The sequence below is a fragment of the Juglans regia genome, chromosome 14, assembly GCF_001411555.2.
Source record: "Juglans regia cultivar Chandler chromosome 14, Walnut 2.0, whole genome shotgun sequence".
NCBI classification, from domain to species: Eukaryota; Viridiplantae; Streptophyta; class Magnoliopsida; order Fagales; family Juglandaceae; genus Juglans; species Juglans regia.
Window position 1 is genome coordinate 26,726,651 of NC_049914.1, and position 72,089 is coordinate 26,798,739.

Genomic DNA, 72,089 nt, shown 5'->3' on the forward strand with positions numbered 1-72,089 from the left:
AAAGAAGAGGGCGACCACAGAAACCACTGAAGGATGAAATTGATGAAGAAGAAATTGAAAAGATAGAAGAGGAAGACAGTGAGAATGCAAAATCTGGTACTCCCAGGAAAGAGCTGAAGAGTCCTGTTACAGAAAATGGAAAGAAGAGAAAGCGAAACTCACAGGTAAAAGAGAAACCAGATTCTGTAGAGGAGGAAAATTGTAATGGAAACCGATTAAGCACTGATGATTCGACCAAGTCTAATGGATTTCGGCATAATGGAAGTAGACGAAAAAGCAAGCCTCGGCGTGCTGCCGAAGCAGGTGTTGAGTGCAAGTGAGATTATGGCTTTGCCTTTTTATCCCAATGGTTCTCCCACTTCACAATACTGGATTGTGCAGGAAGTGTGACCTAGAGAACCTCAAGTTTCATAATGCTTTGATTTTTGTTCCTTATCAATTTAGGTAGTTCTTTATCATCCGTTTTTAATTTAAATTGTGAGATTTGGAATTTATTCTACCGGTTGTAATTTCCCATAATGCTATTATATTTTTATGGTTGCATTATCTGTTTTTGTATTATATAAATTTGCATGGCATGCTTAATCTGTTTCCATTTTCTTTTACCAATGATATTTACTTCGGCTACATCCAGTAAAATAAGCAGATCTCCACCCCCTTTCTTCTCAAAATCCTTTAGCAAATGCACGAAGGTTGGGTGGAGAGAGTTAATGGCATGTCACAGATGATTGTCGTCTTATTCTTCTTGAGTTGCTGGGGAAGTGATTAAGTGTTTTGGTAACTTAAGTTTCTCAGTAACATGTGTTCTGAAGTATATAGTTGGAGATTAAAAGAAAAATTGGCGGATAATCTCCATGCTAAGCACTTCAATGCACTGCTTGAATAGTTGGAGACAAGTGTAGCATGGAAGAGGAGATGGGTGACATGTTGATGATCAACATTCAACTATGTTTGAGTACCTTATTTAGATACCTGGGACTAGTATTATATTTTTTAAAAATAAAATATATAAAGAATCTTGAAATTAGTATTTTGTAAATATTACCTAGAATTTCATATTGTTATTGAAGCTTTTTAAATAGAGAAATGATATTTGGTGCAAGCTTCCTCTCTTTTAAAAACAATAGTGAGAAAATCAGGAATCCCAAAAATAAAATAAAAAAAATCATTTTTTTAATAATAAACTATTTTTTTTTTTAAAAGTGTGCCAAGTTTAAACTCTCTAAAATTATATCTAACATTACTCTTCTAGTGAGTGTTGACTCCTATCACACACGTGAGGGTATTGTGAACGGGTTGAGTTGGGTTATTATGTGAACAAAAGGAGGTTGTCCTACAGTTCGTACCTTGCAATTTGCAAAGAACTTGGGCTGGGTTGGTATAATGCATTAATTCCTCCCTCTCTTTCTCCAACTATGTTAATCTTCAAGCCCAGAAATAATATGGACAACCAAATTTGAAAATCAGGTCAAAGACGGGGCTGTGGGCTCTTGAATCTTGATCCATAGGCATTTGCATGTGTGCAGAATGCCTATTGTGTAGTGTTGAAAACGTGCACTTTGTTGAAACGAGACTTCCACGTCCATTCTTTCTCCTTTTAATAGTCACTTTGAATGCAAAGAGGTGTTAAGTCACATGATGATATAGTTCTATGAAAATAAATTTATAAATAGATTATATGATACATTAAATTTATCTTATACTAAAAAAAAAAATTTACAATCTAATCATGTATTATATCAATCCATGTTAATCTATAAATTTATTTTTATGAAATTTTTTTGTGACGAACATTTCTTTTGATATCACTACAATAAATTTGTCTATTTCCCACGAGTTCTTCTGCCAAGACTTACCTTGATGGCAAATAATTAGTTGATGACACGAACCATTTCCATGGAAAAAAAAATAAAAAATGTTTTCTTTGACGAGATCACATCTAAGGAGCATAAATTCATCAGTAAAATAACTTTTTCCGGCTACTTTTCATCGTCGCAAATAAGTCCGCTGGTTAAAACTATGATATCACGAGTCATGCCATATCCTCGATTAGGGTTCGTTGAGGAGCTTATTGCATGTAATTGTTAATCCTATTACTCAGTTTTATGCTCTGATTTCTTTTTTATATGACTAATGTTTTGATTAATCGTTAGAAAATGAAGGAACGAGAAGAGAATGTTGGAGTTAAGGTATATGGATGATTATGCCAGTAAAAATGTAGTGCTTTATATTTGTAAAAATCTTGTAGAAGATGTTTTTGAGGACTTGATTTTGTCATATATTATGCTGATATATTACTCTCTCTCTCTCTCTCTCTCTCTCTCTCTATGTGAAGTTTATCTTGGAATTATGTGGAAATGAAAAATTAACCTAAAATGAGGAATTCGAAATAGGTACTAAAAACATTCTTGCTTGGTAGAATGAATGTGTAGTTTCAAGACTTGGAATGGATTTGCAGTGTTGAGGGGACTGTGAAAACACCGAAAGGCAATACAATTGTTATTTTGAAAGGCTGTAACATCACAGATGGAATTGATCCCTGCAAAATCTATAGAATTTAAATGAATTGATGGATTTTTTTAATGTCTTGGTTGGGCTTTTGTTGCAATGGTGTATGTTCTTGGAGGCACAATTATCTGTATCTAACATGTGTTTTCTCTCTCCCACAAAATATTTCTAAAATTATGCTTGAGGCTACAAATATTATTGCGAGTGTTTCAAACCCAATGTGTTGTGCTCTGAAAACTGTAAATGCATGGACTGCAAAAATTTGTTCAAGGTCAAGGCATGACCAATCGATAGTATTAATTAGCTTGTAAGAACCTGCTTTTATAGTATTAGGACACACAGACACACTTCATCCAATATTAATATAGAATGATCATTTTTTATATCATGTGCTTCTTGATTTAATCGATCAAAATATCATGGACAACGAATTATATATATATATATATATAGTAATTTTAAACAGTTGGAATTTCAGGTAAAACATAACATTTTTTAAAACATAACATTAAAAGCTTAAGTATCATCATTAATTAAAACACGACTAAAACAAAAATTCTTTTGACTAAAAAACTAATGAATAATATCTTATAGCAATTCTTTGAAGGCAAGGGATAAGCAGGTTAAGCTACATTTTGAATTAAATTTTACAACCAAATTATGTTACAGTATGGATGCACATTAAGTTTCCCAAATTATGTATATAATCGATGTCATGAAGGCAAGGGGATATAGTAAGAACATCGTGCCGTATAATATTTGAGCAAATTCTGCAGCTCAACATGAACATAAATACAGTAAAACCAAATCGAGAGATCTAAGCCATTAGCCACTACAGATGTGAATACTAGCCCTCAAGGGAAAATTTAAAAAATAGAGATGCTTTAGCCGATCTCAACAATCCCTAGAGAGAACCTCTAACTTCCTTTTAAAAAAACATGGATCGAGATTAAATTCATGAAATATTATTAATTTAGAAAGAAGAGGAAAGAATGAATTAGAAAAAAATTACTATGCTATCCAATAGTTATCGCTTCAAAAATTACTGTCCGATTGTGAGACGTTTGGATTCGCAGCTCATCTCAACTCATCTCACTACTATTTATTACTATTCAGCAACTTTAATTCACAAATCTCATTACTATTCACAACTCATTTCATTACTATTCACAATCTATCTCAACTCATCTCAAATCATCTTAAGTCATCTTCAAATCCAAACGTCTAGAAACCGGTCCCTTAACAGACTCTTGGGTATCTAGAAGACAACTCTGATAGCAACCTATTAAGACATAACTACTAATATCAACTAAACTCAAAATTTTTAAATAGGAATCTGTAGTTAGTAATTATATATAATGTTGTATTTGGAGTCTTGTTAGCAATGTCTGCAATGTTTTTGCTTATTAAATCTACATAGCAAACAAAAAGTCCTAATCCAAGATTACTGACAGAGACTCTTAACAAATAGAGAAATTATATTTACAATTTTAGGGTCTGTACGTAGGTCTCAATTCTTTAATAGTAGATTCAACTTTTTTGTCAAAGAGAATGTGTAAAATTTGTACATCTAAAATTGTATCTAATATTACTCTTCTAAATATTATTGAGTGTTGTGAAGAAAATATGTGAACAAGATGAGGTTGGGTTAGTATAATGCATTAATTCTTCCCTCTCTTTCTCCAAGTATGTAAATTTTCAAGCCCAGAAATAATATGAACAACCAAATTTGAAAATCGATCTGGTCAAAATCGTTTTTAGTCCATAAGCATTCTGAACACATGTAGAACTTATTTACAACCTTTCGAACAAGTTTCCTGCCAGCCCAAGCTACATGGCCCAGTACTTGATCTTTAGCTATTCCGATTGATGGAATTTCTTTTCTGAGATTTTTCTTCTTCTAATATTTTTACTTTCTAATTACAAGTCAAGTTCTCAATTTTCAAAAAATTAATATTTGAATTTCAAAAAATTTGCAATTAGGTACTTCAGTCAAGTGACATTACTAGTCACATTAGTATCCCATGTGTCAACTTTCAATTGGCTGGCGTGAATATTGATGTCGTGTCAACCAATCAAAGTCTGACACATGGTTTTTCCTTAGTTTTCTAATTGTAAATTTTTTAAAATTCAGATATCAATTTAATAATATTTTATTTTATTTTCAATAAAATACCTATCCTATCTTATGTGATGTCGGTGGTTGGGTGCACCGCTTGATTACACAATGGGGACAGATGATTTCTTGCACAGATTTGTATGTACATGATTTCTATATCTACGAAACTTCCTATTTACAGAAATAGCAACGGCATATATAGGCAAAACTAAGAGAAACTATATATAGAATGCCAAAATTTTCCTATTTTTGCCCAGAATAGATCATATGCATTGAATTAGCCATGCTACATCGTTTTAGACAAAGACGGTGGAAATCCCACTTATAAGAACATTTTCATTGGTTTGATTAAATACATCTTTAAAATTTAGTTAATATTATATTTTTTTACATTTGTCCATTCTATTTAAATTCAATCTCCATATTGGATTAGCCATTCACTTTCTATATAATAATAAAATATTATTAAATTAATAGTTTTTTTATTTAATTTATTTGTATCACATTTTATAATTCTACAAATTTAATATTAAAAAAATCATATTTTCAAAAATCATTTAATACTAATTATTAAAAAATTGAGATTAAACTTATCTAAATTTCTATTTAAATTTCTTATTCACTAACTAAATATCTAGTAACATATTCATTTCAAATATCAATGTCAATAAAAAAATATGCACCTACATAAACACTTACAAATATTTTGAATAAAAAATTAATATTTTAATATTTAGTGAATCATTATAATAAAAATCTGAATTATTTTAAAGATGTCAAATTTAATATAAATTTTTTTTAATATAAAGTATATAAATTTTAATCATCTTTTTAACTTTGATAAAGCTAAGATGCTCTAATAAAATATGAACTTTCACTATTGTCATTCATAAATCATATTGGAAAAGTTAGACTAGACGGTGGTGGCACATTAGTCACGACGACTTTATAACTCATCAGCATTTGTCTTTACGAAAAAGAAAAAGAAAATACAGAGAGCTTTCTGTCCGTTGATTTGAACTTGTAAATAATAACGCTGTCTAATCGGTTCTTATGCGCATTGGGATATGTGAGTTCGATTATTTTAATAGTTATGTCGTGTACGAATTTTAATTATATTTTTTAAAACGTGGATCTCATTTTTAAATTTTTGTTTTTTAACATTTTTTCTTAGATATATATATATATATCTATTTTTAAACAGTTTGTGTGGGATTTATGAATTTGAGATTTGTGTATATCATTTTTTTTTTATTTTAAGTAGTATAATCGAGTGTTAAAAGGACTATTTCTGAAACGAAACTTTAAATGCATTCTTCTCCTTTTATATAGTCTCAGTATTATAAGTTTTATAAAATTTTATATAAAATATAATAAATAATTTAATTTTTAACTATTTAAAAATAATAATAATATTTTATTTAACCTAATTTTCATCTCAATCCATTATCCCAAACATAACTTAAATTGTCACTTAGAATGCAAAGAGGTATTATGTATCATGTAAATTTAATAAAAATAAATTTATAAATTGTTGATACAATGTGTTAAATTTAAAAATAAATTTCTAATATATTATGATAGTTTATAAATTTATTTTTATATAAAAAAACATCGCCAATCTAACATTTCTTTTAATGTAATATCGATGTTACTCTTTTTAAATAAAATTTTAATTTTGGATGACAGCTCGAAGGGTAAAAATATAATATTATAAAATTAAGACAACTTGAAATATTAGGTAGTCAGGCATAAGATACTTTGGTATGGATGTGACAAGTCGTCATCATGTGGCCCATATTATGAATTTTAAGTTTTGTCGTATCATTGAAGACAATGCAGAACATTCACGTTGGGGATAAGATATCATAAATATGGCACATGGCTTGTATTCCCAACAAGGGATCCATATATATTCCAGTGGTCATGATTTATAATAATGTAGTCTTCTTCCTACCTACGTACGTCGATCGATCGGGCCGCCCGAGGCGCATTCATCATTCTCTTTGAATATATTATATATAACTGTTTGCTGGAACTTTTTATTTTATTTTTTTCCTCTAATTGAATATATTATCTTATCAAGAAATAATATAATATATGGAACAATATGGCAAGAACGGCTAGCGGGTCCACACGTGTTTTATGCTATCTTTTTTCGAGTCTTTTCTAATCATTATGGCTTTTTTTTCAAAAGCTAGCTCAGGGGAATGGATCTTACCTGATCTACATGTGTTTTTTTACCAACGAAATCTGGGTTGTTGCGTGATATTCTTGGGGACGGGAAAAAGATTATTAATTAATCTTCAAGTCTTGAGGCTGTAAAGGGTCAAATTTAGACAACTTGTTAGCTATTTTTCTGATCATGTAAGAGACATTAATTAATAATGTCCACGCGTGCTTCTCATGTCAAGCTTAATTGGCCTGATCTGGTGATCCAAACATCTGGTTTTTCTGAGATCTTATAACGTCTAGTTACTACGTACGTTTATCCAACAGACTTCAAATGATTCCATTAGTTTGAATCCGTGATAATTGAGTTTTCTACTTTGAAATATCGATGTTGTTGTAGCCACTTACAACTGGAGCATTGTTCGATTGTACGTGAGGGATCTAGCAAGTTGGTTTGTGCGTGCGTGCATGCACAGATATAATATATATATATATATATATATATATATATATGTATATCGAGATAATTTACGTAGAAGTTCATTAAATCGATGATCTTGTTCATTGATGGATAAAACTTAAAATACAGCTTGTAAATGTAAATAATTGGATGGTCATTGAATTTAATTATAGTGATCAACTTCATTATATAATAATTGGATGGAACTATCAGACAAGAAAAATAATTTGTACAAATTCTAAATAGATAAGTTTTTGTAAAAAAGTAGATCTCATCTTAAAAATATATAAAAAATTATTTTTTATTAATAAGATCTATTATTTTATAAAAAACTTATATAAAATTTATCTATTTAAAATTTATACAAAGCATTACTCATCATATAAGAATAATGTTATATACAGTCATGAAATACGTAACTATTGTATAGTCATTTTAAAAAAATAAAATTTACACATAAAAAATTAATTTTTTTCGTATAAATCTTATATTTTTCTATTTATTTAAATAATTATATAATATTTACACATTTACTATTATAAACATCATTTCTCGGCTGAAAACATGATCTCCATTTTTTTGTTGGCTTGTGTTGTGATTGATGGATGTATGGTGTCGAGGGCAGTGCATAATTTAGTGCTAGTGCGGAAGATCGATGCAGCCGAACTGAACTTTTGTCTGGCTGAGATCGACCCATAGCTGTAGGTATATTACAGGAGGATAATGATAGCTTACAATTAATTATTCAGTTATTTTTTTTTATTTGAATTTGGATTGAAAATATGAAAAAAATGACATTTTATATAATTTAAAAATAAAAAAATTTAATCAATTAATATAATTAAAAAAATTTTATTTTTATAAAATTTGATTTCTTTAATTTTATATAAAATTAAATTATATGATTATATTAATTGATTGAATTTATTTTATTTTAAATTAGATAAAAAATTTATATTCTAAAATTTTTAATACCGACTGCAAAACAAAAAATAGCTATAATAAAGCAGTAATAAAAATAAATGTAAATTAAGTATCATTAAAAACTTCAAAAAAGCATGTGATATACATTATATATTAATATTAGTAAATAGTTGAAGTATTGTTATTGGTTTACAAGTTTAAAGCACATTTTTGGATACATAAAATAATAAAATTGTTTTATTATATATTAGTATTACTAATCATCATCTATCGTCGTCTCTACTCATCACTTATTATTTTTATTTTTTTATTCTTTCAAGTTAATTTATCATCATCTATACACCATATATATAACATTTAGTAAGAAAAAAAATTAAAAAATTATGTATAATAAAAGTTGTGAGGATGAAGAATAGAGGTGAACAAAAAGTCCCACAGGATAAACAGTATCGGTCAATCTAGTCGGAATAAACGGCTATTTTTAAATCAATTTCAAGTCGGGTAATTGAGTATCGGCTAATCGAGTAAACGTTAGTGTGCTGAGATTAGGTCGGATTAGAACAATGAATTTCGAGTCGGGTGAACAGTCCTGATGAAGAGTATGATTTTTTATTATATATAATAGCAAAACCAATAGGTTCAACTATGTCAATTTTTACGGCTTTAATTTTCAAGTAGCAAAATAAGATTTAGATCTGATTTTTTTTATCTTATTTTATGTTACTTAATTATTATAATTGTTTTACAAATAATTTACCTTTTTCTTTATTATTGATCTATCATCATCGAATGGCCGCTGGCTTCGAATATTGCATGCATGCATAATTTTTTATTTTTTGTCAACCATTTTTGTATTTTTTTAAACTAATTTAAAAAAAATATTTACAGTATTATTAAAAAACTATTTTTTTACTCATTAAGTAAAAATAAAATAAAATTATCAGCTTCCGATTAACCGGATCCAACTGTCGGTGAGAGTAACTTTTTCCTTTTTTCTTCTTACTCCGTCAGGACTTCGAATATTGCATGCATGCTTACTAAAAGACAATTTATATAAAAATTTTAAACAAGTTCCATTTCCGTACGTCGAATCTACAGTGTATATATTATACAAAATTATTTTCTCTTCCACTTTAAACAAAATTTCATGATGAGTTTTTTAGATCACCATACGTACGTGGCGGCCTAATGCTACAATTTTTTTTTTTTTTTTTTTTTTTTTTTTATGCATGAAAGATGATCCGGTGCTTAATTGATTCTCTATGTAAACAATCAAGTATTATCAATTGAGAGAGAGCAATCATTCTTACACAATATATTTTATAATTTATTCTACAATAAATTTTTTAAAATAAATTTTTTTTTATAAGAATGGAGTTACTATACCGTCTCATTCTTATTCTTGGTTTTTTTTTTCCATTTTTTTAATACATTTAAATATTTTTTAAAATAAAAAAATACACCAATATACTTAAAATCACTAAATAAATAAAAAAATTTACCAAGCGGTCAAATGAAGCTGTACAAATGGAAGGGTAAAATAATATTTTCCTTTTTATGAAAAGATTTTATTCTTATAAGAGTAATGCTAGATACAAGTCCTAAATAGACAAATCTCATACAAACCTTTTATAAAACAATGAGTCTCATTAATAAAAAATAATTTTTTTTACACTTTTTTAAGGTGAGGTCCATTTTTTTACAAAGTCTTGTATGAAATTTGTCTATTTGAAACTTGTACAAATCATTTCTCTTCTTATAAGATATCGAATTGGAAATTGGAAATATTAATTTGAATATATATATATACACACATCGTTAATTTTCCGAACATTAAAATATATCGTTGTTGAATCTTCTATTATAATGGACATACCTACATTTATGAAATTAAGGGTGATAATATATAACATAATTTATAAACTCGACAAAATCAAAATACGAAAAAAATATCTTTAAGTTTGATATAAATTGATTTGGATGAAAATAGTTAATTAAATTTCGGACCCTGATTAATTAGGCAGTGAACAAAGCTCTGTTAATTGCACAACTTAAAGCTCTCGTTTGAATTTAAAATTTTTCTTAATTCATTTCATTTCATCATATTATTATAATTTTTTAAAATTTTTACATAAAATATAATAAACAATTTATTTTTTTAAATTTTAAAATAATTTTTTTAAATTTTTATATAAAATATAATAAATAAGTTTATTTTTATTTTATTATTTATAAATCATCTCAATTCAACTCATCTATAAATATAAGAATAAATATAGATAGAAACCACTATTGAGAGCATCCATTTTGCATACATGATGTGGCATCATATAGACTGCACATCTTTCCAAATAAGTATTGAGAACAATCAATTAAAAGTAGTCACACAATGAATGTAAAAATATACACTGCTATAATGACTTCTCTCTAATATTACTCTAAATACAAAACCACTCCTAAAAATTCGCGTGATGATTCATTCCACTGATCACTTCCATCGAGAGAGAGTTGTCGGCCGTCCTCATGTCAAAAAAGAAAAACAATAAAAAACCAAGACAAAATTAGCTGATGGGCTCACATGGGTTCAATGTTATTATATTATGAACGATGTAAATGCAAAGTAGGGAGTAAAAAGTCATTATTCCTGTAATAATAATGATGATCTTACGTATTTTATATCACAACTTGTTCAGTACTGTATACAAATAGATTTTGAAATAAAAAAAAAGAAGAAAATCCTAATTGGCAACTTGCCTAACTAGCTCCTCTATAAAAAGCCGAGTTAGTACATTCACAATCACACCAAAATCCAATATGGCGATGAAAGGGTACATACTCATAGGCCTTCTTGTTCTTGTTTCCTCTTTCGCCAATACCATCAATGCCATTGCTATCACTCCCCATTACGGCATTTCTACACTCAACAGGACCAGTTTTCCCAAAGGTTTCACTTTTGGTGCAGGATCAGCTGACTATCAGGTAAATCCCAGGTTGCACATATTTTGAGTTTTAATTAATACGTTCACAAAATAAGTCATGCAAATACGTGCATACCCCAATAACTGTTTGAATTCCAGGTTGAAGGTGCAGCGCCATTTCATGATGGCAAAGGAGAAAGTATGTGGGATTATTACACCCACAAATATCCAGGTCTCTGATCTCTCTCTCTCTCTCTCTCTACATTTTTTTATATATATATATATATATATATTACGTACGAAGCGTCGTCCTTGAATATAAATTTATCTATCTCTATCGTCTCAAGAATGAGGAAATTATTATTTCAGATGACATGAAGACGAAAAACTAATAACGTACTGCTATTTCCGGAAGAAAAAAAAAATTGACATTTTGGGGAGTCTTGGATATAAAAAGTTTTTTATCTCAAAATAATAATAATATTAAAAAATAATATTCTAACAATATTTTATCATCTTAACTCAACTCAACTCAACTCACTTTAACATCCAAACACAACCAAAGGCTAGATTCGGAACACAAACTTATCTCAATCCATTTCAAATCAATCATTAAAATGACTCACTATTTTTTAAAATTCTCATTAAAAAGTTAAACTTATCTTAACCTACTGCATACATTCAAACACATATATCAACTTATTTATATTCAAACATATTTCAATGGAATCACAAAATATTAATATTCATAAATCAACTTAAATCATGTCAACTGAAATCACCTTAACATCCAAATATATAATATATGACCCAGTAATCATTAAAAATATTTTCGAACAAACATTGTGGTTAGGCTTGTGCTTTAGTCTTAAATAATATTAATTTGATTTGTTTGAAACTGTAGAGAAAATAGCGGATGGCAGTAATGGAGATGTAGCTAGTGAACAATATCATCGCTTCAAGGTACGTACGCGTATCCTTTTCTTTACCCGTTTTGCGGATAAATAAGATCAGGAGTAAATTAAATGTATATACCACATAAGAAAAAAATAAAATATTGATGAGCTGGTAGCAATTAATTCGTTCCGCTTCCATTCTATTATGATAAGCTAGCTTTGTGATCAAGTCCTAAAACTAAAGATAAATAATTATTATTTTAAAGAAATGTTATCTGAGAAATTGTTTAAAAAAAAAAAAGGAAAAATCCTTTTTTCTAACATTTTTATGCTAAAATAATAATTATAAAAGATTAATTGTCTTTTCTGGAAATTTTAGGAGGACTTTGGGCTTCTGAAGGATATGAATGGAGATGCATACAGATTCTCAATCGCATGGACCAGACTGATACCAAGTAATTAATTACGTACATGCTTTTGATCTGCCTCAATGATATATCTCTAGCAATTAATTTCCGATGCCTATATATATTCATTGTCTATTTTTTTAAAGCTTTCGATATATAATCATAACTCATAAGTACTATTCGTTTGTGTTCAATTTTCAGCCGGAAAGATTAGTGATGGTGTGAACCAGAAAGGAATCGACCACTACAACCAGGTCATCAATGAACTCCTAGCCAAAGGTCACGGGCGTCTACATTAATCTAATCATCATATACTAATAATGAGGTGGTCATGTCGACCCATAAGTAATTCACTGATCATGTATTAATGGTACTTAGAATTATTGAAATGCAGGTCTTACACCCTATGTGACAATCTTCCACTGGCACGTCCCAATAGCTTTAGATCATAAGTATGGCGGTTTCTTAAGTCACCGCATTTTGTAAGTGATGACTAATTCACGACCGTATCACCAACATTCCATATATAGAAATGGGTAATTCTAATATATCCGTGCATGCCTACGTAATTTTTAGGGAAGACTTCAAGGACTACGCAGAGCTTTGCTTCAAGGAGTTTGGTGATAGGGTAAAGCATTGGACCACCGTAAACGAGCCTCATATGTTCACCAATGGTGGATATGCAGCAGGGGTTTTAGCACCTTTCAGATGTTCGAGCTGGCAAAAAATGAATTGCACCGGTGGGGATTCAGCGACGGAGCCATATACCGTCGCCCACCATCTGCTTCTTGCTCATGCAGTTGCCGCAAACTTGTATAAGACCAAATATCAGGTTCCAATACTATTATACCTTTACCAAATAAGTTGAAGTTCACACCAACAATATATATATATGCCTTTGTCGTACTGACGTTGTGTTGACTTAAACTAGACTAGCCATGGCCTGATTAACCAAATCACGTTCAATATGTTCAGGCAAAGCAAAAAGGTGTTGTAGGGATAACAGTTGATTTGGATTGGATGATTCCATATTCTCAATCGGAGAAAGACCGTGCTGCCGCGTTACGTGCCATTGATTTTAGATTTGGATGGTATGTTTTTCTTTAATTAGTTTATTTCCATTGTCACACCTGTTTTTGTTTTTAAATTATAGGACGATTACATCGTTTCATATCCTGATCTCAATTTGTGGATGGTTTTATATTTTGTTGCAGGTTCATGGACCCCTTGACAAAGGGTCGCTATCCCCTCAGCATGCGCACTCTCGTACGAAACCGATTACCCATGTTCACCCCAGAGCAATCGAAGCTGGTGAAGGGATCATACGACTTTATCGGATTAAACTACTACACTGCCAATTATGTTTTTGATACACCTGAAAATAAGTCTCTGAACAAAAGCTACTTGACAGATGGTCTTCTTACTAAAACAGGTACGTACTCATTCAAAAGTACACGTACATCTAGCATTGATTGATATATACGTTTGTCTTATGCATATATCGAATATTAACTACATCTTCTTTTTTTGTTTGGCTGTGCATGGCAGGTGAGCGCGACGGGGTCCTCATTGGTCCACAGGTATATGAATTATAAGTAAATTAATATATATTTTTCACTGAATGGATGATATTGGATCTGATATATGGATTGCAAAATATATGGATTTAATAGCTATTTTCTATCCACCTTACCATCAGTACATGATGACAAAAGAAAACAGTCTTGGGCAAACTTTTATGCATGTAGTGATCAGTTCATTTTCTATAAATCTCAGGCTGCCTCGGATTGGCTCTATGTCTATCCTAGAGGAATTTACGATCTTCTTGTCTACACAAAAACCAAGTACGGTGATCCAGTAATTTACATCACCGAGAATGGTAATTTTCTCAACCTTTTTCAATTATTGTTGCATAAAGTCGATGATGAAATATTCTTGGATGTCCCATTTTATCTGATTAAGCTAAACTGTAATCGTTTATTAGGAGTCAATGAGCACAATAATGCCTCCATACCTCTTAAGGAAGCTCTTGTGGACACCCACAGAATTGATTATCATTATAGGCACCTTGCGTATGTTCATAAGGCTATTGGGTAAGTGCTTAATTCATACAACTCTCTCTCTCTCTCTCTCTCTATGTGTGATCTATGACCTTTAATTCATTTTTTTTTCCTTCGAATAGGGACGGCGTGAGAGTTAAAGGATACTTTGCTTGGTCATTCTCGGACACCTTTGAATGGTTTTCTGGTTATACGATTCGGTTTGGCATCCACTTTATCGACTTTGAGAACGGATTGAAAAGACATCCTAAACTTTCAGCACAATGGTTCAAGAATTTCCTCAAGAAATAGAAATGAAGATTTTCGCATTACGAACTGCCTATCAATAAATTGAGCACGTATTTCTTCACTATGAGTATTGTACTTTTTGAATAATGTAATTTTCTTTCTGTATTGGCTGAAACGCTTGCAGAATAATAAATTGCTTTGCGGATGGTCTCTGCCTTTTATTACGCGTGGTTGTTCAAATAAAATGAGCATGTATCTCTTCACTATGAGTATTGTACTTTTTGAATAATGTAATTTTCTTTCTGCATTGGCTGAAACGCTTGCAAAATAAAAGATTGCTTTGCGGATGGTCTTCGCCTTTTATTACGCGTGGTTGTTCAAATTTTCGCATTGATTTGGATAATGAAAGTATTTTATCTTATCTCATCATTATAATTTTTTAAAATTTTAACATAAAATATAATAAATAATTCAACTTTTTCAAATTTTAAAATAATAATAATATTAAAAAATAATATTTTATTCAACTTTCATCTAAAACTATCTCATTTCATTTCACCATGAATGATCGAAATAATTTTGGACTTTTACATCGACTTCAAATCCTGACCATGCATCATGCATGTGGAGTTTCTTAAAATCCTAACTAATTTGCTTATTGAATGGGTTCAAATTTTATTAATGCCTTAGCATGCATTTCACTTGTGATATGTTGAGTTTAGATCTCAAAATATGCTTATTTTCCTTTATTCGAATGGCTATCATACAAATATAATAATTCAAAGTGACAAATTGGAGTTATTGTTTTTCTTTATTCATTAGATTTAAGGAGTTGTAAGAATAAATATAATAATAGAGCTTTAATTTCTAGTAGGTTTGAATTGATTAGTCTAATTAATCTGATTAGAAGCCTCTTACATATAACTTTGTTCTGAGACTTTCTTTTGTACATTTTTTATATTTCAAGGCAACGGTAGAATTAGCAATTGTGTCGAGGGGGTCAACTTTTCTACCGTGTGAAACATTTATATAAAGATTAATATTAGATATAGTTTAGGATGTTCAAGTTCTATGCACTTTTTTTGAAAAAAAAATAGGGTCTATTATTAAAAAATTATTTTTTTTCAAATGGGTCATAGATTTACCAACTTTTTATAAAGGAAATGTGCATGACTTGCACATCTTAAGACTATAAACATCATCTCTCTTATGTAAATTAAAAAGAGATTGAAAAATCATAAAAACATAGATGATCGACCTTAAATAATTTCTCTTTTATTTTTACTTTGGATCTATGTTAAGAAGGCCAATATTGTATAACCAAAAACTTTGAGACCCATATTTATATGTTTAATATTTCTCAAAAACTTATCTTTAATTTTAACTCTGAAGAGGCCACATCCTTGAAAATAGATATTATATAGAAATCAAACAAAATTTTGGGATTATAAAAAAGAAAAAATTAGAAAAATGCATTTCTAGGTATATTTAAATTTTAGAAAGCATATGGAGATTGTCAATTTTTTGGGGTGCCATTTTTTATATTTGTAGAATTATGTATAAAATTTAGGGGATATTTTATTTATTTATAAAAAAGAATCTCTTTTGGGGTTTCTCTTGTTTCGATTTTGGTTGTCTTAGCATTTATCACATGTGATATGCTGAGGTTTATACCTGAAATTGATATATATATCTAATATATATATATAAATGAAACTAACGATAGGATTGTCAAGTCAGATTTGTATGTCATGTGTCAACTTTCAATTGGCTGACGTGAATATTGATGTCGTGTCAGTCAATTCAAGACTGACACATGGCTTTTCCTTAGTTTTTGAAATGAAAATTTCTTAAAAAAATTAAAAATTAAAAAATATTCAATATGATCATAAAATGTACAAATATAACACACTACTTAAAAAAATTATAGATAAATGTAAAATTCATTTAAAAAAAAATTATTTTAATCATAAATCTCACTGTTTTTAAAATTTAAATAAACTATGCACTGTTATTATATCTAATCTTTGAAGATTAATGATAAAGTTATTATCTATTTATTATTCTTTATTTTATTTTATTATTTTATTATTTATTTTACTAGCTACCCTTATCCAATACTCTTTTCAATTCCATTGGCCAAAGGTGTCCATCATCGAATCCCTCTCTACTTTTTTCAGATCAATTTGGCTTTAATGACTGCAATTTCAATAAAAGACCTCCCATCATTGAACGTGATGTTGGTGGTTAGGTGCACAGCTTGATTACACAATGGGGACCAGATGATTTCTTGCACAGATTTGTATGTACATGATTTCCATATCTACGAAACTTCCTATTCACTCTATTCACTCTTATTGGATTAGTTAAAATTAAAATATATTTTTTATAAATATAAGATAAATTTAACATTTAACTATTACATTCACATAAATTTCTACATTGGAATAGCTATTTTTTCATTATATAATAATAAAATAATATAAGATGAATTTAATTTTGACTATTCACATCAAATCTCCAAATTGAATTATCTATTTATTCATTATATAGTAATGAGTAATTAATAATTTTAAAATTTTTTTAATTTTTTTAATTATAAATTTATTTTATTTTATCATATTTTACTATTCATAATATTATATATTAATTAGTAATTGTATTCTAATTATATTTTTTCAATTGTCATTTAAAATGGAGAGAGAAATAATTAATATTAAAAGGAGAGAGAAAGAAATAATATAAAAGAGATTTGATGAATGAATAGTGTGTTCAAAATTTAAAAATTAATTTGGATATTACTGTAGCTAGCTAATTCAATGTGAGTAATTTACTGACCTAATAGCTAAATTCTCATTGGATTTAACTTTTAGCTAATCCAATGAGAATGCTCTTAGATAAGGAAAATAATTTATATATAATATTTTTTACAATATATTTTATAATAATATATTAAGTGAGATGTATTATTTTATAAAAAAATTTATAAATTTACATCTCACTTAATATATTATTATAAAATATATTGTGTATATCAATACTAGTTGGATAGAGAAATAGCAACGGCATATATAGGCAAAACTAATAGAAATTATATTTAGATTGTCGAAATTTCCCTATTTTTGCCCAAAATAGATTATATGCATTGAATTAGCAATGCTACATCGTTTTCAGTAACAGCAATTCTATAAATATGCATGATACAATAATCTATGTATTCTTTCTATAATATTATAATTCTTTCTATATATGCATTGAAATTATAGTACAGTTAAGTATGGAAAGTACAGTTATGCCTGAATAATACAGTTATTCTTAAATTATTACGCATGAAAGCATTGTCAAGAATTAGTAAATGTTTATATATACATGTTTTCAAAAGAAAAGATTATGTGATTAATAAGTTAACGGTATAGTGTACTACTTACTGAGTATTAGACTCACTTTGTGTTTATGTTTTAAACGTCTAGGTATGAATGATGGGGCTGTGGAGCTAGGCACTGCTGAGAAGGGAATGGCTGATGCTTAGAATTCCCTGTCGTTTCGGCTTAATGATAATAGTTATGTTTAATGTTTTATGATGGGTCCCATGTTGTGTCGTTTTGTTGGTTTGATTTTAAGACAATATGTCATTGGGCATGATGTAGATATTATGGTGGGATGATAGTAATAGTGTAACTTCTATAGTGGGGTGATGGTAACCCCACATAAGAAGGTAAAATGTGTTTTGGGTATGTTGTAGGGACGGAGTTCCCTTTTTATTGGAACTAGTGATGTTTTAAATGAATGAATGGTGGACTCTGAGAGTCCTTTGGGTAATATGTTGAACAGATTGTGTATCAGGTGCTTACTTTTATACTAGAAATGCAGTGTACATGCATGACATTTTCATGCCTATCCATTTTACCCTCGTAGAAATAATAAATAAATACATACTAATATTAATAAGGAAAGAACAGATCACATGTCGCGATCCCGTCATAGGATTTGGGGCGGGGTTGTGACACCCCTCGCCCGTATTAAAGAGGAGTTGCAGAGGTGGGAGACGGAGGGTGCTCAGCCTCGCTCCTTAAATCCCCTGCCCCGTTTCCGCATGTCTAACCCCCCCCCCCCCAATTTCTTTCTCTTTCTCGAACTCTCTCGATGTCTCACTTAGTCACTCTCTCACTCTCTCGTGACCTCGTCCCAGACCCAGACTCCCAAGTCCCAATCTCTCTCAAACTCTCTCGATCTAACTCTCTCCATCTGGTTTGCCGTGGCCATGGAAGTTGCAAACGCCGATAGAGGACTCAATTGGCAACGTAACAGACGCCGCTGAGTTTGGGGGAGCTGAGGAGGGGGGCGGGGGGGCAGACGGATGGAGGTCTACCCCCACACCCCTTGCAATGGAGGGGAGGGGGGGGCGGGGGGTGGGTAGCACTTCTAATAAAAAGTTTGTTGTTGACTATAGTATTATTTTGATGTATAATTATTTTTACTTTTTATGTATTTAAAAAATATAGGTAGAAATTTTTTATAAATACTTGGGTGGCAAATATATATTTGGGTTGTTGAATTTTGTACATATTATTAAAGTTTATCATTCTGTAGATTTGAGATTGATACATTGATTTTGTTCAAGATGAATGCAACCATTTTATAGTTCTATAGATTTGGGTTCAGTTGAATTTTTTTTAGGTCCATTAAATTTGATTTGTACCAATTTATTTTGTTTACAATGCAGTAAAAAATGTAGATAAAAAATAACTAAATGGTGATGGATAATACCACATCATATAATTGGATGAAAGGATGAAAGTGGGAGAAGAGTGTGCTATGTAGAATTTTGCTACCATATTAGTTGTTGAAAATTAAGAAAATCAAACTAAAAAATTATTTAAATAAAAAATAAATATGCATTAAAAATAGATAAAATTTGACAAAAATAATTTATTATTAGATAGAGAATTTAGGTATGTAATCAGTTCGGTTTGGTCCGCAGGAGGGGTCACGGACTGAAAACTTTGGTCCATCTTTTTTTTTTTGAACTGGACTGGACTTTTAGCTATCGATCCATGAATATTTTTTTCCTCTTTTTCTTTTTTTTATTTACAGAAAAATTAATGCAAGAAATTAATTATTTTAATAAAATTAAAATTAAGTGAGCTATTTAATGTGGATTATGTGACTAATTCATTAAACAAATAATTAATTGTAATTATATTTAGCAATTTATGATGTTAATAGTTACTAAGTTACTAACTTAGCATTCATAATGGCCTATATTAAAATTTTAACATTTTATATATGGTTAATGAATATTAATTAATTTCATTATTCGTAGATTGTCCATGCTAATATGAAAATTAGGAATCTTAAAAAAAATTACCTAATTACTTTAATTATGTGTAAATAGTGGAGTATGTATCTACATATAATAACATTATTCATCATATGAGATATTAGTTAATTGATAGCATATTAACATTTTATATATGATTAATGAATATTAAATAGTTTCATTGTATATATATTGTATTCTTCATTCTTACTTACAACTTAGGTATCTTAAAAAAGTTACATAATTACTTTAATTGGGTGTAGATAGTATAGTATCTATCTATATATTATATTAATTAATTGATAGCATATACTATTTAATATTTTATATAGTCAATGGTGATTCCTTGGATGAAAATTACATAATTAACTTAACAACTATTACATAAAATAATATATTATATATTTTTAATTATATATATATACACATTCAATCGGTCTCAGTTCGATTAAAGAAAATACAACTTGAAACTAGACCGATTATTGAGTTTTTCTACACGTAGGGACCAAGACCAACCAATAAGACTATCGGTCTAGTCTAGTCGATTTTTCCTGTTCGGATTGATAGTCTTATGGCCCTAGATAGAGTGAAATGACTAATCTTAACTAAGAATCCAAATTTTGATTGTGTAGGAAAAAAAAAATAATATATTAGCTAAATTTTGTCTAAAGTTTTGCGTAAATGAATACTAATGCTCTTACGCAGACAAACCCGATTCCATAGACAAAAATATACATATTACATTGTCACATTCTTTCTCTTCAAGATTTAAGAATATCTGAGAAAAATTATATAAGAGGATGGGAGAATATACGCAAACAATACGACACATCAATATCTCCCAAAATCTTATCAACTGAATTAATTTTCAATAACTTAAACATTAAGATTCTAATCCCACTTCTAATAAAGTAAGAACTTTCACTATTGTCATTCATAAATATATAATACTAGAAAAGTTAGACAAGACGGTGGTGGCACGAGTCGCGACGTCTTTATTATAAACAGTACTACAACTACTAATCAGCATTTGTCTTTACGAAAAAGTGGGATTTGTGAAGTTCATACTTAACTTCACTAATTCCATTTGTTAGAGCTTTATGTCCGTTGATTTGAACTGGTAAATAATCCCACTTGAGGGAGCTTTATGTCTGTTGAGAGCATTATGTACATTGGGATATGTGATCGGTTCGATTATTTTAATGCTAATGTTGTGTAAAAATCTTAAATGTGCGTAAAAAGTGGGATTTGTGAAGTTCATACTTAACTTGATCACTAATCCCACTTGTGAGAGCTTTATGTCCGTTGATTTGAACTGGTAAATAATCCCCACTTGTTGGAGCTTTATGTCCGTTGAGAGCATTATGTACATTGGGATATGTGATCGGTTCGATTATTTTAATAGTAATGTTGTGTAAAAATCTTAAATGTGCTAGTTTTTTTTCTCTTCTTTATTTTTTTTTTAAATGTGTAACTCATCAAGAAAAAATGATTTTTTTCTTGAAGTGATCTACTTTTTTTTATATACAGTTTGCACAGTATTTATGAATTTAAGACTAGTATATATAATTTTTCTTATTTTAAGTAGTACTTATAAACGAATGTTCAAAAGACTATTTCTAAAACAAGACCTCCAATGCATTCTTTTACCTTTTAAGGTTCGGTTTGAATTGAGAGAGGCTCTCAATCCATATCATCTCCTCTCAATATTATAATTTTTATAAATTTTGAAATAAAATATAATAAATAATTTAATTTTTATAAATTTTAAAATAATAATATTCTAATAATATTTTATTTAACTTTAAGTTTTCATCTCAATTCAATGTCTAAATATAACCTAAATTTTCACTTAGAATGCAAAGAGGTGTTATGTATCATGTAAGTTTAATGAAAATAAATTTATAAATTGTTGATACAATGTGTTAAAATAATATATTATGATAGTTTATAAATTTATTTTTATAAAAAAATTTCGTCAATCTAACATTTCTTTTAATGTAATATCGATGTACTCTTTTTAAATAAAATTTTAATTTTGATTGACAATTCGAAGGGTAAAAAATATAATACTATAGAATTAAGACAACTTGAAATAATTAGGTAGGTCGAGTCATAAGATACGTGGGTATATTCTTTTACGCCGTGGACCATATTAATTTAATTTAATTTAATTTTAATTTAATTCTTTCTTCAAATTCCTTCTAAATTAGTAATGTTTCATGAGTTTAATCTCGATCGATGACACTATGTGGCCCATATTAAGAATTTTGAGTTTTGTCGTATCATTGAACATAATGTAGAACATTCACGTTGGGGCTAAGATATCTTAGATATGGCACATGGCTCATATTCCCAACAAAGTGATCCATATAAATACATATATATATATATATATATATATATATTCCATTAAAGTCCTATTTGATTGTTAAACTCATATGAGTTTAATTTTGTTTTGCTTAATTTTAAGTTAAGTCTAATATTTAAATACTTAATTTTTAAATTATTAAACTCATATCAACTCAAAATTTCTTTACATATGAGACCAATAATTTTTTTTAACTTCTAATAAATATATCTAAATTTATCTTAATATTCAAATACATTTAAAATCATTTTAAATAAAATTCACAAAACTCATTTCATTATCTCAACTCATTACTATTCATAAAAAATTTAATTCAATTCAACTCAATATCCAATCGCAAACTAATTCTATATTAGCCGATCGGATAATAGGTCATGTCATGATTTACAATAGAGTAAAACTGCTCTCATCGCTTTCGATTTCGTTAAAATTTTTTTACTTAGTGATTAAATAAATATTTTTTAATAATATTATAATTTTTTTATTTTTTTAAAAAAAATTTTTACAGTGTTAAAAAAATAAAATATAAAAAAATAAAATATTTTATGTTATCGATAATTTCCGACCGGATTGGAAGCGGTCGCCCTTTACAATAATGTAGTCTTCTTCCTACCTACGTACGTCGATCGGGCCGCCCGAGGCGCATTCATCATTCTCTTTGTATATATATAATATGCAACTACTTGCTGGAACTTTTTATTTTTTTTTTCTATTATTGAATATATTATCTTATCAAGAAATAATATAATATATGAAATTAACAATACTGCAAGAACAGCCGGGTTTAAGCGTTCATCGATCACGAGATTTATCGCATCTTTTTTCGTGTCTTTTCTAATTATTATGGTTTTGCATTATTTCAAAAGCTAGCTCAGGGGAATGGATCTTATCTACATGTATTTTTCACCGAAGAAATCTGGGTTGTTGTGTGATATCCTTGGGGACGGGAAAAAGATTATTAACCTTCAAGTTTTGGGGCTGTGACGAGTCAAATTGTTTGCTATTTTTCTGATGTAAGAGACATTAATTTCCATGCATGCTTCTGTCAAGCTTTGCCTGATCTGGTCCAAACATCTGGTTTTTCTGAGATCTTATAACGTCTAGTTACTACGTTTATCCAACATTAGTGTCTAAAACTTCAAATGATTCATTAGTTTGAATTCGTGATAATTGAGTTTTTTCCTTTGAAAGATCGATGTTGTTGTAGCCATTTATAACTGGAGCATTGTAATTCGATTGTACGTGAGCGATCTAGCAAGTTGGTTTGTGCATGCACCCACAGATACACATATTTATATTGAGCTCATTTACGTTGCGGTTTGGTTTTATTAGTGAAATGAGATGAAATGATTTTAAATAAAAATTAAAAATTAAATAAAATATTATTTTTTAATGTTATTAATGTTTTAGAATTGTTTTAAATTTTAAATGGTTTCTTAATATTATTAATTTTTTTATATAAAAGTTGAAAGGTGAGATCGGTTGCGTTGTAATTGAAGGATATATAGTGTTGGGAAAATGCATGCCAGCTAGTATGCCGTCCCGTCAACTTTGTTCCTTTATTTGGATTGTTTATATATTTAATTTTTTTTATTTAATAGTAATGAAATTAATTTTAGAGTATTTGTGTATTTTTTATTTTTTTAAAAGTAAAATATAGAATTTATATTTACACTGCATACTAGTAATTTTTTATTTTATTTTTTGAAATAGCATACTAGTATTTAAAGTCAAACTGGAAGGCACACTGCATTTTTTTTTTTTTTTTTTTTTTTAATGAAGAGCCGAAAGTCACATGTCCAATTGTGACTCCGTCCCAAATTTTATTAATCAACCCTCACTTGTGGCGGAGGAAAACCGTGGTTACAACCCAAGGCCTGGGGGCTACAAATAATATAATAAAACCAAAACCCAAGCCTAAAAACCAAAAAACTCAACCACTATACAAAAACCTCCAAAAAAACCTTCAAAGAACAACCTGCAAAAACAAAATCTGCACGAACATAGAGTGAGAAATAAATGATCAAATGCAAAAAAATACATACCTCTCAAACAGCCAGCTCACAAATCTTTTAATCAACTGCTTCGGATTCTACGTAAGTAAGGGAGACCCCCTCTATCCAGCCTAATGTTACCTCTAATAGCAGGAGGTAACTCAGGAAGAGACAACCATGATCCCAAAATACCATTAGCACCCATTTTAGCTAAACCATCCGCAACCGAATTACATTCTCTATAACAAAGAACAAATGAAACATTAATACCAGCTATACGACTCTGAATTTCATCCCAATAGTCTTCCATATACCATAAGCCACATCTCTGATTCTTCAACCAATTTAGAACTATCAAAGAATCTAGTTCAATTTCCACAAAAAGAAAACCCATCAAACCAATATATCGAAGCCCATGAAGTAAACCCATTAGCTCAGAATAATTGTTCGAATGATGCCCCATAGCAATAGCAAACCCACAAAGCAGATTACCTTTTTCATCTCGAATAATACCTCCCGCACCTGAAGGGCCCGGATTACCTAGAGAACAACCATCAACATTCAGCTTTACCCAACCTTGCTTAGGCTGATTCCACTTTACTGGAATGACAATCTCTTTCCTCATGACATTTAACGGCATATTAAAACATTTTAAAATACCTTCATCTCGCCGATTGAACAAATTAACCTTGTTAAGTTTAACTGCAATCCAAGAAACCCAATATTTGATGGAACACCAAACTTGTTGAACCGATTCCATTATTCCTTCCATCCGGGCTTTACAACGACGGCCCCATAACCGCCAAGTAATGATTGCCGGAAGAAGACCCAACAGTTGACCAGGACGATTAGAATTCTTAGCCCTCCTATACCAACACTCCACCCTCTGTCTCCATGAACAACCTTCCACCCACGGAATTCCAATAACCACCGAACATATACGCCAAATTTTTTCAGCAAAATCACCTCCCGCAAGAATATGATTTAGATCTTCACAAGTATAACTGGAACAACAATCACAACGGGAAACAATAGGAATACCAATTCTGCAAATTTTATCATCCACAGGAAGACAATCATGTATGGCCTTCCACATTGTGATTGAAATTTTTTTAGGAAGAACAGAGTGCCAAACCCATTTTGCCCAAGGGAAATCTGGTCCCCTCAAGCGAATACAATTCCAAGCACTCTTCGAAGAAAAAGTTCCGTCATCATTAGGAAGCCATATCAATTTATCTTTCTCATGTTTAACCCTACCCAATTGCATAATAATATCTTCAGCTTTTTGATACCCAACCAACTGAGCAAAAATCTCCATATTCCAACCCAACTCAGTTTTACAATCTTCCAACTTAAGATTTGGCATACCCGAAATCTGAATATTATGACTAAGAGGGGCATCATCAACCCACTTATCATGCCAAAAAAGAAGCTTACCCTCTCTAACTCTCCATTTAGAATTTGTTTGCACTAAAGGAATATTTTCCAAAATCATCTTCCAAAAAATAGACCCTTTCCTTGGATCCACTATAGAAATATGACTATCACCAACATACTTAGCATGAAAAAAATCAGCAAAATCACCTCCCGCAAGAATATGATTTAGATCTTCACAAGTATAACTGGAACAACAATCACAACGGGAAACAATAGGAATACCAATTCTGCAAATTTTATCATCCACAGGAAGACAATCATGTATGGCCTTCCACATTGTGATTGAAATTTTTTTAGGAAGAACAGAGTGCCAAACCCATTTTGCCCAAGGGAAATCTGGTCCCCTCAAGCGAATACAATTCCAAGCACTCTTCGAAGAAAAAGTTCCGTCATCATTAGGAAGCCATATCAATTTATCTTTCTCATGTTTAACCCTACCCAATTGCATAATAATATCTTCAGCTTTTTGATACCCAACCAACTGAGCAAAAATCTCCATATTCCAACCCAACTCAGTTTTACAATCTTCCAACTTAAGATTTGGCATACCCGAAATCTGAATATTATGACTAAGAGGGGCATCATCAACCCACTTATCATGCCAAAAAAGAAGCTTACCCTCTCTAACTCTCCATTTAGAATTTGTTTGCACTAAAGGAATATTTTCCAAAATCATCTTCCAAAAAATAGACCCTTTCCTTGGATCCACTATAGAAATATGACTATCACCAACATACTTAGCATGAAAAAAATTAGACCAAAGAGATGTACCTTGCAAAAGATTCCAAGCTAACCTCATATGTAGAGATGTTTGCACATCTTGAAGGCTCCGAATACCCATCCCGCCTTCCGAAACAGGCTTACAAATATCCACCCAAGAATGCCATTTTTTCTTGTTTTTTCCATCTTTAACACCCCAGAAAAAGGTGCTAATAATTTTTTTAAGTTTCTCAATAACAGCTTTAGGCGTCCTTAAGATAGAAAGACTGTGAACAGGAATACTTTGAAGCACATGTTTAATAAGAATCAGACGCGCCCCACTAGATAACAATCTGGTTTGCCAACCCTCCAATCTACATTGAACTTTAGCAATCAAGTCATCAAAATAAGCAATTTTCAATCTTCCTGAAATAATAGGAACTCCTAGATATTTAAAGGGAAAAGTCCCTTCCGTAAAACCCGTGAAACGAAGAAGAGCCCGACGTCTAGAAATAGGAATCTGCGAAGAGAAAAAAATAGAGGACTTGTTTTTGCTAACTACTTGCCCCGACCATTGTTCGTACGTCTTTAACACATCAGAAATAGTTCTTAAAGATTTTTTTCCCCCATTACAAAAAAGCACCATATCATCCGCATAGAGTAAATGAGAAATAATGGGAGTACCCCTAGAATGGTAAAAAGGAATAATCTTACCCATATCCACCTGTTTTTTTATCATCCTTGTAAAAATTTCCTCAACAATAATAAAAAAATAAGGAGAGATAGGGTCTCCTTGTCTCAACCCACGACCACCTTTAAAAAAACCTTTGGGCACCCCATTCATAATCACAGAAAACCAAGGATTAGTGATGCATTTTTGAATTAACATGCAGAAAAAATCTGAAAACCCCGAATGCTTTAAGAACATGCAAAAGAAAAGACCAGTCTACACTATCATATGCTTTAGCCATGTCAATCTTCAAAACAACATTTCCACCATGAGCCGGCTTATTAATAGAATGGATCATTTCTTGTGTAATACTAATATTCTCAAATATGCTTCGACCCGGAAGAAAAGCTCCTTGTTCAGGAGATATAATTTTTGCCAATATGGGGGAAAGACGATTAACCATAATTTTAGTGCATATTTTGTAAAACACGGTACACAGGCTAATTGGTCTAAACTTATCAAAACTTGTCGGATTATCCACTTTAGGAATTAAAACCAAGAAAGTAGCATTAAAAAACCTCGGAAGATTCTTACCTCGAAAAAACTCTGAAACCGCATCAACAACCTCATTACCCACTATATGCCAACATGAACGATAGAATCCCGATCCAAACCCATCAGGACCTGGACTACTATCTTCCGGAATGGAACAAAGAGCTTCGTAAACTTCCTGGGATGATGGAATACGAGCCAGAAAATTCATTATCACCCTGAGAAATAGTAGGAATGACCAAACCCCCCAGATTCGGCTCTTCACAACAAGAACCAACCTCCAGGAATTGTGAGAAATAAGAAATAGCCCCGTCATGGATCTGTTCTGGTGAGGAAAGAATAGTACCATCTGCAAGTTTCATCTCTTTCACCACTTTATGATTACGACGACTGACCGCACGGAAGAACGTGGATGTCGCTTCTCCCTTCTGAATCCAACCTTGTTTAGCTTGTTGAGCCAAACGCTTTTCTTCCCTCTCCAACCAAACTGAAAGCTCCAATTGAGAAACCACGAGATCATCCTCTACATCTTTGATATATTCAGATTGCAGACTAGCCTCCAAACCCCTAATACGAGCCTCAAGCTCTGCTATATGAAATTCCGTCCTCCCAAAAACATGCTTATTCCACTCTCGCAAAGCAATTCTGAGTCTTTTAAGTTTATTCATCAGCACATTTAAACTAGAGCCTCCAACCACATCCACCTTCCAAGAATTCAAAACACATTCAAAAAATTGGGCATGAGATACCCACATTTGCTGAAATTTAAAAGAAGGATAGCCATAAGAAACAAACTGATTCTCCAAAAAAATCGACATAGGTGCATGATCAGAAGAGGTTCGAGATAAATATTCCAATTTAGCATCAGGAAAAATATCAAGAGCTGCAGTATTAAGAAAGCAACGATCAAGCCTCGCCCATTGCCTAGATCTCCCCGAATGACCATTACACCAGGAAAAAGAATTCCCACAAAAAAGGCATATCAAGAAGACCACAAGCACCCACCCAATCATTAAACTCCTCCATAGCCAAAGCTAATCTTGGCTGTCCCCCTCTGCGCTCCGAATCATTCCTAATAATATTAAAATCACCCATCACCATCCAAGGTAACTGGTGAATATTAGCCGCCATCAAAACATCCCACAGTCTTCTACGCTCCAAATAGGAGCATTTCGCATATACAAAAGTAATGCGGACAACATTAGGATTATCAATACGAATTGTCAAAAATTGATCACCCATAAACTCAACTACAAGATTTAATTCCTGAACCCAAAACATCCATAACTTACCTCCATCATTAACATTAGAACAACAATAATCAAACCGCAAACAATCACGCCACAAATCTAAACGGGAATTACTTACCATTGGCTCAGCAATAACAAGAATTTGAGGAAGAAATTTAGATACCAATTTTTTAAGGCGCTTTCTTGACGTACCTATCCCCCGAGCATTCCAGTACAATAAAGATGGCTTCATAAATTAAGCCGGGGGGGCTTATTTACGACCCTGGAAGGCACACTGCATTACTCATGGTGTTCCGGGCACTGCATTTATTTCTCATGTGGAAGATCGATGTAGCCGAACTGGACTTTGTGTGGCTGTGTGATACGGCGGCTTGCAGATGAACTTCGAGACTTAAGTGAAGTATGTTACAAGTAAACCCTAAGTCAAGAGCTGTCGTGTTCTCAAGGAAGGATGTCCGAAGCATGGGTCGGGGCAGTTATGGGCCGGACTATCAAGTGAAGGGCATCTGGATCGTGGGCTGTCTAGAAGCCCAACATTTATGTTTTGTTTAGTTGGTCTGTTATTGTAAGGGCCATGAGCCCATTTAAGGAAAGGATTTTTTAGTAATTCAATAATATTAGTATATGAACCTGTACGGGGTAGTGGGAAGGGGCATCTGAGAATATTAGTCTGTTAGACTTGTTGGAGGTGCTTTCCCTCGAAGAAAGCGTGTCATTACGTTCCATTCCAATTCCACTAAAGTAATATTCAGTTATCAGTATTCATCTTTACTATCATCTTCCATTAATTCTAGACTATTACAAGTGGTATCTTAGAGCTCAAGATCCTGCAATGGCTGAAGGAACCCGTTTGAAAGACCTCCAGGAAGGACTATCTTCCTTCAAACAAACCACAGAAGCTCACATTCGGCATACAGAGTCACAGTTTAGCGCCATTGGGGGTGAGCTGAGTGCTATGAGGCGGCAGATGGAGGCCTTAATGCAGCAGTTTTCTGAAATGACGTCAATCCTGCACAAAAAAAAGGACACCAATTCAAAACACACAAATCAGGAAGAGAATCAACAACTTTTCATACCTCAGGGTGGGGAGCTACAACCAAGATCTGTAAGACTGGATTTTCCAGTATTTGATGGAGAAGACCCACACGGATGGCTTTACAAGGTAAACCAGTTTTTTTACCTTTCATAACACATTACCACAACACCGTTTGAGACTGGTTTCATTCCATGTGGCTGGAAGAGCACTGGTTTGGTTTAGGGATATGGATGAATCTAGCTTGTTGTGTGGTTGGGAGGAGTTTGTGAAAGCATTATTAATCAGATTTGGCCCTAGTAGTTATGATGATCCTATGGAGCAACTTACAAGGCTAAGGCAGGTTGCCTCTGTTGAGGAGTATAAATCAGCCTTTGAAACACTCTCTAACCGCTTGAGAGGTTTATCTGAACCATACAAACTGAGTTGTTTCCTCAGTGGTCTTAGAGATGACATTAGGTTGACAGTTCGAATATTTAATCCCCACAACTTAATTCAAGCTTTCGGCTTAGCCAAAATACAGGAGGAGAAATCCTCATTCCAAAAAAAGACCCAACCTAAGCCTTCTTTCTATCCACACACAGAACCAGCAGCAACCAAATACCAAACACAGTCAAACAATTCAACCATATCATCCAATAACACCTACCCCAAAGCTATTGTACCTGTCCAGAAAATTAGCCAAAACCAGATGAAAACACGGAGAGAAAATGGATTATGCTACCATTGTGACTCCAAGTAGCACCCGGGACATCGATGTACCAGTCCTAAGTTATATTTAATTGAGGAAGTGGAGGATGAGATAGAACAAACTCAAGAAGGGAAGGACAATACCGCTGGTCAGGGTGTTCAGGAACCTCTTGTCTTGGTGGAAGGTACTCCTGAAATTTCGCTACATGCCATTACGGGTTCTAGGAATCCAAAGACCATGCGTGTCAAAGGAAAAATTGGTAGCCAATGGGTTATTATCCTCATTGATTCAGGAAGCACTCGCAATTTTGTAGATCCAGCAGTGCTCTCAAGGGTTCACATACCCTTAATACCAGAAGAAAAAATTAGAGTGAAAGTGGCAAATGGTGAGTTGGTCGATAGTGAAGGCAAGGTGACAGGCGTGGATGTGTGCATCCAAGGGACCAGTTTTTTGGTGGACATGTATGTGTTAGTTTTGGCAGGGTGTGATATGGTCCTTGGGGTTCAGTGGTTACAAGCATTAGGACCAATCTTATGGAATTTTAAAGATCTAATGATGCACTTTATTTCCAAACAAGATACTGTGCAGCTGCAAGGTCTTAACAGCAACACTTGGATTGAAGAAGGGTCCATTCATGAATGCAGCAAGTTGGAGAATAAAGGGATACTCTTACAATTCATTGAAAATACAGCCAAACACCAACCCAACCAGATTCCAGAACCTGTCCAGAAACTTCTAACCTACTATTCTGACATCTTTGCCAACCCAAAAGGCTTACCCCCAAACCGTTCCCATGACCATGCAATTACCTTACAACCTGGAACCAACCCTATTTCAGTCAGACCATATCGCTACCCTTACTTCCAAAAAGATGAAATAGAAAAAATTGTTCGGGAGTTGCTGGATTCTGGGGTTATTAGACCCAGTCAAAGCCCTTATTCATCACCTGTTTTGCTGGTGAGAAAGGCAGATGGAACATGGCGTTTATGTGTTGATTATAGAGCACTAAACAGTGCAACCATCAAGGATAGATATCCTATACCTGTAGTGGAAGAGTTGCTAGATGAACTATATGGGGCTAAAGTATTTTCGAAGTTGGACTTGAGATCGGGCTACCACCAAATAAGGGTGAAACCCGAGGACATTCCAAAGACTGCATTCCGAACTCATGAAGGGCACTATGAGTTTCTAGTTATGCCATTTGGGTTAACTAACGCACCCTCGACGTTCCAGAGCTTGATGAATCAGGTTTTTAAACCGTATCTCAGAAAATTCATTTTAGTTTTTTTTGATGATATTTTGGTTTATAGTCAAGATGCAGTTTCTCATGTGAACCATTTAAAAATCACATTCACCACTTTGAGGCAGCACCAACTATTTGCTAAATTGAGCAAGTGTAGCTTTGGGTGCGAAGATGTGTCATACTTGGGCCACCTCATTTCGGAAAAAGGAGTTCGGGTTGATCCTGAAAAGCTGCGAGCAATGTTAGACTGGCCCATTCCACGATCAGTGAAGGACTTGAGAGGTTTTTTGGGCCTCACGGGTTACTATCGGAGGTTCATAAAGGGGTACGAAGCTGTTACAGGGGCATTGACAGAATTATTAAAAAAAGAAGGGTTTAAGTGGACGGATAAAGCCCAAGCTGCCTTTGACAGTTTGAAAGAAGCCATGACACAGCCCCCTGTCTTAGCACTGCCTGATTTTCAATCACCATTTATTATTGAATGCGATGCCTCGGGTGAGGCCATTGGTGCAGTTCTAATGCAAGCTGGAAGGCCAATAGCCTTTTTCAGCAAGGCCTTGAAGGGTAGGGCTGTAGGGATGTCTACTTATGAAAAGGAACTGTTTGCACTTGTCTCAGCAGTGCAAAAGTGGCGCCCATATTTATTGGGACAGGCCTTTGTAGTCAAAACTGACCACCAAAGCCTTAAATTTCTGCTGGAACAAAGGATAGGAACCACTATGCAACAGAAGTGGATTTCTAAATTGTTGGGATACGATTTTGTGGTGGAGTTTAAAAGGGGAAGAGAGAACGTGGTAGCTGATGCATTATCAAGACAGAGACAAGAACTTACAGCAACCTTAGCTGTAATATCCCTACCGAGTTGGGATTGGGTTGATGACATTAAGGCCTTGTATGATGAGGACCCAGCAGTTCAAGAGTTATGGAAAAAACATCAAAATGGAGAGCTGAATAGCCTCTACACAGAAAGAAATGGATTGCTCCTCTACAAAGGCAGGATATATATACCAGCTAATCAAGCCCTCATGCAGAAAATATTGGAGTTAGTTCATTGTAGTCCTACGGGTGGGCATATGGGTTTTGACAAAACATTACACAGGCTCAAAAGAGATTTCTATTGGCCTGGTCAAAAGGCTCATGTTAAAGCTTTTTTAAGGGAGTGTGACATATGTCAAGTTATGAAAGTTGATAACTCTCTACCCAGTGATCTTTTACAGCCCCTCCCTATCCCCTCAAAACCTTGGACATATATCACAATGGATTTTGTCGAAGGACTGCCCAGTTCAGGAAAATTTAATGCTCTATGGGTTGTTGTTGACAGATTTACCAAGTGTAGTCATTTTATACCTCTTTGTCATCCCTACACGGTTAAGGTGGTGGCACAGCTTTTTATGAAGCATATATTTAAACTGCATGGTATGCCAGCTTCTATAGTGTCTGACCGAGATCCAACCTTCACCAGTAAGTTCTGGAAGGAATTGTTTGTATTACAAGGGGTCCAATTGGCTTTTAGTACTGCTTACCATCCACAAACAGATGGACAGATAGAAGCAGTCAATAAGTGGGTGGAAAATTATTTGAGGTGTTATGTGAGTGACAAGCCGAGGCACTGGGCTCAATGGATCGAATTGGCAGAGTGGTGTTATAATTCAAGCATGCATGCATCTACAAAATTAACACCATTCGAAGCATTGTATGGGTACAGTCCCCCCAAATTACTCAGTTATGTACTAGGCACAGCACGGTTGAACGAAGTAGAAACTACCCTAAGAACCCGTGAGCAACTTTGGGGTTTGTTGAAACAAAACATCATTAAGGCCCAGGAAAGGATGAGAAAATATGCCAACAGCAAGAGAAAGGAAAGAAGTTACCAGATCGGAGAATGGGTCTTCCTCAAGCTACAACCCTACCGACAGTCATCGATTAGTCGTCGCCAAAGCCTCAAGCTTTCACCTCGGTACTATGGACCTTATCAAATAGAGCAGAAGGTCGGTGAAGTAGCTTATCGCCTGCAGCTTCCATCTATAGCACAGATCCACAACGTTTTTCACGTTTCACAGCTTAAGCCGAAACTCAGCCATGGAGTCTTACCGCTTACAACACTGCCTCCTGTAGATAGCCGTGGGGTCATTAAACCCGAACCAGAAGAAATATTGCAAAGGAGATTGATGAAAATTAAAAACAAACATTGGGTTGAAGTCCTAGTCCGATGGCAAGGACAGAAGGTAGAAGAGGCTTCCTGGGAGCTACATCACCGATTGTGCGAAGACTTTCCCCACCTGGTGGGCAAGGTTTTCTGAAGCGGAAGGGAGTTGTGATACGGCGGCTTGCAGATGAACTTCGGGACTTAAGTGAAGTATGTTACAAGTGAACCCTAAGTCAAGAGCTGTCGTGTTCTCAAGGAAGGATGTCCGAAGCATGGGTCGGGGCAGTTATGGGCCGGACTATCAAGTGAAGGGCATCTGGATCGTGGGCTGTCTAGAAGCCCAACATCTATGTTTTGTTTAGTTGGTCTGTTATTGTAAGGGCCATGAGCCCATTTAAGGAAAGGACTTTTTAGTAATTCAATAATATTAGTATATGAACCTGTACGGGATAGTGGGAAGGGGCATCTGAGAATATTAGTCTGTTAGACTTGTTAGAGGTGCTTTCCCTCGAAGAAAGCGTGCCATTACGTTCCATTCCAATTCCACTAAAGCAATATTCAGTTATCAGTTTTCATCTTTACTATCATCTTCCATTAATTCTAGACTATTACAGGCTGGGACCTATTGCTGTATACATATTACAGGTCCTGTCTTTTGAACTGACATATATTTCAGGGTCAGCACTGGTTTGGCGGGCCAAATTAAAATCTTAAAAAAATCATGCATGTGATATATATTTTATATATTAAATAGCTGTAGTATTATTATTGTTTTCATAGTTTTCAGCACAGTTTTGGATACATAAAATAATAAAATTGCTCAATCATTATGGTAGCAATACCAATAGTTCTTGCTTTGTCAAAATTTTCGTCTTTAATTTTCGACTAGCAAATAAAGAATAGTAGATTCACGAGCAAAGTACAACTCTCATCGATCAGTTTTCAGTACTACAATATTCCCATATATTTGAGCATTAGCAGTAAATTCATTATTTTCATCTTTAAATTTTGATAAAAAAAATATTTTTTTCGTAAATTTAAAATCTCTCTATCTGTAATTTTGTATTAGATTAGCTATTAGATTCATCAAAATAATAATATAATATTATTTTATTAATAATAATATTTTTAATTTATTTTTTTATATTTTACAATTACACTAATTATATATTATTTAATAATTTAATTTTATACTTAAATTATTATTTTTCAATTTAAATATATTGTGACTCAAAATTGAGAAACAATAATTTAAGTAAATAAAATAATGGTTATAGAGTGTAAATAGTGAGTCTTTAAATTTAAAGATGAAGAAAAATGTACTGTAACTAAAAACTTGACATTTGAACATATGGTAAATTTAATGTTAGAATTTTAAAATTAAAATCATCAAATGCTAGTGCTCTTAGTACTACCTAGAAAAAACAGAACTGTATATGCCTAGTGATTCCTCATGCTTGTTATAAAGTGTATGTACTCTTCTTCTCATTTATGTTTATATTTTTTTAAAAAAAATGATAATTACAATCTTAAGTATGTAAGCGTCGTACAGTCACTTAAAAAAAATAAAATCTATTTAAAAAAAATTAATTTTTTAATAATAAATTCTATTTTTTTTTTAAAATAACTATACGACGTTTGTGTAATCTACTATTATATATAGCAATTTTTACTTTTTTTTTCCCCCTAAAGTTTCGAACATGCGATAACTCTAAAAGACAGTCGCTCCAAATTTGGCTCCTTTAATTTATTTGAGAGCCTTATCCCTCAAGATCTTATCGCCAATATAATGTAGCGGGCCTACTTCATGTATTGATCAACAAGCAGTTCCTTGGATAAACTAATTATATAATTATCGTCACATCAAGATAAGAATTGTTATATGATGAAAATATTCCAACCATCTATAGCTAGCTGTCTATCATTATGCATGCATCTAGGGCCTACAAAAAAAAAAAAAGGCCCTATCTTAAGCTTTTATTTCAGAAATAAATAAATAAATGTAAAAATCCGACGGACCGACGATACGTAAGGTACTACCCCGGCCCTGACAAGCAGCTAGCTAGCTCCCATTGATAATATGCATGAGAGCGAATGAAAACAGAAGAAAAAACAAATCTACTACGTATGAAAAGACGACAGACAATCTATTAACAGCTGTTACATCAGTACATGCAAAACCACCGACACCCGCCCCGGGGGGCGCCAACAACCAAATTACTATAGATTCGTTTGTTTTATGAAATAAAGTGAGATTAAAAAACAAATTAAAAATTTTATTTTATTTAATATATAAAATTAGGTTAGTTGAAATGAATAGTAAAAACAAATGAGTAGATGTGGACACAAGAAATCACACGGTTCCACGTTTTTCTTTTTATAGTACTTCAAGCTTTTCAACGAATTGATTAATTCCTATAGTTTTTTATTATATTGCTGACCCACACGTCAATCATTGTTTGATTAACGCGAAAGAAAAGAAATTAAAGTTGGGTCAACAATATCAACAGATCGTAACTCAAATAACAGAATTTTGTTATACAATTTCTACTACACTTTACACTCTATATTTTTTTAAATTTTTTAAATTTTTAATATTTTTTTTAAATTTTTTTTTAAGTTTATTCTTTTTAAATTATTTTATTCATTATTTATATAATAAATAATTAATAAAAAAAAATAATAAAAATTAAAAATAATGTGGAATGTAAAGGTTGTATGAATAGTAAGAGATTGAGTATATTTTTGCAAATAAAATATCATAAATCATTGAGGAGAAGGATTTTTACCATTTAACAAAATATTTTCATCGTTAATATAAGAAGAAGAAAATTAATCTAACTGCAGGTCGTAACTCAAATAAAAATAGAAAAAACTCATGTACGTATAAAAAGAGAGTAAGAAATTACAAAAAGCTGTAGAAAATCGAAAGATCATAATTAATCAAAGGAGGGTATTTCAAAATTATACATTATATATATATATTTATTTAAAACTACATATTAAGGCTGAGAATTTATTTTAATTATTTTTACAATTTTAAGAAAAAAACTTGTACATATATATATATATGTATATATATATATATATTATATCAGGCCCGCTAATCGACCCTGATCGATTAAGACAACTCATGACATTGATTTGAAGCTCCTGAAGAAAATTTCTAAGATAGCTATATGTTTTGGATAGTGCTACAGCCCCCGCTGGGGGCTCCCGCTGGGAGCTCCCGCTGGGGGCTGTAGTAGAAATTGTATGTGTTTTTTTTTTAAGTTATTTTTTATATAATTTTTTTTTTTATTATTTAATATTTTTTTAAAAATAAAATAAATTTAAAATATCATTAAAAATGCTTTCTTAATCAAGAAGTAAAAAAAAAATTATTTAAAAATACTTTCTTAATCACGAAGTAAAATAAAAAATCATAAAAAAATATTTTATATTTTACTTCATGATTAAGCAAGTATTATTTAATAATATTATAAATTTTTTTATTTTTTAAAAATATTTAAAATCATTAAAAATATCTATATAAAAAAAAATTAAAAAATACACATTATAAAATATACTGGAGCTCCAGCGGGAGCTCCCAGCGGGAGCTCCAGCATTTTCCATATGTTTTTGATTGCTAATTCATCTTGAAATCTGCGGTAGAATGTACAAGCCTCCAACCAAGTGGGGAACCCGTGTCGGAGAATCAGAGATAGGGTGGCGGAAACCGAACGGCTTTCTGCTTGACTCTGAGATATAGGGCGCAAGGCTGCGCGCATCCATTCATCACCGGGCATATTTCATTAGAAAAATTCCCACACCCATGTGAAAAACATTCCAATATTACGTGAAAATCATCTCTACATCTTATGGAAAAAAATTAAATTATAAGTGTAGACTGTAAAAATAGAATAGTAGTTGATACATAAAATTTTTTATTTCATTAATAAAAATAATTTTAAAAAAATGTTATAAACATAAATTTACAAACTCACCTAGTTTGAGACACTACAAGGTTCAACACTTTTACCAGCGATTGTGTATCGCTGGCTATATACAACAAATCGCTGGCAAATATTTACCCCAGCGATTTTTAAGTCGCTGGAATATCGCCGGTATTAACGCCCCACTTTACATCTACTGCCACGGAAACCAAAACTCGCCGCTATATAAAAATATCCCGGTGACGTTTTTTTCGCCACTGATACAAAACTAATCGCCGCTAATTCCATATAGGATTCTGTCCTTAAACGCTGCGATAGATTATTAGCAGCGTTTTATTTTCGCCGCTAAAAATACTAAAATCGCTGCCAAATATATTTGCCAGCCACTCCACAAAATCGCCGTAATGTAAAAATCGCCGTATAGTTGCATATGGCGGCGATAAATTAGCGCCGCTAGTGATTAAAAGCGGCGATTTGTTTATCGCCGCCATATTCCTCATAGTATATAGCGGCGAACACTATATCGCTGCTAAATATAAATATGCGGCGAGGTTTCACTCGCTGCTAATTGGTTTTCAAATCGGTAATTATGTGGCGGCGATTTAAAATGTCGCCGCCATATAATTAGAGCAGCGAGTTTCAATAATCGCCGTAATGTACATTCTGCTATAGAAATGTATTTTGCGGCGAATATTTAATCGCCGGAATTTGAAATTAATAGCGATTTCTACATCGCTGGTTTAGGATAGTTTAGTGTCAGTTTATAGCAGCGAGATTAAAATCGCCGCAAGATGCTCTTAATTCGCCGCTAGAAATTAATTCGTGTTTAAATTTCCTGGGCATTATTTTCTTTCTTGGCCTGGTTTTTAGTTGTTCCTAAATGCACCATTCATAATCCAAACTCATTCATTCAAGTTGCTAATCAATATAACATGCAAAATAAATACATAAAGTTCCATCCAAGCCCATCAACAAAATCCAAACTCATATGTATTACAATGGGGTGGTGTATTAATGTATTCTCATATACAAACTGAGCTGAAATCCTTAATAATAAATAAGCACCACAATCATCCAAATGATTAGTATCAAATCATTGGTTGCAGGAAGAATTACACTTGATCAAAAGGATTAGTTCCCTTAGTCTTCTTTTGAGTTGCTGAAGTTACTTCAGATGAAGCACTGGATGACGTATCACCGCTGGAGCTAACTCCATTCCTAAAGCTCTTTGATGCTAGTGCAGGGTTTCTTTGTGGATCGTTAGCTGCATGCACCTAATTATTAGTATACATTATAACTGAGCACATCAATTCATCTCAGGAGTTACAATTGCCCAAATTAATAAGATATTCACGATTATCTAAATTCGACTTTATTAATAAAGTGAAAATTCAATCTAATGCTTTAAGACGTAAATCTTAACAGCTAATTTATTAAACCATATCCCTCTTCTTGCCAAAACAATATGGCCTACTTCCATCATCGTCACATTTTATTTTATAAGCAACAAATGCTTTATTTTATAAACCATATCCCATTAAATTCTTAGACATTTCTCAAACATTATATAAGGCTTTAATTCCTGCAATATCATCTGCATGCAAGCCTTTAGTCACTCCTTGAGAGATACTGGGTTCCATGATTGCTCCTTGAACTGAGCTATGCCCGAGTCCAAGAAGGTGCCCAATTTCATGCAAAGCAACTGTCTCCATACTTTAATTTTTTTATTTAGTGATTAAGTAAATTTTTTTTAATGATACTCTTGATTTTTTTTAAAAAAATATTTAAAGATATAAAAAAATATATGAAAAAAAAAATTAAAAGCATTTAACCTTCTCGATAGAATTTGTCGATGGTGTTAGCACGACTCTTATATATATATATATATTCAATCCATCGAGAAATCTGAAAATGCAACAATGCAACAGCCTAATTTTAATTTGCAACATTGATCAGTAGCTTAATTAATTGCTTCATTTCAATTATCTTAATTAGTAGTACTCATGGCTTCTAATTAAGATTTGTTTCCCTCTTCAGAAGTCAAATGATCACAAAAACTGTTATAACATTTAATTAATCACATGCGAAATGCGACTTATTCATGTATGTATACTGGAGATATATAGAAGGAATTAGGACAACAAAAATCCAAAGAATTTAGAATGACGATCGAGGAGGCTTATATTAGATAGAGGATGCAATATATATAATATATATATATATACACTACAAGGTTCAACACTTTTACCAGCGATTGTGTATCGCTGGCTATACACAACAAATCGCTGGCAAATATTTACCCCAGCGATTTTTAAGTCGCTGGAATATCGCCGGTATTAACGCCCCACTTTACATCTACTGCCACGGAAACCAAAACTCGCCTATAGAAGATCTCTAACGCCCCATTTTCAAGATCTCTACTCTCTTACTCTCTTGTTTATGTTATAACAAACTTTTATTCCTTTTTAGTCATTACCTGCTATATCATATGCCTATAGAAGATTTCTAAGGCATTATGTAATCGTTGCATTCAATGAAATGAATATTTGGAAAACATTGTATCCCTTCCTATTATTACTCTAATACTATAAATACCTCTGAAATGTATATGACCTAAGATGAAAACATACCTCAAATAGTCTGTGGACTTCAAGCCCCTTTGACAACGAATGGGAAGAGTAACACAGCAATATCATCATTATATATGTGTGAAATATTCTTCACGTAGACTTCCTCAGTAATTGGAACTCCTCCATTAAAACCAATCTGTACACCACCACAATTTCTGTCAATCCTACATAACTATTGTTCATATATATATATATATATATATATATATATATTAAATTCATACAAATTATGAGCTTCCCTTGGCTAAGCAACAAGTAAGCTGCCATAAATCCATTTCATCATGGTGGATTTGATTGCTTTTTCCTCACATATTTTAAGTTAAAGATCAAAATGTTTGTCATAATTCATTAGATAAGGGAAGGCTTATTTCTGGTGTGGAAGAACGTGATCTAAAGAAATGTAGAGACATGAATTAATAGAATTATGAATCAGAAATCTGAGTTTATGGGTATTTTATTTTATATTTTTGCTGATAAGGTAGGTAGTGAAAGAAATTCCACCTCTTGAAGCATTTCACGGAAGGCATGGTAATGGAGTGGATCTGAATCACATTAAGTTCCATCCACATCAAATAGTACTGCTTGAAGAGGGGCAAGTGCAGCAAGAGAACTTTTGCAGCTGGTTCCATGACAAAATTAAGGCAATGAGACAAAGTACTGCAACCAAGTGACATTAAAAAGATGTGGTGCTTTAAAGTTTCAGAGAATATTTGAAAGTGCAGCACATCAAGAGGTCAGTCAATTCATCCCTAAACTGCTCTGCAAGAAACTTAATGTCTTAAATGCTCCTTCTCAAAGGCCCGACCTACAAAACCAGGAAAGGCTCCTCATCTCATGGTTGATATAGAAGCCAAGAGATCATGATGAGTTGGGACACTTTATTCAACCAATTATAAAATGACATACAAAGAAGACTGGGGGCATCTCTCTTTAATTATCTGAAATACACTTGCAGGAAACTTCTTACTAAGAACTGAGTGAAGGATTGAGTTTTGATGTATCAAAAGAGAAAGACAAGCGTTAATCGACAGAATTCAAGCGACCGGATGCCGTGAATAGAATAGGGAAGCAAAGAGTACTATAGGTTTGAACAATAAAGCTTTTTTCCCATGATTTTCAACAAATCTAAGTTTTCGACAGTAGTGGAATTTATGTTAAAGAAAACAAAAAACTTAGGGGCTATTAAATATAAGGGAATAAATATAAATGAAATATGCATTGCAAAAATAAATCTAACCTTTCGACAGTACCAAAATTTAGTCATTACCTGCTATATCATATGCCTATAGAAGATTTCTAAGGCATTATGTAATCGTTGCATTCAATGAAATGAATATTTGGAAAACATTGTATCCCTTCCTATTATTACGTACGTAGCCTCACACATACACACACACTTATATATTAAGTACTATGTGAGTGTATATGGATATAGAAAAGACCATATTATAGACATGCATGTTCAAGTCGACCAAATATTGAAGTGGATCAAGAGATCAGAAGTACTACATACAATAATTTGGGAGGTGAATTCAGGGACTCCATATGGCTTAAGAATGTAATGGGAGGCATGCGTGATTGCAAAAATATACATCATCTGCAGCTCAAGCTGTGGCAATGAAAACATATTTACTAGAATTTCCAAAGCGACAAAGCTAGTTCAACTACATACATAACTGTAGAGGATCAATGTCATTTTACACGGGAAAAAAATAAAACACAAGTTGTAAGTAAACTTTTACAGAGCAGGGAAAAAGTTGTCGGAACTTACTCTCTCTCTAGCCTTAAGCTTCTCTTCCAACAGAAGTAATTCCTTCTCCTTCATCAATCGGAAGCTTCTCAGAGAGTCAGCCTTCTGTGATGATTACCATAAAAAAAAAAAAAAGGAATTATGTATAAAACTATCAATGAATTATTCATCGGGTTTGGGAAACCAAGTTGCTAGAAATATATTTAACACTTCACTTGTACAAGTACATTTTATGGTGGATAACTCAAAATGATACTAACCTCATTTTGCAGACCATGAGAGATCCAAGAGATCCCCGGTGTAGACATAGATCCAAGATTTATATAAATATATATAATACTATATATATATTTATATATATAGCCCAGTGTCGTATAGAGTAAGTACAAAAACCACCCAAAGGCTAAACACGATGACACCCTTGACTCATGCCTCCCCGGTGTCACAAAAAACCACCCAAAAAATGTGCCCTTTTATGAGAAGCCCCTTATGGGCCGGGGGAATCGTTACACTGAGTCTGTCGAACTGACTCAGTGAACGACGGGAAAGCCCTAAAGAAAGATTGCATCACTTTGTCATTTTGTAGCTGATGCTCCCTCAGCTCCCGCATCTCTGTCCTCATTTCATCTAGCTGACTCTTGTAAGCTTCAGCATCATTCTTATATTGCTCAGCATCCTTCTTATATTGTTCAGCATCTTTCTTGTGTTTTTCAGCCTCAGACATGTATTGTTGCATTTAAACTTTGTCACGTTGTCTACTTGACTCGGGGATGACCATTTCCCCAAGTCCCCGTGCATATCCAGGTCGATGGCCAAGAACCTCCCTAAAGACAGTCGCTGCTGCCTCATCACTACGTTGCTCTGGTCCTAGGCCATCCAACCTACCTTGCATCTCCTTCTGCACATTGAGAAAGCAACGATTATTAACAAATAATTAGCTAGTGCTATATTAATGATTTTACTACCGTATAGAAATTCAACATAGATCCCAACGGCTGTTTCTGCACTACTCACATAAGTACTTTCTGTAGCATCTGTGACAAATGCATTCTTTTTCTTCGACCAACGCGTCTCTTTGTAGAAGTCGACCAAATTCCCATTCTCATTGCGCTGTCATGTGTATGAACCATGTGACATTTGAACAACAAAAGCTATGAGTAACCACCTTTAGTGATAGTAAAGTAATATTGTCACTAAAATCTCCAAGTAAAGTGCATTTTCACTATTCTATTGAAATGAAAAGATTGTTTTCCCTTAGACATACCTTTTGCTCAAGTAATCGGACGAATGATTTACGTCCTGATGTGTGATTAATGGCCTGCTTCTTTCGGTTCTCCCGATTTTGAGCTGAAATTTTCTGTCATACACAATAGGGAACAATTACTTATAATAGACAAACAGATTTTCCACCACAATATTTAGACATATTAAATATATAGCTATTATATGGTTGTATGTGAGAAAGACTATCTGTACCTTAAAGGCATCGCTGCCCCACCTTTCACACAACTTCACCCATACAATGGGGTCCACCAGACTAGTTCCATCAGCCAACGCTTCTGCGTGGCTTCCATAGGATTCATAAATCTTGTGCAAGTCGTGGTGGAAGGAGTTGAAGCGCTTACGTAAGGCCTTTCTCACCGTCAATCGGTCGTTTTCGCGATCCCAGTCCAACACAAAGTCACTCTACATAAGGCAGCATGCAAACAATCACCAGTTATCTCGTTATTTAGGCGATGATTATACTACATAAACAACACCCCAAACAAGGACAATTAAATTTTTGACTTACCCGAACACGGTCAATGAGCTCCTCTTTAATCGCTGGTGGGACATCCGACCAACGCTTGTAACTCATGTTACAATATTGTTTCACAATCCACGATACTCGTGTTGTGAACATAGCAGCGTGTTCACAACATGGGGCTGTCTCACCATCGTTTATCTTCAACTGCACTTTCCCGTTCTTCCTTAGCTTGTCAAAGAAAATGCATCTAGATGGCCCACGAGTTCGTCTCCTCTGTTCTTGCGTTCCTTCGGTCTCCATTGGGGCATCTGCAGCTGTATTTTAAGGTACAATATATTAGTATTTTAAAGTGTAATGTGGAATATTCACACTTAATAACACATACAAACATGCTAATGCTTTCAAAATTAAAGTATTGGACAAAACATGCACCAGTTTGTTCTCCAGTAGGTGAAGGCTCCCCAGCAGTATTTGGTTGGGGTTCTTGAATAGGTTCTGGCGCGTGAGTTGGCACAACGCATGGTGGGGGACTTGGGGGCTGTGTTGAGTCATCCGAGGAGGATTGATTACACTCCTCCGTGCTATGATATGAAGATAATTTCGCACCGCGTGGTCGGATGTGCCGACCTGAGTATGGGATATAACGCCTTCCACCTCGAAGACCTCGAACTCTTCCTCCACCTCTTGAACTGGGTCCCGGCTGATTACCTGCACGAGTACAAGTTAATAACATAGTGGGATAAAATTGATGCCCTAATTGATACAAAATAATCTCAATATGCACAGACCTCAACAGTAAACAAGCAAATTTATGTACCATTTTTAGTTACTTTTAGGTAGACTAACCCTTACACTATGAGACTTTAAATAGACAAACGAATAACTGAGAGTCGGCCGTATATATACCTTGATAATGCATAGTGCATCCCAGTTCACACAGCCTCCCGATATTGAACGTAACCTGAAGCAAATTAAATCACGTGTTAGGTACTATTTAATTTAGGTATAGATGTTGTAAAACTTGAATACTACTCTCAAGATTGTTTGCTACTTGCATAATAAGAAAATATGAGTTTGCATAATAAGTAGTTCGGGCCAGGTAAAATGATTTTCTTCATGGTAGTAAGAAAATAAATCAAAACATATATTTCACCCAAACTCATATTGAACTGTCTATATACACATACCAAGTTCAATATTGTTCTCATATTGTCAGATGTCTATATACACATGGAAAATTTCGAACAAGAATTCTAATATCTCAACCTTAAATGATTTACGTCCTGGGTTATATTTACAGGTCGCCAAACTCATCAGATGTTGTGTGCCCATCCTCATCTGAATGTTCCCCCTCATTTGTTGATAGGTCCTCTTCATCTGAATATTCCCCCTCACTGGCCACATTTCCAGACTCAGATGTGATCATGTCAACATTAATAAAGCCTGTTGAATCTATGCATTGACCAACCGGATCCATGATTTCTCGTGCATCTACATGGCTAGGTAGTATATCAGGCCTATTCAGTTGAGTTGCCACTTGATCTGTGTTATCACACTGCACTGGTTCATAATAATATGATGGCTCATCTTCTTGATCGGCATCAGGAGTACTTGATTCCCCATCAACTACTTCAAGAACTCTCGGCAGTGGCGGAATGTTGTATACATTCCTATTTGCATAGTTCTGCACAACACCCCAATTCCCTTTCGCCCTTAAATCTCTTATGTAGAAACATTGATCAGCCTGACTCGCCAACACGAATGGTTCATCCTTATACCAAGTCCTGTTCATCTTGACACTAATCATATGGTCATCCACCCGCACCCCTCGTTTTCGATCACCAACGTCAAACCAATCACATTCAAACAGGTACACCCGACGCCACTCCATGTAGCGTAACTCTACAATATTATTAATAACTCCATAGAAGTCTAAATTATTTGTGGCCTCATCACCAGTTACCACCACTCCAGAATTTTGTGTACGACGGCGAAATTCACGCTGTTTCGTATGAAACATTTTTCCATTTATTATGCAAGCAGCATATGTTGCAACCCAACGGTCAGGCCCGCAAGCTAACGCGTACAGATCAGCGGACACATCAAGTGTATGCGAGGTACGATGTTCCTGGATCTATATATTTAAAAAAGCAAATTGTCATAACGTTTATTATATGATTAGATCCAAATCATATAAAATGAAAGCTATAGCAGCACATCTTAGATAGGAATGGATAAGAACTTACACGTTGCTTAAACCAAGTTGGGAACTCAGTTTGGTGCGTGCGCTCGATGCAATCTGGGTGTTGCACCTTACATTTCTCGTAGTGTTCCCTGCATTTGGTGCATCGAGGCGAAGCAACATATTGAAGTTAGATGGTATTGGGTTCATAACAAATTGTATAGAATGAAAGATGATTTTTAAGTAGACTCGTTAATGCTTACTCTATATAAGGTCCAATCTCCGCACAATTATTGAGCACGTACCAGATGGCTGCCCTAAATAGTTTATCTTCTAATTGCACGTTCGAAGGCATGCCCAAGGGACGAACTTTCTGGTTGAAAATTTTGAACCCATCTAACGTTTCCTCTTCGTCAGCATCAATGTTGCGGTCCGGTCGACTAAACCTCGTCTCAATATCTTTGAGATACATGGAGCAGAATGTCAAGCATTCGGTGTGAATGTAAGCCTCGGCTATTGAACCTTCTGGGCGGGCTTTATTCTTAACATACCGCTTGAATTTGCCGAGATACCTCTCAAATGGGTACATCCACCTATATTGTACTGGACCCCCAAGTCTGGCCTCACGGGGTAAATGGACAGCTAGGTGGACCATAACATCGAAAAAGGAAGGAGGGAATATCATCTCCAGTTTGCATAGAATGGTGACAACATCAGTTTGGAGTTGGGCCAGGCGGTTGACATCGAGTGTTCGAGCGCACAACTCTTTGAAGAAAGTACCAAGTTCAGCCAAAGCCAAGCCAATGTCACTTCTTAAATACCCCCCAGCAGCAATAGGGAGTAGTCTTTGAAGGAAAACGTGACAGTCATGGCTTTTCAACCCTGAGATTTTGCAGTCACGTCGAGATACACAGTTCGAGATATTGGAAGCGAACCCATCTGGAAATTTGATATCAGACAACCACTCACAAAATTTATTCCTTTGCTCGACGTTTAATGTGTACTGTGCATGTGGCATTGTTACACGATCACCATGCCATATCAAGTGTAATTCTTTTCTATAGCCCAAAAGCTCTAAGTCACGCCTTGAATTGATGTTATCCTTACTTTTCCCTGGACTGTTCATTAAAGTGAACAAGATGTTGTCGGCAATATTCTTCTCAATATGCATAACATCTAAATTATGCCGAAGTCGAACTGTTGACCAATAAGGTAACACGAAGAATATGCTACACTTTGTCCAGTTCAGCTCTTCAGCAGTGCGTTTTTTCTTCCTATGAGATTTGCCAAACTGAACATCCCCAATCATCTGCAATTGATTTTGAATCTCTTCAGGACCAAATTCCCTTGGTGGCATGCGATGATCTTCTCTACCGTTGAACAACCATTTCCTCCTTCTCCATATGTGATCTTGGGGGTAAGAAACGACGATGTCCCATGTAACAATGTTTTCGGCCATATTTCAACCAATTAGAGTCTGTGTCTGCATTGCAAGACGGACAAGCCAATTTTCCCTTTGTTGACCAGCCAGACAGATTCCCGTAGGCAGGAAAATCATTGATTGTCCACAATAAGGCAGCATGCAACATAAACGTCTCCTTAGTTGAGGCATCATATGTAGGTACCCCATCTTCCCAAAATTCAAGCAGTTCATCGATCAACGGCTGCAAGTATACATCAATATCATTCCCTGGTGACCTTGGACCAGGAATAATCAGAGATGTCATGAAGAATTGGTCTTTCATGCATGACCACGGCGGCAAGTTATAGGGGACAAGGATCACTGGCCAAATGCTATGAGGTTTAGCCAAGTTGTTGAATGGAGTGAAGCCATCACTTGCCAGACCGAGCCTAACATTGCGAGGATCCGAAGCGAACCAGCCATGATCTTCATCAAATTTCTTCCAGCACTCAGAGTCGGCCGGATGTCTCATACAAGTATCTTCTTTCGTCTGTTGCTCTTTGTGCCATCGCATATCACCTGCTATCTTTGCAGACATGAAGAGACGCTGCAATCTCGGTTTCAATGGAAAGTGACGCAACACTTTTTGAGGTACCGCGCGATGTCCGCGTGTATTTGGTATCCACCTCGAAGCCTTACATACAGGGCATTCATTAAGAGCTGCATTTTCCTTCCAAAATAAGATGCAGTCGTTGGGGCATGCATGGATTTTGTGGTATTTGAAGCCCAAACCGCGCTCCAACGACCTTGACTCCTCATATGATTGTGGCAATAGGGCATCAGGAAAGGCAGACCTCAACAAATCAAGTAGCATGTCAAATGACTTAATTGACCACCCACCGATTGATTTGATGTGTAACAACTTCACAACGAATGACAGTTTTGAAAATTTTGTACACCCATCGAATAACGGACGTCGGGCATCCTCTAGTAGCTGCTCGAAAGATGGTGAATCTACCGTCTCTCGTGGCCTGTTTGCCGCAGGAGTGCTAGCTTGGGGCGCATCATCGAAGGTGCCTGCCCGGATGTCATCCAACATATCCTGCATGTCATCTATGTAATCGTCTTCTTGGTTGATATCATCATCAATATCTTCATCACTCACGTTCAATGTTGTATCCTCCTCCCCATGAATATCCACTGCGTGTAATTTGGGTTGATCCCTTTCATGAACAAATGAGTTTCCACCTCATATATAGGCAGCCACAGATTGTTAAGGCATGCACGACATGGACACCGGATGCGATCCCTTCCACTTGCATGCATTCGTGCTTGTGCGAGGAAATATTTAACGCCTTCGGCGTATGCAGGTGATACAAGCCTATCGGGGTCATTCATCCAACTTTTGTCCATCTGAAGCACGATATAGGAGGGGAAGAAAGTTAGTTAAGCATGGACCGTAAACAACTAAGATCGATGAAAAACTCACCATAGTGCGCATTCACGTTTAGAAGAATGAATAAGAAGTTGTTTGAAGAAGAGAATTGGAGGCACCTAGTTCACTTCCTAAAAAGCATATTAGAAGGTGGTTGAGACACTAGGCTAGTAGAGCGTGGCGCCAATGGGAGTAACCTTTACGTGGAATTCAGGAAACTCTAATCAAGACTGTGAAGGATGTTATAGAGGTTGCCAGCTTATTTAAAGAGCATATATGTGTGGCACTGTTCAGTTATTGAATACCAAATGTTAGTGTAATATAGTTTATTTAAAGAGCATATGTGTGTAACAGTTCATTTTTTCAAGGCAATGAACTGTGATGCTCCCTCGTGCCTACAACTTACAAATAAGTTTCTTTCTTAAGATATAGGAAGGTGGTCTAAGCTGTGGTGTTTGCTTTCCCTGGACTGGAATCATGTAACAAATTAATGAATTCAAGATATGGTGTTTGTATAGTACCTCATATGTACTTGGGCAATGCCTATTTACTTGCATTATTAAAAAAAAAATTACACTTCTTGAATCAGAAGCATAGCTTTATTATGTTGTCTAAAATTTCCATTTCATTCTTTGAGGTGGGTGAGTTCGGATTTATGTTTTCTTCCTATGGAAATTACAATTCATCGTAGATAGATGATGTAATATTGTTAAAGCAATTTTCCTAACAAAAGTAAGCAAACAACTATAATTGGTCCAACATTATAGTTGAAGATTATATATAGAAGATAAGAAAAGATAGAAGATTCAAGAAGTAATCAGGTTTTCTTGATATCATCTCAGTTGGGAATTTGAGTTCGTTTGTGAGGCCATAACACTGACCACTTTTTCTTGTTTGGTCGGAAGAAACTGCTTATCTAGCTTATATACTCCATACGGTTTGTCAAGGCAATTCCTTATAATACTTGTCCGATATATATAATCTAAGAAAATAATTGTTTAATCCAAGGCTAAACACATAGATGCATTTAAGCAGTACTTAAATGATTATATTCAATTATAGTAATAATTGTTTTTTGGTTTGCATGCAGAATTACTTTTAGTTGACATCTTTTGCATGGTCTTGCTTAAGGATCCTTGAGTACTTTGTTGTTATTTTATATCTATGAACTGTGTTATTAAGTAAAGGAAATTAAATCATAGCACTGACGACTCTAACTCAAATTCAAATTAATTAATTAGCCACACAAGGAAAAATACAATATTACCGGCAAACAACATCACCCAAAACAAAGAACAAACAGCATGTGAAATTTGTTAGGTAGAATAGAATTATTATTAGATGGATTATCTAATAATAAACCATATATATTAACCAATCAAAGCTATGTCTAGCATATATAATAACACTAACAACAAAACATCCATCTATGTTTTGAGAATTCATGAAATGAAAGAAAGAAGGAATTACGGACGTGTATGGGTATTCGTTACCTTCAATCCCCAATACAAATTGTTTCAGCTCACCCCTAGGTGAAATGGCTCACCAATAAGGCCATCGGGCTCAACCAATTGCTTTTCAATCAAAATGACAGCACATCCGTCCCACAATCTGCACCCAAAAATGTAACATAAAGTGTCAGATTAAATCTTAATATATAGAAGAGCCTAACACAAACAAAATCAATAAACAAAAGGAAAATATACAAATAAAAGCAACCTTCTTATAAGAGTAATGATTTTAATCCTAAGGCATTAACTGCATCTTCCAACTATATAATTTCAACTAGAAAGCACGTTCCTTACATCCTGTCAACTTAGGAAAAATTAACTAACAAGCACGACATCAAACCATTTAACTTCTATCCATACTTAGCACTAAACCAAACTTTAAAAGTCCTTATTCCAAGCATCCTAAATAAATAACTAGAGCATACATTCAAATTGCATGTTTGCTGTCCAATAAAGGCCGTCGGGTTTTGTACATGAAAGATAAATGGATGGAAGCAACCAATTGGGTTGAGTTCCTATAAGTTCAATAGTATTTCATGTAGTATTGTATTTTCAATATTTATGTAAGTGTAGTTTCATTGTTTAAAAAATAACAATTTGAAATAGGATGTCCCGTATACTAGTGCACAAAGTAGGAAAGCTAGTTATAAGCTTGAGATTGGCTCAGACAACGTACATATTAATACCAACGGCTAAACAATCCATTCAATGCTTAATGAATAAAATATTCAAATAAGTACAAAAACATCAATCAATACTTGAGTTCGATCTAAATCACTCCAATTAATAAAATTACTTTTAGCAAATCTCAACTACATGACACTAAAAGTAACCCTGAAATTGCAACAAACTGCTTTCAATTTAGTATGCGATATACACTTTGTTGGTATTACAAACATTAATAGCATATATATGCAAGGGGAAGCTAATTGTTGTAGGTATTGGGGCATGGTATCTATTCATTTGCATTAATGAATATTTGCATTTTAGGGTTCAACTCGAGTTGGGAATTTTGAAGCATAGCTGGACATGAATTTTTATTTGAACTTCATACAGAGATTACGCATTATATGGCTCTTACATTACTTTAATGATTGCTCTCTGCATTTTAGCCCTCAAAATCAAGTCAAGCAAAAGCAACATAAATAAAATGAATTAAAGTGTGATGTTTTTAATTTTTGCATATGAAGGTATAAAAAAGGTAGGATGGGATGAGCTGAAGGGAGGCACTTGTTGAAGGCAAAAGGGGCATACTTAGTATGGTCCTGGAATAAGAGCAGTAAAAAAAAGTTGTATGATGAATACCCTTAAAGAAAGCAATATCGTTAAAACAGTAACTCAAAATATATTTATTTACAGTTTTCTACCCTGGCAGGAAAAGAGAGAAGGACAGAGTGGGGTTGGTGGGCACGCATGGCCAATAATTAAATGACTAAATATCCCAAGTTACTATGCAAATGTAACTGAGAAGTTGAAGTGTTCAGGAATTTTAATGAAGCACCAATGAAGAACCCAAGTTCACAATATTTTAACTCCATTAAGGTTTATCTTGATTGGCTAGTCATGATATGGTTACTAGTCATGATTGTCTCATCTCATATAGGGACTTTGAATCTGGTCTTATATATTAGATCATATGCAAGGGGAAGCTACACTCAACTGTGCTATTTGACAAATACATAAAGTTCTGCTTAGTGCTTTTAATCTTCAAACATATGTACTCACGTCTGCATTATAGTCACAAAAGAACTGGCATAAATAGGACTACTCCTCCATATATATAAAAACTAAAATCAAATTATCAATCAATTTCATTTGCTGGCTGTTCAGGGTTGAAACTCCCAACTGGATAGAAACAGCTAGTAACATAATGGCAAATGATTATATAAAACTATGTAAAGTTGGCGTAATACATGATTAAGTCACAGAACTGGCATAAAGTTACTTTGTATTTAAATGATTTCTCTATGGAAGAAATCATATTTAGGTGGGAGTCGTGGGACTCATTTAACAATTACTGATCCCCAATCAAGTGTAGCTCCTTTCCCTTTCAAATTATGGTTCAAACAAATAAAAAAATATATTAGAACTAAAGCATTATGGATGGCACGTATGTGCTCATAAGGCAGAATATGGAAATGGAAAATTTTAGGTATTACACCGTCAATCAGTGATAGTTGATTCGAAGAAAACGAGAGAATTCACATCATTTTTGTGTGAAAGCATAGAACACCCATACAAGAGTAGCTCTTGACAAACCAGAAAATTCTAATCCAACCTACTAGTTTGAATAAAATCATCGGTTGCTTACATAGGCATTATATCTTGAAGAAAAGTGTTAAAAATAATACATTCTCATCTCCACTAGTTTAACACATAGTCATAAAGGGTTAAACATAGTCAAAAAATGATTCAAACTCAATATTTAAAACAGAAGATCTTCTCAATATTAAAAAGAGTAGAAATAAACTTCTGCACATTCAATAAGCCTACATTTAATGCTATATCATGAGTAAAAGATGACACTGTTTTGAGAAGCCCTAGTCCAATAGCTAGGGATCAGATTCCTCATTAATTACCTCTAACAATAAACTGCATTAAATACGTGCCTGCAGGTTGTGTACATACATTATTTGTTCTTTAAATGGAGGATATATATGGAGTATAACCATATGGAGCCTAGCTAGCTAGCTAGAGGAGTAGTTCATTATACTTAATGCCTTGGTTGAGAATATATATATCAAGCAGAACTTTAGAGAAGAAACTAATATATATAATATGTATGTATATATATTTATATATATCTATGTTCGTGTAAATCTTCCAGCTTTCTATTTCTAGTTGTGGTACTGAAATCGTGCATGCAGTTATCATTCCAACATTTATAACGTGGATGTCTGTTTTTCATATATTAGTACTGTTTAGACTAATGCAATTATAATATATATATATATATAAAGTACAAAAACTGGGCACAAACCTCTGCCAACATAATTTGGGACCGGCCCGGTTTTTTTATGAGGATTGGAATTTAAAACGTACGACGAATTCTTAATCGCTGGCAATAATATCTTATTGCTGCGATTTCTTTTGCAGCAGATATAAAATCCCTGGGAAAAGGCCTTTTTCTTGTAGTGTCTTTTAATTCATCAACTGATCAATAAATAATTCATCAACTGATCAATAAATATTTAAGCAGCAAATTAAGAAAATTTAAGAATTATTGCAAAGTAATTCTGGTGCTGATCAGAACCTCAGAGCACCATGCAGCATGCTTAATGTTAATATCTTGATGGTTCTCAAACTTTATCGATCTATGATTTAATTTCAACTTCAACTTAATTAATTAAGCTTATTATACACAAAATATAAACATATATAATCTGCCAAATTAAAAAATTAATACTTCCCAAAACAATTGTTGCAGGCCGGTAGCTAGGCAGACAGCAATATCAGAAAGCTAATATATACAGTGGTTCCAAAAGTGATTGAACGGATCGACTGAACCTACGAAGTGCCTCATGCATGCGACCGGGTGGTTGTATGCATACATATGATCTATATAATAATACCAAAAAAAAGGTTGGATTCATAAATGCTAATTGAACAGATCCAACATCCCTAGCTCTCCCTCTGATCTACTCATGTGAATAAGTAATATATATGGGTCAAATCTCGTAATCATTCTTAATGAATGGAAGTGAATTATCATATATATACATATATAAAAGGGAAGGGAAAAACTTGAGTAATAGTCATATATATTATGCTGTTATAGTTTAACAGATTTCCATGGCAAGTACAACAATGAAATGTATTTACTAGACAGATCTGCAGGGCAAGAGTTCATTTTATACTCAATATAATATATGTACTCATATATATATAAATATATATATGACACTAGCCGTTTGCCAAATGACAAATGATCACTCCCAACTCTTATATAAGGGCACTGCATGTACTGTCAAGTACTTCAACGAAGTCAAAGACAAAACTATGTTTCTAATAGAAGCGGCCATTTGAACTTTCCCATAATATAATGCTTTTTAATATAATGGCAGCAGCAGTCAAAGATAATAGAGAATGCTTCCATGGATATTATAAGAAATAAAGTTGGCAGCGATTTATGTATAAAGGATTGGAATATATAGTTGGTAATACAACAACCACAAGCTTTGAAAATAACACTGGTTCTAAGGTGAGACAGCTTGGGTCTAAACCAGGTTGAAGATAACACTGGTATAATCTTATTCTCGTATAATTTATAGATAAGGGAATTTATTACACCAAGCTATGTAGGAACTGATTTTGCATATTTCAGAGAGATAGGCTGCTAAAATTTTCTATAACAATAACCGAGGGAATGAACACAACTTAATGGTATCTAATCGGATCCCCCAAATATGCTTGACATGGACAACGAGGAGAGGGATGTATAAGTGACGAGTAAGCTGAAGGTACATGTTATAGAGATGTTATTTACAAGAAGGCACATGTTAGAGATAAAATGCAGTGCATAAGGATAATGAATTGAATAATAGATCAACATAATGCAAGTCATATTAGAATCGAGACAGGAAATTTTTTTCAGTTATTATCACTTTACTTCCTACTGCTTCTAGACCAAGTAACCGTAGACTATGTCCATATATTATTGCCGTAATAAATAGATAACCAGTAGCTCTAGATAGTAATAGTTTTTGGAAGGATAATAAAAGTAGAATCAAGATGAGAATGGCAAAAAAAGGGAGGATCTGCTATTGAGCAGTTTTAAAAGGAATAAAAGATAAACATTTCCCAGCAAATAAATGGAAAAGATTGGATAAAAGGGGAATTTTATTCGTAAAATGAAATTTTATTTAGAACATGATTGGAGAAATTGAAAACCGCTCAAGATATCATAAAGCTGTAAGTATGGTTGTGCACCCTAGTCTTAACTTTTAGCTACCTGCCTAACCCCTAAACAATTTCCCCCTGCTGATATAAGACAAACTCCTGATCAGATAAAGTCAGATGTGGAAAGACGTGGGGAATTCATCAAGTTTCTCACTAAAGAGGTAGAGTCTGCAACTTATAGAGATGTTTCCGATGTGGAGGCTTTTGTGAAATGGCTAGATGGGGAATTGTCTTCGTTGGTTGATGAAAGAGCTGTACTGAAGCATTTCCCACAATGGCCAGAATGAAAAGCATATGCACTAAGGGAAGCAGCTTGCACCTACCGAGATCTGAAAAGCCTTGAATCTGAAGTTTCACGTTTTGTGGACAACCCAAAAGAGCCTTTGACCCAGGCTCTAAGAAGAATACAGGCATTGCAAGACAGGCGAGCATGTATATACTGTTATGTTAAAAGTTTAATACTTCATTCCACATTATACACTAATTGAACTATCTTATTTCAATCAAAAGGTTGGAGCAAAGTATCGACAATATCGAAAGGATGAGGGAAAGCACAATCAAGAGATACAAGGATCTCCAGATACCTTGGGAGTGGATGCTGGACACAGGTCTACTCGGTCAGGTACGCATCACCTGGTCGATCTTTACCCAAAGCTTAGAGGTTCCACTGATAACAATGGCTTATCATCTCACCAACTATAGAAATAGAAATAGAATGACTGCAATGGAAATTATCTCACCAACTATCAACCAAGCAAAGTTCTACTAATCAGAAAACTCTCTTGCACAATTGTTTTGACTAGTGTCAAAAGATGCCAAAACTTCATAGCTAAATGATCAATCTAGGATTACTTATTTTTTTATTTTTGATAAGTAATCAAGCTAGGATTACTTAAATGGCCAGCAATCCATCGAGTCTTTTCTATGTATTCATTTCAATAATCTACACTAGGGTTTCCAGATCGGCCATCAGTTCATATTGGAAAATAACTCCACTTCCACCAAAACCAACAATCATAATAAATGCAAACCCTAACTCTTTTTACTATTAGCAGATGAAACTAAGTTCACTGAAGCTCGCCAGGGAATACATGAAAAGGATAGCTAACGAACTGCAGGCTGATGAATGCTCATGTGAAGAGAATCTTAAGCTTCAAGGAGTTCGATATGCATATCGAGTACACCAGGTACAACGGACTCCAAAAAATGAATGGCACCCATCAATATCTATCTTATTAACCACCAGAATCTTCAGTTTGCAGGTGGTTTTGATGCAGAGGCTATACAAGCATTTGAAAAATTAAAGAAAGCCGGATTGGATAGTGAAAAATGATTGCATGCATTGCTAAACACGCCGTACAAGTTAGAATATTGAAACTTTTAAGTGGAATATTATAAATCCACTGGCAAGTGAGGTATCCTTACTAGTCTATTCATGTTATTTTTTCAATGATTACATATATGGGTATATGTTCTAGACAAGGGTAAGTTCCATTGGTTACTAACTTGAGTACCAACATAAGTTCCATTGATTGCCAACCTGGGCACCAAACTCTATGATAATACACGATCAATACTGTGGCAAACATTGGTAACCTTAAAGCTGATGAAGTGAATCCTTCCTATCTTTTTGGTACACATTACATCTGCAAAAATATTACCATTCATTTTACATAGGATCTACTACTAATGACTCAAAGTTGTTACAGATCCATTCCTTCCTTGGCTGCCTAGGGAGTCTTAACCCCAAAAAATTGGTGAATAATAAAATGTGTGGAAATCATATTTTCCTTGCAAATGTCATTCTATTTTCGCTGCTCGATAGATTTACACGGAAAGAATGCACAGACATGCTTTCAGGAGAGAGCCATTCGGAATGTTTGTAGGCTCAACATGAAAATTTATGCCAGCCCATCAAACATCACATTGATCCTAAACCTAACATACAAGCTAGCGCCACCTATTAGTCGAAATGGTTCCTCCAACGTGTCTCACTCTCCGACTCTAGGGATCAAATCCGGCAAAACAAACTTGCGCAGATATTGTAACTTTTACGCCATCACAGTTAACTAGTGAGTCAAAATACTGTACCTTAAACCAAACCAATTGCATTCACAGAAACAATACCCACCAAACCTAAGCATAATAAATTAGCAACGTCAATATCACATAACCATCTCATAAATGCAAAATCAAACGCTCAACAGAACCATTCACTACGTCAGGACATATAACTTGAGAAAACAAGAACGTTACGAGATGTTTCCTCAAGCAGACGTAAATGACAGCTATGAAATCAGAAAAGGCAGACAGTAAGCTCCTAAAGCTGGTAAAGAACTCGAGTGAGAAATGACCCCACTGTTGATCTGCTTCTCTAAATGAAATAACTAGCTAAGACCATATATATTCTCTAAATGGCTTGATATATATATATAAGTCTAATTCTGAAATGAAAAAAAAAATGATATAGACGTGAACAAAAATGTGTCCTATAATTATATATTAGGACTTTTAGCACATCTTCATAAGTAGACCTTTTCATAAGGTAGCAGTATTTAATTCACCAAATACTGTCTTGATTTTTTAATCCTTGTCATTAGTAAGTTATATAAGCAGACCTTTTCTAGTGAAATGAGCTATGGTAGCGTGTAGAAATCCCCTACATTGTGCAACAACTTCAGAAATTCATATACTATAGGCAAAATGGCAGCACTTTCTTCAAGCATTATAAGATATCACTAACTTACACTAAATACGGTAACAAAAACTGGGCCATAAATTCTAGCAGAAAAAAAGTCGCTGATAAGCCAAAAACTGAGCCATAAATTCTACAAGAAAAGCTTCTGATAAGCCAAAAAAAAAAAAAAATTGGTGAATTAAAATTATCTAATGCCCACAACTGATACAGCAGCTCAAACACACGAGGCAGATCATACACAACATTAAACAGCAAAATAAACAGAGGAGCATGCACATCAGTTTCACAGAAGGAAAAATCATGAAAAGATCTAAAGACGACAACAAATTCGTAATGCAACCTACGATTAAATGTGGAGGGGGGAAGATAAATGCAATGGCAGCAAGAGATACCTGGAGCCACCACTCGATTATTCTTGAAAACCCCCAAATATGAACTTCTATGTCTCCACGAGGCACGGATTTGAAATTTGTAAGGGGAGCCACAAACGTAGGACCTAGCTTCCTAAAGAGAGAGAATAGGAGCAATGGAGAACACTAGGGTAGTCGATTGTGGGATTTGAAGTTTTGTGATCTCTTCGAAAGTAGACTCGGAAGGGAGAAGGCCAGTGTGGGGAAATGAGACTCGAATAATGGGTCAAAAGCTCACGATGGGGGAGTTGATGCCATGATAGAACACTGGAGATGTCGGAGCTTTTGGGTTTGAAAATGGAGTCTTTTGGTGCAATGGGTCTTAGTGCAGAAGAGTTCTCGCGCATCGAAGTGGGCAAACATGTGGAGAAATAAACTTGGGGGGAAAATAAAAGGCACTTCGTGCATTTGGCGCCCATGGGCTTCAATTGCGGCGAGTTTGTATTCGACGATATTGATATTAAATGGTGCCGATATTTTCTGCAGCGATTTTATAATCGCTGGCTAGCGCCCCCGCGAAAAAATTCGCTGCTATATACATAATAAATCGCTGCAAAAAAAGACATAAGTTAAGTCCTGAACATTTAGCAGGATGCGGTGTTTAAAACCTGCGGCGATTATAAAATCGCTGCAAATAAGAATCAATCCCAGTGATTTAATTTCCAGCAATATAAAAATCGCCGGTATATACGGTTTTTCTTGTAGTGCGTCCATTTATAACAGCAACGTGAAGAGCCGTTTCGTCCTTATCTGGGATTCTCTCATTCAATGCCTTGGGTAGAGACTCAAGAATGCCTTTTGTCTCATTCAATTTACCGTCTCGCACAACATTGTATAAGTTCTTAAACTTACGTAACTCTTCCTCCCGATGTCGGGGACTCTTGTTCTCCTTCAACGTATCTGCCATTTTTTCTTTATTTTCTCCCCAAAATATTTCAAGGATTAAATATACATGCACAAGGAACGTAAGTACGTCAGAAATATATATATTACCAAGTCAAGGCAAAGATATGATCTGCATGCCTAACATTAAAGGTTTTATAGCATTATATTAATATAGGATTCAAACTTCAAGGAGAAAAAAAACTAATTATACAAGTATATATTGAACCTATTTAATTCCTTTTCTTCTCATTTTTTTTTTTTTTTGGAGAAAGCGACATTTCTTTAAATTAATATGAGAAATATAAAATTAGGGATATTATTGTGGGATTCAAGAACAATGTACCTCGTTACAATAAATGCAATAAATAAAAATACAATAAAATGACAATACTATGCTGACAAATATGGTCTACATGCACTACAAAAGATATTGGTTTTTCCTGCGGGTGATTTCGTTGCAATTAAGGCATTTTTGTGCTGGAATAAAGTTTTACCTGCCAAATGTGGTCGTAGCTGACTCCTTAGAATTGCGTCGCAACCTAAAGTGGTAAAGTTAAGAGCATGTATTTTGTCGAAATAACAATTATTTTCGACTGTATTCAGTAGTGACAAATATATAATTTTTGTAAGAAAAAAATTATCACACTGTACATTTTGTTCAACGGAAAAGGTTTCCGTAACTAAAATATATAGCAGGAAATACTTATATCTAACAAAAAAAAAACTTTGCTAGAAATACCATTTTATTTTGTCACAATTTACGTTTTTTGACAAACGTTTCTCGTCAATAAAGTTATTGTCCTCCAACTAATTCACATGAATTTCAACTACTTGCCACATATATATTCTGCTAGAAATATGTTATTGCGAGAAATACATGTGTCGAAAAAAGGCATTTGTGTTACAGTTTGATAGACAGAATAGTTATCTTGCGAACTACTTACTTGGTTAGTAAAAGGTTTTTTCCCTACATGCGAACAAGGTCAAGAATACTGATGGTGCACCATGTTACTAATCATTCATTGGGTTTATAGCACAGTTTTAAAGAGATTGCGGTCAATTCCAGGATGCAGATGCAGAATCAGTTTAGCTGGAAGCCTCCTCCTCAAGAAGTTTTAAAGTTAAATACTGATGGTGCAATGTTTCCCAACTTACAAGAGGCAAGTATAGGTGTTATTTTAAGGGATGCATTAGGGAATGTGGTGATGGCAGCTTCTAAACATGAATCTGAGGCTACAGAACCAAAATTTATCGAACTGTTGGCGGCGTTCAAAGGATTGCAGTTGAGTTCCACCATGGGTATTACACAAATTGAAGTAGAATCTGACTGCCTGCTGTTGGTCCAATTGTTGCACATAGATGATATGGATAACTCAATGCTTGGTGTAACATCCTGTATTTTAGTGTATTTTTAATGAATGAGTTATTTTTATTGATTCAAAATTTATTCTCCTGTTATAAAATTATTGGATTTTTAATTGGGTTATTTTTATGATTTTTAGTTTACGAAAATTATTTTTGAAGTGCTTTCTTTAAATTAATTATTGGTATGCATTTAAATTTCTTCTAGAATTAAATTAATTTATTGTTGGGTTTAATTATTTATTTTCATTTTAATCGCTGCGTTTGAATTACTTTATTTCACTTGCTGTTTTAAAATAGTTTCCGTTAGACCATTTTTGTGACTCAAGATGTGAGGATTGGACCTCATTTCTTTCCCCACATTTTTCTTTTTCCTCTTTTCTTTTCTCCCTTTTTCCTTTTCTTCTCTTCTTTTCTTTTCTTTTCCTTTGGTTCCCTCCCGCGCGACACACTCTCTCTCCCTTTCTTCCGTCCGTTTGCTTCTTCTCCACCCAGCGCCGCCGTGAGCCGGCTGTGATCGGCATCGCCCGGCCCAAAGCCTTTTGGTGATTGGTTTGTTTAATATTGAGGCTTGAACATCAGGGTCTGGGTGAACTCTTGGGAGTAGGAACTCAAGTTGTTGCTAAGGAAGGGGATAGTTTTTAAATTGGTTAGGATAATTGAGGTTTTAGGTTCTGTAGAATTTATGTAATGAGTCTTTTGGGTAGGAGGTTGTAAGTTCAATGAACCTCATGGTTAGATTTATGAGAAGTTTATTTAAGATTTGAGGACCCATAGTTTTTAGGAAAAAGCTTATGAGATTTAAGGTGGTAGGTTCAACAACCAATTAAGGGATTACTTAGATTAGAAGTTTTCGATATTGTCGACCTTGATAAGCAATTTGATAACATTTGAGATTTTAGAATTTACAAGTTTTATAAGGTGAATGTTTTAGATTTAAGGTCATCGATCTTGAAGATTTCAGGAAATTATTTTTATCTGGTTTAAGGTTTTAGAATTGCAGAGTTGAAGGGCTGAATTAAAAATAGAATTGGTGAGAGTTGCGTAACTGATATGAGAATTTTTTTCAAGTGAGAATTTCTTTGGAGATGGAAGGTAATGATCTAGTTAGTTTACTTTCTGGGGATTGAAGATGTTGATCTAGTTCGGTTAATAATTGTTTTTAGCTTGATGTTACAGTGACAGGTTAAGGATTTAATCCGTATCAATTTTAAGGATAATAGATGGTGCGGATTTAGGAAATGATTCTTGTTGATTTCGAGGATGTAGGTCTAGTGATGGAAATGTAATGATGATCACTTGCACGTTTGGAGGATTATTGGTTTTGGCTAAGGGTGCATGAGATTGATGTGTAGTAATGGTGAGTGTGTATGCATTTCGGAGGGTATAGGTCCTAGTCTCATTTTGGTTTGGAGGAAGTGACTTTGGTAGGTGTTGAAGAAGAGTCGACACAATAGTACTAATTCAAGAGACCTTGGCTTGGAATTTTTGGTGAGTTGATCGAAGTGTGTAGTCGAGTGAGTTACAAAATGGAATCATGGTTGGCAATAGTTATTGTGAATTAATTGTGACTTGAGGTTACCTAGGAATTTTTTTTTTTTTTTTTTAGGCTATACTTACCTTTGGAGATTGAGCGTCCATTTGGTTAAATTACGGACATTGTTATTTAACTTGAAGAGAGATTGATGGGTCACCATGTATAGTGTATGATAAGATCTTGGAAGTTGAAGTTTAGGCATCAGCAGTGGATATTATGATCAGGTACGTGAGTCAATAAATCTTTAAGATCCATGGGTGTTGTGCAATGGCTTTGGGTAGATTGAATATTTGAGCAGTATGGCTTGCTTAGAGGTTTAATAGTGAAATACTACTGAAGGAACTAGTCGTGTTAATACTAGCTTATAGGAGTAGAAATAGGTGGGTGAGTTACCAAGAAGGTTTTGATAATGTTTTGGTGAAGTCAATGGTGATTCGTTGTGAGTTTAGTCACCACTAGATTAGATGATGTTCTAAATGTAGCTGTTGAGTTTTTGGGTTTAGGTTGTCAGGTAGAAGTTTATAGGCACTTTTATTGGTTCGCCAGGTGGGAATCGAGCCTTTTAAGGTATGCTCCTTATTGTAGACGAGAAGAATGTATTTTGGGTTGAGGTTGCTTATTTTCAATTTGGGATGTTGAGGTTGTTTGATATTAGATTTCTGTCTATGATCATGGATGTATTTTATGGAATTTGATTTTGATCAAGGTAGCAGGAGTTAATCTAGGAATTTGAGTTATAACTCATGGTTTTGGGAAATAAAGTATTTTCTACCAAAATGTGATAAGAGTTTTTGGTTAATAGTAATGGAGCCACCTTGTACTCGATGGTGTTAGTTTTATGAGGACATAAATTTTATGCATGTGCATGTGGCATATTAGAGTGCGCAGAAGAAGCATGGTATTTTTGTAGTAGTCAGGAGTTCAGATTGTGCTGATTTTGAGGAATTAGTGGTGACTTGAATTTTGAGAAGATACTTGTATTTCGAGATTAATCATTTGGTTGTGCAATTTTTTATTGATGGTTAACATTGGAAGTGGCTACTAAGTTACCAAAAGTAGAATTCATTGGAGGTTCAGAAGTTGTAGCATAGGAGTTGATTGAGGTTGGCGCATTTTATTGTAAGGGCTATTGATCATTAGAATTTACTGGATATTGTATTAAAGTTCTTGTGGAAAATAAGATTTTGGATAGCATAGTCACCCTAGGAATACTGGGTGTGATGTGTTATTGGGGGACTTATACGAGTATGTTGGATATCACCATGTTTATTGAGGAATGTGCCACGTGCTGTCAAGCTAAGGTTGAGCATCAAGGTAGACTTCAACCTCTCCCTAATCCTGAGTGGAAATGGGATGATATTTCTATTGACTTTGTTGTGGGTTTGCCGAGGAACCATAGGGGAAAGAACTCAATTTGGGTGATTGTTGTTCGGTTGACTTTAGTCGTATGTTCCTTATGTCTTCTCAGACGAATCTTGATCCTATCTTAGTTTAATGTTTGACCTTGCCAATTTCAATGACGAAATTTTTATTTAAGGGGGAGAGGATGTAACATCCCGTATTTTAGTGTATTTTTAATGAAGGAATTATTTTTATTGATTTAAAATTTATTCTCTTGTTTTAAAATTATTGGATTTTTAATTGGGTTATTTTTATGATTTTTAGTTTACGAAAATTATTTTTGAAGTGCTTTCTTTAAATTAATTATTGTTATGCATTTAAATTTCTTCTCAAATTAAATTAAATTATTGTTGGGTTTAATTATTTATTTTCATTTTAATCACTGCGTTTGAATTATTTTATTTCGCTTGCTGTTTTAAAATTGTTTCCGTTGGATCATTTTTGTGACTCAAGATTTGAGGATTGGACCTCATTTCTTTTCCTACATTTTTCTTTTTCCACTTTTCTTTTCTCCCTTTTTCCTTTTCTTCTTTTCTTTTCTTTTCTTTCTTTTCTTTTCTTTTTCCTCTGGTTCCCTCCCACGCGACACACTCTCTCTCCCTCTCTTCCGTCCAATTGCTTCTACTCCACCCAGCGCTGTCATGAGCAGGCAGTGATCGGCACCGCCCGACCCATCTTCCTTCCCAGCCACCGGCGACTTCACCCCTCCAATCTCAGCCCGCCTTGCGCCGCGGTTAGCCACCACAAGCCTTTTCAAGTCACGGCACTCTTTGCACCGCTGCGCCGCCGTCGCACCACCATTGGTCGCCATTTCTTCACCAATCATCCTCGACCTCCTAGCTACCTAATGGACCCAACCCCAACTCCGATCCGTCACCGGTGAAGCACATCCAACTCCATTTCCGTTTTGGGTTTTTGGTCTCCTACCGCCGCCCACGCCGCCACCCACGACCAACCCTCACCACCACTAGCTTCACCTACATCTCTAGGCCCTACCCTATCAATCTTGGGTCTTCGTTTATCTCCGTTCAAAAGTGGGTCTTTTGAGACCCACGGCCACAATGCATGTGGCCCTGTTTTGTTGCTGTGTTTCCATTTCTTGCACCTCCGTGATGCTCCGGAAATTTCTTTATCGCACTGTAAGTATTTTCCAAATAACTCTTGTGATTTAAATATATTTTTGCACTAACACATTACACTATATTGGACTGTTGGTTGGTTTTGCCGGACTGAGTCCGAGGAGTACGGGGGTCAGATGGATTTGAGAATGAAGTTGTATGTGTGATTGAATTGTGTTGACATTGTTGGTTGTTGGTTATTGTTGTCATGTGGTGTTCATTTCATTTGCACGCATGTTCATGGTTGTAACTGAAAAATGGGTTTTCACATGATTGCATGCATGTTCACGTGTTTATTTGAAAACTAGGTTTTCATATGAGAAACGATTTTGAGTATGTTTGAAATGTTTGGATTGACTGGTTTGAGAAAAAGGGAAAGAGACTGTAGGGATGGTGGTAAGCAGGAATGGTGGTAGAGTCTCACCTGCGATTCCCGCCTACGGTGCACGTGGTAGGGATGGTGGTAAGCAGGGATGGTGGTTGTGTTCCCCCTGTGATTCCCGCCTACGGTGCATGCGGTAGGGATTGTGGTAAGTAGGGATGGTGGTACAGTCTCGCCTATGATTCCCGGCCTACAGTGCTCTGATATGTATTCATTGTGTGGAGAGAAACTGTAGGGATGGTGGTAAGCAGGGATAGTGGTAGAGTCCTGCCTGTGATTCCCACCTACGGTGCACGCGGTAGGGATGGTGGTTGTGTCCCGCCTGTGATTCCCACCTACGGTGCACGTGGTAGGGATGGTGGTATAGTCCCGCCTGTGATTCCCGCCTACAATGTCCGATAAATTGTTGAGTTTTTGTGTAAATCATTTTCTGGAAAAATGTTGGATTATATGTTTTAGCTAAAAATGGGAGTTTTAGCGTGTGTTGGAAAAATACTCGTTTTGGAAAAAATGAGGTTTTGGGATCTGTTAGTTGGTTGCTTTAATACGTTTTTATCTCGAGGGTTGTTTGGATTTTTACTTACCTGCGGTACCGTTTTATGGTATTGCAGATTTTGGTGCAGATGAGGATGACGAGCCTTAGGGGTTGGCTCCGTTGAAAGAGCGATCTGGGATTGCTCTCGTGTTTCGAGATTCATTTTATCCCTTATTTATGCATTTACCGTTTGCAATATATTTTGGGATGACTGTATAACTTTTAAAGGTAATTTTCTTTGGATATTTGTATTAAACAATTCTGGTACTTAGTTGACTTATTTATATTATCCGTTGCGATTTTTGTTGTGCACTTTTGCATTTGCACACACTTGAGCACATTTCGTTGGGATGAGTAACCTGTGTTGTCATCATCCCAAAGTCATGATTCTCGCATTCTAGTACGTGGGAGTCGAGGCGTCACACTTGGTAATCTGTTTGCTGAAGTTAAAAGATTATGTAGTTGTTTTGTGAGTGTTATTTTTAAACATGTGTATAAAGAGGGTAATAAAGCAGCTCATGAGCATGCTCGAAACGCTTGGAGAGTTGATGATCTTGAAATGTAGTGGGATTGTATTTTAGATTTTCTTTCTCAAGCCTTATGGTTTGATAAATGTCTATAATCATGTTTATCTCAATGAAGATGTTGATTGTTATAAAAATAAAAAATAAATAAAATAAATAAAAAAAAAGGAAAAGGTATTTGTTGGAACATCCAACAATGTCAATAATAATTATTACCCATGTACAGTTTTATTGCTAAAAAAACTATATTTCTTGCAGTCTAAATGATGAATAATATTAATTTTTTTGTCACGAGTATTTTAGGTCAGGAGAATTTGAGTTACTTTTTTGTGTTTGCTTTATTGTAGTTAAATGGGTAAAATGCTTCGCTTAACATTAACCAATTCAACCTCTAATTATTCTGAATATTCAATTCATCATTTACATTATTTCACTGCAAAGACTTGTACGACAAGTTGTGAAAAAAGATTTCTACTTTTGATTGACCAGCTTCCTCATATCCAAAATGAGTCCAGACCAGGAATTAATCAACCAACATACATATATATATATATATATATATTGCCGTTATAATGGTGTTATTAAAGTCAACAACATGTATGTAGTACTTACAAAAGTTTCAGGTACCAGTAAGATTCTTGTATTTACATGGACAACAAGAATTCCATTGATTACATAAATACAGCCCAAGAGTATAGTACTTACATAAGTTTCAGGTACCAGTAAGATTCTTGCATTTACATGGACAGCAAGAGTTCCATTGATTACATAAATACAGCCCAAGAGTTTCCAAATACATATAATTTAGTCAAATCTGAAACACCTTCCTGGATGAAACATTCTTCTTATAAATTCAAGCATGCATGCATGGAGACTTGGTCCAAACTAACCATGTAATGATCAAGAACTCTTGATTCACCAATTGTAATTGGTGTAATTATCACTATTATAAAATAACAGAGCTGCAAAATTGGAAACACAAATTACCGAGATTAGTGTATGAATCTACTTTGACCAATACCAAATTATAATCATCTACTAGTTAATGCTATCAACCTATACAAGGAAATTCCAAACTTTTTAAAATCATCTACTGCAACACACCACTATTTAACTACAAATGTATAAAGGATGTGTTTCATGTCTAAAATAATCCATACAATTCTACCAAATATGCATATGTACACTACAACTACATAGGATAATACATGTAGGTTTGGCTGAGTTTTCCATAAGAGCATATGAGGAGTTAGATTGTATCTTCAATAATAGGAAAAACACTATATCAATTACAAAAACACCTTTTATAAACCTAACCCTTGCATGTAACAAAACTGCCCCTTGACTTGCATTGACAACAAACTAAGTAAAAGGGTTATTTGCAATAGATTAAAACCATCTTCCCAACACTACAACAAAATATCACTTTTGTCATGAAGATTAAACCAACAACTCTATTACTGTTAATTAAAGTCTTCACCTGACAACAAGTTGTTAAATGATAGCTTCAAAATATCATCATTAACATCCAAACTATCTGCACAGTTTTTTTGAGTAATCATAACAAAAAATAAAATAACCCTTTTATATGTACATGAACTCAATTAATCTGTTAAAATGTTTATAGGCATTCAATTTAGTTTGCATTGACAACAACTTATTATTGTGTTACTCAAAATCCACTCATAACTTGCATTGACAACAAAGGAAGTAATAAATACTATGTCCCATGGCTGGGACTTAAGTTAATATGCTCACAAACATATAGTATAGTAATTTGTATGTCACAAGGTCTTTCTTAATAGTAACCACAAATTATAATATTCAGCTTTAACAAAAGTATATATATATCTAGGCTTTGCGAGACTTTGCTTTCAAAGTGGATATTTGCGTATATAGTATAAGTCACAAATGATGGAAATATACTACAAGTTGAGAGTTAGGGAAAAAAAATATGGAATACCTATACACAAGGTTTAGCTTGTCTTTCTCCCACCAGCATCTTAAGTTGTCAAAATGAATGCCTCAACTTTTACAATTGTACTATAGACACCATGATAGCCTTAACTAGTCTCAAACTATATTGGCTATTTTCCTAAACAATCCAAATCCCTACACCTCAAATCTGAAGTTTCTTCTTAAACCCACAGATATCTAAACCTCCAAGGTTTATAGTATGCAGAATCTCTAACCTGTCTCTGATACCATCTGTAACACCCCGACCCCGAGGGTCCGGAGAGTTAACTCATAAAACCTGATAATCAACTCTAACAAGGCTAGAGTACTTCCAAATTCAAGAATTTATCCATTATCCCAAACCTCAAATCGAACGTATATACTTCAATTAAATAAATCAAATAAACTCATCTATCCAATATTCAATCCAACAACCCAAATAAAATCAACTCTTCTTCATGTCTCAAATAACAACTAGAAATAATATAACATTAACATAAGTATCCATAAACCGTCTAAATCCATTGAAGCAAACTTAAGAAAGATAATTAACCTCCAACACCAACACTAATATCATGAGATACCCAACAACAAATCAATGCTAATCTTCTCCATAGACTCTAATACTGATCTTCAGCTGAGCCATCGATGTCATCTGAAATATTATGAAGATTAACGGGGTGAGTTATCAACAACTCAGTAAGCAGAGAGCATATACTAGCATGTAAACATGAGCATTTATAACATTTGATAAGCCGAACAAAACATTTACTTTCAGAATGCAGAAACAAAACTTGTACAAAAACATTAGAGCGAAATTTTCAGAAAAATAAACTTATTCCAAAAATAGAATCCGTTGGCATTTCTAAACTGAAACATTATAATCTTATCTTCATTTAATATCACATCGGGACAATACCATGTTTAACCCCCGTGGTAGGGTTATAAACCACCATTATACCCGTGGCTGGGCCATATTCCATGTTTCACCCCCGTGGTAGGGTTATAAACCACCATTATACCCGTGGCTGGGCCATTTTCCATGTTTCACCCCCGTGGTAGGGTTATAAACCACCATTATACCCGTGGCTGGGCCGTATACCATGTTTCACCCCCATGGTAGGGTTATAAACCACCATTATACCCGTGGCTGGGCCTTAACAGAAACAGAACGGATTTCATCGAAAATCCGATTACAATCATATACAGAATCAGAACTTCATGCCAAGATTTTTAGATGACACATCATATCAAAACAAAACACTGAAAGGCTTCAGATCATTTCACATGTTCGAGATAAACATAAACAAAATATTCTCATTTGTTCATAACAAAACTTTTAGAATTCCTTATTCGCTCTTTTACATAGTTCAGAAACAAAGTGCACAAAACTAGCTCATGTCTACACCAGTCATGACAGAAAACACTTTCTCTTATATTGAATTTATGCATATGCAGAATAAACATCTGAGGTTGTTTTCAGCTCATTTCTTTTCAAAAAAACAAACACGTTTATTTTCAAAGTCAACCTCATTTTATTTCTTTTAAGCAAAACTAGTATATGAACCCCGCTTACCTGGACTTCTTAGCTTTTCAGAAATTTCTTCAAAAAATGTTGAGTCGACTAATAATCGTCACCTATAAAAAAAATAATCACACAATTTCCGTAAGTTTTCAACCAATTACGGATTTCCATATTTAAGCCTAAGCTTCTAAAATAATCTATCTTAATTTCTCAAAACTTAAAAAAATCCTCATAATCCCAAAGTATATCATTACTTCATAAAATCACCAATATCCACCACAACCCACGTCATACACAAAACACCAATATTTAAACCCGAACAGCCAACAAATCTCATAGTCTAAACCAATCATACTAACAACTCCATCACCCAATCCAATCAACCCCGTTACTCCTCGGACTCAGTCCGGCAAAACCAACCAGCAATTAAAATACAGTGTAATGTGCTAGTGCAAAAATACATTAAATTCACGAGAATTCTTTGAAAAAAATACTTACATTGCTATATAATGATTTCCGAAGGATCACGAAACTGCAAGAAGTGGCGGCTCAGCAACGTAACAGTGTAAAATACACTGTGGCCGTGGGTCTCAAAAACCCACTTTTCAACGGGGACAAACCAAGACCCAAAATTGATAGGGTAGGGCCTAGAGAGGTCGGTGAAGCCAATGGTGGTGGTGGTTTGCCGTGGGTGGCGGCGCAAGGGGTGTTTTAGGCCAAAAATGCACAAATCGGAAATGGACTTGGTCGGGCTTCACCGGTGACGGATCGGAGCCGGGGTTGGGTCCATTGGGTAGCTGGGAGGTCGAGGATGATGTGGTGAAGAGATGGTGGCCGGAGGTGGCGCGACGGCGGCGCAGCGGCGCAAGGAATGCCGCGACTTCGTGTGGTGCGTGGAGGCTAACGGCGGCGCGGCTGGGGCTGGAAATCGGAGAGGGAGGTCGCCGGCCGGTGGGGAGCACGATGGGGTGGGCGGTGTCGCACACGACGGTGCGACGGCAGCGGGCTGGGTGAGGAACGGTTGCACGGCGTGAGAGAGAGAGAGAGAGACGTCCGCGCGGGAAGCAGGGGGGAGAAAAAGAAAAAGAAAGAAAGGAAAAAAAAAAAAGAAAAGAAAAAAAGAAAAGAGGAAAGAGAAAATGTAGAGAAAGAAATAAGGTCCAATCCTTAAATCTTGGGTCACAAAAAAAAAATCCAACGGAAACGATTTTAAAACAACAAGTAAAATAAAATAATTCAAACGTAATGATTAAAATGAAAATAAATAATTAAACCCCACAACAAGTTAATTTAATTTGAGAAGAAATTTAAACGCATAAAAATAATTAATTTAGAGAAAGCACTTCAAAAATAATTTTCACAAAATTAAAATCATAAAAAATAACACAACTAAAAATCCAACAATTTTAAAATAAGAGAATAAATTTTAAATTAATAACAGATAATCTTTAAATAAAAAAAAATACACTAAAATACGGGGTGTTACATCCTTCCCCCCTTAAAAAAATTTCGTACTCGAAATTTGTAAGGTCAAACATCACGCTAAAGCAGGATGCCAGATACAACTCAAAACATGCTCGAAAAGACCATACCAACAACAACTCCCAACAAGCATGAGTAATGTTCTCTCAAGTCTATTTTCATAGGCAATTCCATCATACTCGTATTAGTCCCCCAGTGGCACAACACGTCCAGTATTCTTAGGGTGGCAATACTATCCGAAATCTCATCTTTCCACAAGAGCCTTTACACAACATCCAAGGAATCCCAATGATTATTACTATTTTCGTAACATGATCTGCGCTAACCTCAATCGACTCCTATGTTAAAACTCACAAACCTTAATTGAATTCTACAAGTTGGTAACCTATTAGCCACTTCCAAAGTTAACCATCAATAAACATTTCCATCATCCAGACCTATTATCTCAAAATCAACAAGAATTATATCCTAATTCCGCACCACCAAAAGTTTAATCTATAATTCCTTAAGATCAGCATAAGGTTTGAATCCTTAAATATAACACAACATAATACCATTGAGTACGAGGTAGCTCAACGCCTACTAACCAAAAAAAACTCTCACCACATTTGGTAGAAAATTCTTTATCTCCAAAACCATGAACTATTACACACTTTCCTCAAACTCACCAAGAATTAATTCCTGG

At 34.2% G+C, this 72,089-nt stretch overlaps 2 protein-coding genes, 1 long non-coding RNA gene and 1 pseudogene across 3 annotated transcripts in view; 3 read left to right on the forward strand and 1 right to left on the reverse strand.

Annotated features, from left to right (window-relative positions):
• Window positions 1-543, forward strand: part of LOC109001719 — a 4,602-nt gene extending 4,059 nt beyond the window's left edge. The window contains exon 2 of the mRNA XM_018979127.2: window positions 1-543. This exon is cut by the window's left edge and continues 139 nt beyond it. Within this exon, the coding sequence (XP_018834672.1) occupies window positions 1-320 (320 nt within the window). The 3' untranslated portion in view covers window positions 321-543.
• Window positions 544-10,983: 10,440 nt separating this feature from the next.
• LOC109016292 (beta-glucosidase 12-like) lies at window positions 10,984-15,055 on the forward strand. The gene is made up of 13 exons (XM_035685541.1): window positions 10,984-11,162; window positions 11,261-11,333; window positions 12,006-12,064; window positions 12,377-12,452; window positions 12,606-12,683; window positions 12,799-12,886; window positions 12,981-13,236; window positions 13,380-13,495; window positions 13,619-13,836; window positions 13,953-13,984; window positions 14,181-14,283; window positions 14,389-14,497; window positions 14,587-15,055. The coding sequence occupies exons 1-13, from the start codon at window positions 10,998-11,000 to the stop codon at window positions 14,753-14,755; spliced, it is 1,542 nt and encodes a 513-aa protein (XP_035541434.1). The 5' UTR covers window positions 10,984-10,997; the 3' UTR covers window positions 14,756-15,055.
• Window positions 15,056-43,165: 28,110 nt separating this feature from the next.
• On the reverse strand, window positions 43,166-43,712 carry LOC118344451. Its single transcript, XR_004798237.1, has 3 exons — window positions 43,678-43,712; window positions 43,428-43,523; window positions 43,166-43,311 (listed from the first exon to the last, which is right to left on the reverse strand). It is a non-coding gene; the product is annotated as an uncharacterized LOC118344451 (long non-coding RNA).
• An 11,847-nt stretch (window positions 43,713-55,559) lies between these two features.
• Window positions 55,560-57,009, forward strand: LOC108997788 (annotated as a pseudogene).
• Window positions 57,010-72,089: the final 15,080 nt, after the last annotated feature.

What these genes read in the sequence shown, in the direction of transcription:
- LOC109016292 (XM_035685541.1), top strand. Translation starts at nt 10,998, where the DNA reads ATGGCGATGAAAGGGTACATACTCATAGGCCTTCTTGTTCTTGTTTCC. An exon ending in TGGTCTTCTTACTAAAACAG is followed by an intron (nt 13,837 to 13,952) that starts GTACGTACTCAT and finishes TGTGCATGGCAG; the next exon opens with GTGAGCGCGACGGGGTCCTC. An exon ending in AATTTACATCACCGAGAATG is followed by an intron (nt 14,284 to 14,388) that starts GTAATTTTCTCA and finishes ATCGTTTATTAG; the next exon opens with GAGTCAATGAGCACAATAAT.